This window comes from Vigna angularis, chromosome 11 (genome assembly GCF_016808095.1).
Source record: "Vigna angularis cultivar LongXiaoDou No.4 chromosome 11, ASM1680809v1, whole genome shotgun sequence".
NCBI lineage: Eukaryota > Viridiplantae > Streptophyta > Magnoliopsida > Fabales > Fabaceae > Vigna > Vigna angularis.
In genome coordinates this window covers 415,903-484,074 of record NC_068980.1, presented here as the reverse complement: position 1 = coordinate 484,074, position 68,172 = coordinate 415,903, and the positions used below count along the sequence as shown (strand labels likewise).

Here is a 68,172-nt window from a genome sequence, read left to right as displayed (position 1 = left end):
TCTCCACCAAGAAAGAATGAAACACTTTAATTTCATTAAAACATGGACCACTGAGTGATATCTTCTTTTTTCTGAGATTAGCTTCAATTTTGAAGCAAAAACTGCGTCTTCTTCATAAGATCTTATATGATAATCAAGGTCGAGATAGTCGGTCGCATTCAATGAATGTAGGCTAAGGAATTTGATTTCACATCAACATCTCAGTTAGGCTCCTCAGACTGTATCATATATGCTACCTTTTTTCCACTTTCTTATCTTCACATTTTCTCTTTAATCTAATTTATTGAATCACGGTAACAACAAGGGCCTTCAACTTTGGGCCAACCCACAAAGGTCCAATGGACTGGATCATGCCATGTTTCTTTAAGCTCTCTGTGATTAACAAATTTGATTATTTTTTAAATTTGCAAAAATTAATTCATGTGATATCTTATTCTGTTTTTTCCTCACCATTTCTTGTTGCATACGTGACGCATTGCTGCATGCAGCAAGATAAAAATGACGTTTATGCTTACCAATTTCGTTTTTCACTTGTTGTCGTTAGTTTTATTAACAATACTCGAATTGAGTAATGTTGATGCTAGCTAATGTAAATTTGTTCGACATCATGTGAATTTATACTATGGTCTCTTTTTCTATGATCTCTTTTCTTTTTTTCTCTGTTATTGTTTTGTTTTTCACATATTTTTCTATTTTTCATCTGTTGGTCATTCATTTCATAGTCTCTTATAACTTTCACATAAACTAAAGATAAAACAAATTTAAAATATATAAGTAAGAATAAATCTCATCTTATAAATTAATTTTATAGAATTAAGTTAAGTTTAATATTCACTTTTTAACATGATTTATTTTATTTTTTCATAGTGCAGATTTTTTTTTTAAGAATTAAAATAGTTGGCATTGGTTTCTAACTCTCCATGCTTCGCATTCAATGAAAAGATGAAGCATTGATTGAGTTTTTTAAATTCACATATTGGCATTGTGATTAGATATTTGAGTTAAAATGTCAAGCTCATATGACAGAAGTTGGAAATGGGTGATGCCAGTTAAGCAAAGAAAATTGCAAATTTGGTTCCCCATGATCGTGAACTTACTTCAAGTAACACTTACGTGTAAGACAAAAGAATTTACCTAATTAAGATTTGTTGGGACATGTTGATGTGACTTTTTCACTAAATTATTATTAGGATTTCTACTAATGCAGGATTAAGTTATATGTTTCAGTTATCCTTCATAATTCTTCAAACGCATTTTTCAAGCCAAATATACTTTCACTGTCCCTTTTCGGGATTCTTAATACCATACTCTTTCAACGTGGGGTATCATATGTTCAAGTACTTTGTTTTATTTCATTTACATAATTTTAGAAAAAATCATGTCTAAGTTTATAATAAAGTTAAATTATATAAAATTAAAAAACTATGAATCCATTATTTTAAGATTTTGTATTGAACTGAAAATCATATATATATATATATATATATATTATAATAAAAATCTCTATACATATATCAAAAATTTTATAAATGGTATTGATAATATGAAATGATTGATTTATACTGTTATTTAACAATAACAATATTATAATCACAACAAAAAGGTAAAATAGTATAAGTATGATCAACTCCTATAACAACACCACCATAATTATAATATTTGAGTATAAGTAGGTTACCGTACATTTACCATATAAAATATATTTAAGAAATCATTAAGAATAATTTAAATGTAAGTCTTACGTGGAGTAAATATGACAAAGTTAAACTATGAAATGAAAGATCATGGACCAATTTCTTTAAGATTTTGAGTTAAAAGTATTATTATGTGAGGTTAAACTCAAGTCGTATATAAATAATATCTCCCTGCTAATTCCCTCGAATAAAAATATAAAAATATAAAACCTATTACAGAACATAGTCAATTCATATTGTCAAAGACATGATTAGATACATGTTATAAAAAAAAATCTTTAATTCTTTTATTTTCATTATTAAAAGCATGTTCGAATGTAATTTATAAGAACTTTTCAGATTTTAGTTACTAAGAGTATATTTTAATCAAATGAAAGACATTTATATTTTCACTTTTAAATGGATTCTAAAATAAGAGTATTTTTTTTTTTAGAAACTCGGTGTAAGAAAATAAATACTTTTAAATTTGATTTCTAAATATAATAAAACTTTTGGAGTTACCAGATCAATGCTAATATTCATGAGTTTAAGTATCACTATTACGAACATGGAGAAATTATGGGTCTGGCAGAAAAATTAAGTACAATGCAATTATTGTCAATGATAAGTTATTATCTTTGATATATAAAAGTAAAATGAAAAGATAAATCTTTTTCAAATTGAGGAGTAAACTATATTTGGTTACTTTTTCTACTTTGATAGTATATGGGTACGTTCATTCATCTCACACGTACATATTCATATGATGGCGATGCTATTTTGCTACAGATATATCATTGATGAATTTTTGTATAATTATTGTAGCTATATATGTTGAGCACTGCATGTTTTATCATCATCTTCCAATGATAAAGTCATATATGTTAATATTTGTTTCCAAATTAAACTAGTATCACCATTGGTAGTGTTAATAGTGTTAATTTTTACTGTGTGAAAGTCTTAAAATATGTTAACTTAAGTTAATATCTTTCATATAAAAGTTGACTTATTACATAATAAAAAAATGAATTCATTTAACTTAACTCACTTTTTTGAATTGAAAATTTTGTAACTCAATTTAACTTAATTTATTTATAAATTCTTTTAAAGTAAATTTAATTTGATTTACTTTTTTAACATCATATTTAAAATATTCACATATTTAATCAAATATTATCATAAAAATATATAATAATTAAAAACTAAAGTGTTAATATTTTTTTTTATAAAAAATAATAAAAAACTAATAAAAATTTTGTATCAATGGGTTACAAATCAACTCACATTTAATTTGGTTTGAACCTTTTTAATAAACAAATTAAGTGTGTAGGATTCAATTTAATATTTGAAAAATTAAAAATTGTTTGACTTAACTTGATTTGAACTCATGGTAAATGATGAATTCATGAATTGAAATTCATTTAACATCTTTACATATATGTTTGTCCAATTTTTTTTTTAAAAAAACATATATTATATATAATTTTACATTTTCAATATTATTTTTAATTATTGTTACGCCATTCAATAGTTTCAACTCATATATAATTTAAATACATATTTCTATTATAATTTTTTGTGAATATTTTTAACATTAAGAATATATCAAAAAATCATGGCTTTCTTAAAGTAATCAATAACTCCAAATATTATTTCAACGGACGAGAATACGTACTATAGCTCCTAAAATCTTGCAATTAATTGGTTTTTTTAGGGATTCGTATCATGAGATTTTAAGATGGATTCACAAGGTTGAGAAAGTGGAAAGTGAAATCCACTACAAACAGAAAAAAGTCTAATTCAAAAGCTTCTTCTTTCTAATGCATGCATGGGAAATGATAATCGAGATGCACTTGCATTTTGTGTGAACAAGTTATCTTTAAATAGATGAAACATCAATTTAATTATTTTTATAAGTTAAAATTAATTTATATAAAAGTTACATCAAAGAGTTTCTATAAGTTAATTTATCCATAGATTAATTTAAATTTTTGAAAAAAAAAAGTTTAATTTTTTTTAGAAAAAAAGTTAGTTAAACAGTATGAATATATATAATGCAAATATTTCCATGGAAAAGTCCTTTCTCATTGAAAATCATCACTCAATGGTTGTTTATGATTTCTATACATAATTATAAAAGCACGCGTAATGTTTGCTTTTTGGGTCGTTTGGTTGCTGATATGCTGGCACTCAAAATCACTTTTTTGGCATATAGATTCCAGAAGTAGAACTGAAGTATAGATTAATGATAACAAGTCAAAAACCACTACGTAAGACCTTTCTTAATTTCCAAATTATTTATTTCCAAGACAACTTATTATGTGTGGATATTTCTGAAAATAATTTCATGTAAAAGTTACCATGCATTAATTCTAACCACCAATTCATGTAAAAATCTTTTTGGGAGAATGACGGGTATCTTGTTTGGAACATTGTCACATTAGATAAAATAAAAGATGCATATGTGTTTATATACACATAAGATAGATTTATTGATAAGAGGCCTTTTAGAATGATATCAAAATCAAATTTGTGAAAGTTTGATCCAAAACGGATAATATCTTACCAGTATGAAGATCTATGTGTGTGTGTCAAACCTCCATACAAATGGTATCAAAATTCATAATTCAGGTTTGATGACCGGACTCAGTCAAATACATCAGGTAAAGCCATGACAGATGAAGATGAAGAAGGATGGTAACTAGGCTATAGTGAATCCTTAAAGCGCAGTATTTTCGTTGTTAAACCTCGTTTAAGAGGTTAATTTCCGTGTGTTAGAAAAAAAATAGCTGTGCACTTTTACAGCTAAGTGTTCGCTGCTTTTTCTCATATCTGGACAAGTTCAGAGTCAAATTCTCTTAAATACTTTAGTTGTTTTCAACTTAGAATCTTAAAATAATAAAATTATAAATATTTTACAGAATTCGATTTATTTATTTCTATAATTCAATACAATAAATTGAAATCCCAACAGCGTGTCATTCATGTCAGAAAATCAACAACGTTTTTGCTAACTTCGACATTGCAAATGAAAATACTAAGAAAAGTAAGGTCAAATATAGCAGCTACAGCCCTACACACGCGCGAGCAAAGAATGGGCTTCAATTTTCCATCAGACATGCATTCACTCTTTCATCATCTTGCATTGTTGCGTTAAGAAAACTGTGATGTGAGCCACGTCCCCATGTCGCCCACAAATATGTTCAATCATATACCAAAAATATATATATATATATATATATATATATTCATTTTCTTTTAATGAGTTTATCCACAATTAACCGAAGATATAATAGTAATAAAATTTGAGTCTAATCATATAAAACATTAATATTATTTTATATTCAAAACTTTAATATAATAGATTAATAAATTTTTCTCTATTTTCTCATTTATGCTAAGTGATGTATTTTAAATTTAACTTAACTCTACAAAATTGATTTATGAAATGAGTTTTACATCTACTTATATACTTAAAATTGATTTTACCTTTAATCGATAAATTAGACTTTAAACTTAACTCAATTTATAAAATTGACTTTAAAAATTATATCTATTTATATATTTAAAATTAACTTTATCTCTAATTAACGTAGTTCCAACAACTTTTACCTTACACGAGACTTACACTCAAACTTGAAAATCTAACACCTTTGTGACTTGCATTTGGTTATTATTGGTAGTAGAGAAATACATTCACACTACTTGTGAAGGTTATTATTAAAGTACATATCTACCTATATACTTCATGATTTAGGCATCATCATTGTCTGTCTTATTCACACTTGTCCATTTGCATATACCAGTGTTGGAACATAACACGTTCATTAATTAAGTCTAATTGAGATAAAGTCAAAGCAGAGAAGAAAGTTGATTTAGTATCCTACGTACCCCTTGTATTTATTTTCTTAAAAATCATACCAAACAGTGATATTCTTTGTAGAATCATGGTTTCTCATGTATGTATTATAGGAATGAATTGAATGGGTTGTAACAGTGAGAGTTGCAGAGAAAGAGGTAGGGTTAATCGGATCCAACAAGAGAGAGACCCACAGGTGAAACAATAAAATTACCCAGCTTGGAAAAGGAGGGAACTTGGTGGGACCATGGTTTCATAGAGGAGAAAGCCGCAAAAGACTATTATATAAATGAGTGTTACCACCTTCTTCTCTCCATGAAAACTTCACTTTCACATTCTCAAAGACGCTTCACCAACAAGTTTGAAGCAGCAATCACCATCATGGCTAGACCCCAACAACGCTATCGTGGTGTCCGCCAGAGGCACTGGGGCTCTTGGGTCTCTGAAATTCGCCACCCTCTTTTGTAATGCTCACTCTTTCTTCTTAAATCTTCTCAAGTAATCCTTTTCATTTCACCATGAATACCAACTTTTACTTCTTCCGTGTTACCCTGCAGTTTCAATCATAATAATAATCCCTCCGGTTTTTTAAAAGCAAATTGCCGCATTATTTCACTAAGTAACAAACATTCTGATTAACGTTGTTTGCTGGCTTTTCTAGGAAGACCAGAATATGGCTGGGAACGTTTGAAACAGCGGAAGATGCTGCCAGAGCGTACGATGAAGCGGCAAGGTTAATGTGCGGGCCAAAAGCACGCACCAATTTCGCTTACAATCCTAACGACCCACAATCATCTTCATCGAAGCTACTTTCTGCTACTCTGACTGCGAAGCTACACAAGTGTCACATGGCCTCTCTTTCGCTTCAAATGAGCAAGCAGAAGGGATCGCAGAAAGAGGCTGAAGAAGGGTCATCCAATTCAGGCAATGCCGTTGCGGGAACGAGCGCGGACACAACAGGGTTCAGATGGGCAGAGAAGAGACAGAAGGAAGTTCAGTGGGTAGAAGAATACCATGTTGAAGTGGGAGAAGGAGAACAGCAACAGTTTCATCCAGTTCTTGAAGATGATCACATTGAACAGATGATACAGGAGCTTCTTGATTATGGGTCAATGGAGTTTAGTTGTGTGGACTCAGTCTAAAAACGAAGCAAACATTCTCCATATAGGCCAATGCAGACCTCTTTTCAGGGATGGTACTATTTACTAATGCCCCCGTGTAATAAAATATAGTGATGAGCTTTAGACTTTAGTACCATAGCAGAGTTTTCACCATGAGTTTCAATCACTCCTCAATTTAATGGTCAAGCATGTGGAACCAGAATGTAATCAATCATACAAAAACTAACGCATGCATATATGATGTGGACTATATATTCTAGATAGCATAAGTAAATCATCAAAAGACTACAAATTCCCGACTTCCGTTTTTTGTTTATATCTTCTTGATGCTGAAACCTTCCCAAAATTCTTCAAAAGTGCAACACATATGTGGGACCTGTGCTGTCTCAGACATTTATATTATTGTCCACTTTTTTATCTGCTTAACAACCACTGTTATAAAATATAAATTATGTTAAAAGATAAGCTCAATTCTATTACCCAAGTGAGTGTATATCTTATCCTAGTTGTGTAAAATTTAGTTAATTTTAACGTTTTAACATAAGTTAGTTTAACGAAATTTATTGTTTGTTGGGTCTACGTCGGATTGTTATGTATCATAAGGAAAATGAGTTAGGCTTAATCATTAATTAGTTGCAAAATTGATCTTTCTTAAGAAACTTGAGCCATTGCATTATGAAGGAAAAGACAAATGATTGACAGAGGGTTAGTGGCAACCGTTTTGGCAGTAGCAGGCGTTGGAGTGGATAGTAATAAGCACCCGAGGCATGATTAGGAGAGAGTGATGTAAAACACAGAGCAAGAAACGTTTAACTTTGGATGGTGGATCATCAAAAACTGTCGAAACATAAAGTCAATACTTTGATTTGGTGTGTATCCAAGAAATCCGAGAGATGTGAACATTACAAATAATGCCAAATATGAGTGACAAAGGTTGCCAATGTGAAGTGAGCTAAATGGGCATTACTTGTTAAACAATGAACATTCTTATTGTTTTCCCACTTGCTTTTTCTAGTTGATAACACAGCAGAGGACCCTTTTTCTATTCTCTTTTGAACTATCCTTCCATCCCCTATCCTTTGTTCCAGCAAAAGCACAACTTTTGACCCACGTACTCCTCTTTTTTACCAATCCAAAGACATCTCCATTCACAACTTTTATTTTTGTCCGGATTTCATGAAATTTTCTCCTTTTTTATATTAAATTGCACAACTTACACTCTTCTAAATCTTTAACTAAACACTCAGTCCTTATATACATTCAACAGCATCACATTTACACTTCTTATTTTATTACATGTCGCGGATAAACAAGAGACACAAAATTTAATGTTTTATGAATCGATGTACCCAAAAGTTGTCTGTGTATCACTTTTTTCTTTACTTCACATGCATCTTTTGGTCAAGATAATCTTATTGGAGACATAATTGAGCATTAAATATAATTAAACACCATACAAAGTCCAATTTCTCTGGCTGAAGTGTCTGGAGCCAATATGATACAGAAAATACATGTCTTTAACAACATCAAGAATAGTCTCTGACCATTGTTTTCATGTAAGAAATGAAGTTTTCAATGTATTACCATGCAATTGAGTTAACAAGCAATGTCTCAGAAGAAAAAAAGAAATTGGTAGCATTATCTGTCACTTCTGTAATGCAATTAATTCTTCAGCCGGCAACTTTAAGCATGTGCATGGAGAATGTCTTCCATGCTTACAATCAAGACAATGTTTGTTTCCAACAACACGGACCAGCATGTCCCTTCAAATTGCAATCATGCCAAAGTCATACTATGATTGTTCTGATAGCAGAGCAATAGCACAGACTACATAGAAAAAAGTGTCAAACATTGCAGGCAGTGATCATATGTTGAGGTAAAATGCAAATTATACCATTTCTCGTAAAGTTCAAATGAAGGTACAAAATTAAAAATGAAACCAGGGAGGGTAATAAACACAGTTAAAATATTGAACTGTAAAACTTTGGAGATTCATACAAATTCCTTAAGAAAAGAATGGCTGGTATAGTCTTAAATTTTTATGATTCATCATTTTTTGGCCCCTGTGTTGATCTAACTTTGGTAAATTTAAATCTTTGTAAAGGTGGGTGGGACAAAAAACGCCACTATTTTAACCTCATGCCTAATGATTGTTCATCCATCTGGTAATTGATTTTGTCTTCCACAACCGTTTAAAAGCACAAATTTGATAATCTTAATGACATGACTATAAAAACTATAATTCGGTGTAGCTGAATCATAGTCTCTTTGATTAGATTTTTAACCTTAACAAGTTCCTCTTCTCTTCCCCAAATAGAAGGATACCATAAATCATGGTCACGTCTCAGTCTAACCTAGTTAAGATGCTAAGCAATAGGCCTTCAATCGATTTCGCCAGAATCATACAAAAATAAAGCAACTCTTCTTGGAATAACCTAACTGATAGTGACAAATTGAAACTATTCTGGTTAAATCTGTGAAGCCACAAGTACACCCGGAATCAAAAAAGTTTGCAGTCATTTTAATATAATCAGGAAAAAAATTGATTTAATGTGAGTCCTGAAAAAAAAACACCAAAAGTGTTGCAACAGCTATTGTTCTACCCCAACTGTTTGTTCATTTTGGAACCAAAGAATTCTATTTGTGTGGAGTTCTGGGTCCAGACAAGGAGAAGGTTTAATATAAAGTCGCACTATGAATAAGATTTGAGTTTAATCACATAAAGAATTTTTATCATTTTCTAAGACAATAGATTAACAGTGATGTTTTACTTTCTTATTTTTATATTTAAGACTTAAACTTATACTTAAAATTTTAATATTGACAAATATTATCCCTGACACATTTTACTTTTAAACTAAATTATGTCAAGTATAAACAAAGTTTCACTTGAGATATTTAGTCTCATGCATACTTTTCTTTCAATTAAGAAAAAAAAAATACTTTCACCCACGTTACATTCATTCGGTAAAATAATCATAAAAAAAATGAACTTTTGTATTTACAAAAAAAAAAAAGATTAAATAATATTATCAAATGATTATAGAAAATTTAATGTGTAAAAGTATTTGTATTCTTCCTTTACATGGGACAGACACTGCTTTAATGTTATCAGTGCAATATTTTCTGAAAGATGTCCTTAAATACAAAATTAAAAAAGAAAAGACGAATTTGAACTCTATTATTGTCTTTGAGAAATTACCATTGTACCCTCAGTGGGTGCATATGAGAAACAGGACAGAAAGGTGAAGCTTAAGTGAAAAGAAATATCTTGAAATAAAACAAAAGTTTCTTGGGCCGTAGAAGTTAGTCCAAGTATTTTGGGCTGAGTTTGTATATAATCAGATTGGGCCTGTGTCCTACGTGCATGAATACATATGATTTGAGGTGGTAGTAATAACGATGAGATTGGGTGACACGTGGGAGCGCATGGGCGGGGTCAAAGGGAACGCCAGGAGGCTCGGTGCTTGGCTCGTTTTTTAGTTTAGTTAGTTATGAAAAGAAAGAAAAGAAAGAAAAGAGAGCAAGTTTGTTAGTGAATGATTGGGAAGGAGTGATTTTAGAATAAGTGTACAGAGAGAAACTCTCACTCACACACTGCCAAGAAACAAAAATAGTTAGCATTTCCTTTTGTATATATAATCATCTGTCACACTTTTTTTCTCAAGCAACCATCTTCTTTCTCTCTTTAACTTAAAAACAACAACAACATGGGAGGTCTCGAAGACATCAAGAACGAGGCAGTGGATCTCGTCAGTGTCTTCTCTCCTTTTCCTTTTCCTTTTCCTTTTCTTCTCTTTCTTTCTTTCTCCTTGTATTCTCAGATTTTTATGTTATTACAATGCAACATGTTTTTGTGTTTTGCAGGAGCGGATTCCTGTCGATGAAGTGTTCCGCGAACTGAATTGTACTAAGGAAGGTCTCACCAATGAGGAAGGCCAAAAGAGGTTGCAAGTTTTTGGACCCAACAAGTTGGAAGAAAAGGAGGCAATCATCAACTCATTCATTCATTCTTTCTTTCTTTGATTTCCTTCTCCATAACGTATTATGTTTCTTTCATCTATCAGGAAAGCAAACTCCTTAAATTCTTGGGTTTTATGTGGAACCCTCTCTCATGGGTCATGGAAGCCGCTGCCATCATGGCCATTGCATTGGCAAATGGTGGGGGTGAGCCCCCAGACTGGCAAGACTTTGTTGGAATCGTGGTGTTGCTCTTTATCAACTCAACCATCAGTTTCATTGAAGAAAACAACGCCGGCAATGCTGCAGCAGCACTCATGGCAGGCCTTGCTCCCAAAGCCAAGGTTGTGAGAGATGGAAAGTGGTCTGAAGTGGACGCTTGCATACTGGTACCGGGAGATATAATCAGCATCAAACTGGGAGACATCATCCCAGCTGATGCTCGTCTCTTGGAAGGAGATTCCCTCAAGATTGATCAATCTGCACTCACGGGTGAGTCATTACCTGTTACTAGGAACCCCGGTGATGAAGTCTTCTCTGGCTCCACGGTAAAACAAGGAGAGATTGAAGCAGTTGTAATCGCTACTGGGGTTCATACCTTCTTCGGTAAGGCTGCTCACCTAGTCGACAGCACTAACCAAGTTGGCCATTTCCAAAAGGTACAATCTTTTCCACTGTCTGTCTCTCTGTTGTAAACTCTTTATTATGCAACTTCATAACGCATGTGACTTTGCATTGTAATGATCAGGTGTTGACGGCCATTGGAAATTTCTGCATTTGCACAATTGCTCTGGGGATGATCATTGAAATTGTGGTTATGTATCCAATTCAGCACCGCAAGTACAGGAGTGGAATCAACAACCTCTTGGTCCTTCTCATTGGAGGGATTCCCATTGCCATGCCTACAGTCTTGTCAGTAACAATGGCAATTGGTTCCCACAGGCTCTCTGAGCAAGGTGCTATCACCAAGAGGATGACAGCCATTGAGGAAATGGCTGGGATGGATGTTCTGTGCAGTGACAAGACTGGCACTCTAACACTTAACAAGCTCACTGTAGACAAGTCTTTGATTGAGGTAATTGAGAAGATGCAGAAAAGCCTCTATTATTTGGAGAAAATCATTGTTTTGTAACTCTCTAAAACCTATTTCTCATGTATACAGGTTTTCTCAAGAGATGCTGACAAAGATACAGTGATTTTGCTTGGAGCTAGGGCCTCCAGGGTGGAAAACCAGGATGCTATTGATACTTGCATAGTTGGAATGTTGGGTGATCCAAAAGAGGTGTGTAATGATCCTCATTCCACAAAATTAAGGAGGATTCTACAAGAACAAACCAAAAGAGATATAATGATAACAAACTTGTTCTGTTTGGTGCAGGCTAGAGATGGCATTACAGAGGTGCATTTTCTTCCATTTAACCCAGTGGACAAGCGCACTGCCATAACATACATAGACAGTGAAGGTAACTGGTACCGAGTAAGCAAGGGTGCACCAGAACAGGTAATCAGTGAACAACACTGAACGAAGCTGATATATTTCATAGTTACATGCAAATTAACCCAACCTGTGCTTGCATTGTCAGATTATCGAGCTCTGCAACCTTCGGGAAGACGTGAAGAAGAAGGCTTTATCCATCATTGGAAAATTTGCTGATCGCGGTCTTCGTTCGCTTGCTGTCTCAAAACAAGAAGTGCCAGAAAAGACAAAGGAGAGTGCCGGAGGACCATGGCAGTTCGTGGGTCTGTTACCACTTTTTGACCCACCAAGGCATGACAGTGCTGAGACTATAAGGCGCGCTCTCCATCTGGGAGTTAACGTTAAGATGATTACAGGTGATCAGCTAGCTATCGGCAAGGAAACTGGTCGCAGACTTGGCATGGGAAGCAACATGTATCCTTCTTCATCACTCCTCGGTCAGAATAAGGATGAGTCCATGTCTGCAATTCCCATTGATGAACTTATTGAGAAAGCTGATGGCTTTGCCGGTGTCTTCCCTGGTAAATCATCACGCCTTTGCTCGTAAATTAAAACTTCAGTTTTCATTCATTTTGATCCGTGTCTGTGTTGACTGTGGTGACATTTCAAATGTGCAGAGCACAAGTACGAGATAGTGAAGAGACTCCAGGACAGGAAACACATTTGTGGGATGACAGGAGATGGTGTGAACGATGCTCCTGCACTCAAAAGAGCAGATATTGGAATCGCTGTTGCCGATGCAACTGACGCAGCTCGAAGTGCATCTGACATAGTTCTCACGGAGCCTGGCCTGAGTGTGATCGTGAGTGCTGTGTTGACAAGCAGAGCCATCTTCCAAAGGATGAAGAATTACACCATATATGCTGTTTCTATCACCATCCGAGTGGTGTTAGGCTTTTTGCTGCTTGCTCTGATATGGAAGTTTGACTTCTCACCCTTCATGGTTTTGATCATTGCCATTCTGAATGATGGAACCATCATGACCATTTCCAAAGACAGGGTTAAGCCATCTCCAATGCCAGATTCCTGGAAGTTGAGAGAGATTTTTATCACCGGCGTTGTTCTCGGTACCTACCTAGCTGTCATGACTGTTGTCTTCTTCTGGGCTGCTCATGCATCCAACTTTTTCTCGGTAACTTTTTTAAACTATGAAACATTTATTGCAAAATCATTTCCTTAATCTTTCTCAACCTCTATTGCTTGACAACCAATGGCAGGACAAATTCGGAGTGAGATCCATCAGGGAAAACCACGGCGAGCTCACGGCAGCTGTTTATCTTCAAGTGAGCATTGTAAGTCAAGCACTCATCTTTGTGACACGCTCGAGGAGCTGGTCTTACGTTGAACGCCCTGGCCTGCTTCTTGTCGTTGCTTTTCTCATAGCACAGCTGGTGAGTATCAAATGCATGTGTTCTTATGGCTCAGTCACTGTATATAAACAATAAACGAGTTGCGATATTTGTGTCTTTGTAGATTGCCACAATCATAGCTGTGTATGCAAACTGGGGATTTGCAAAGATGAAAGGCATTGGATGGGGTTGGGCTGGTGTGATTTGGATCTACAGCATCGTTTTCTATATTCCCATGGATATTCTCAAGTTCATCATCCGATATGGACTAACTGGAAAGGCTTGGAACAATATCACCGATAATAGGGTACGTAACATGAATGAGTGTCCTCGATGTTTTGAATATTTTAATGTGGGTGACCTCTGAGATTGTTTTGTATGATGAAGGTTGCTTTCACCTCAAAGAACGATTATGGAAAGGGAGAAAGAGAAGCACAGTGGGCTGCAGCTCAGCGCACATTGCATGGCTTGAACCCACCTGAAACTGATGAGATGTTGAATGAGAGAAACAACTACAGGGAGCTGTCGGAACTTGCAGAACAGGCCAAGAAAAGGGCTGAGGTGGCAAGGCTAAGGGAGCTTCACACTCTAAAGGGTCATGTTGAGTCTGTTGTGAAGCTCAAAGGACTTGACATTGAGACAATCCAGCAGCACTACACAGTGTGATCATCAGATGCTGTCGGAAACCACACGACATAGAGATTTAGAAAATAAAATAGAAGAGAAATAGACAATTTATTATATTGCCCTTTTCGTCTCGAATCTTATTTGGATTCTGAAGAACGCAAGGGCTGATAGAATAATCCAATGATTTGAGATTGTGCAGCACAATCCATGATTGGAAGCAGTGTTTTGCTCAAGTTATATATCATTGTAATTTTACCTTAGCTCTAGCATTGTTTTCTTATTTCATACTCAATGAATGAAAGAAGATTTTGTGTCTTCACTTTCTGTTTTCATCACTTACTAGATTCCCAGTATTTTCTCCTTAGAAATAAACTCTTGGTAGAAACTTCCAAAAAAAAATAATAATTCAATACATGAATTTAAAAAACTAAAAAAATAAATTAAAGAGGTCCTATGAATAAATTTATCTACAAGTTAATTTAAATTAACAGAGGAATATTTTTATTTTAAGCTCATCTAAACAAACAAGATAAATATGCACCTTCCTAACTTGTCATAACACTTATAATACCTATATTTTTTTTTGTTGCTAATATGATTGAGTCACAATCACTTGAGTATAATATTTTATTATTAAAGTAAAGTTGTAATGTATTATATATTAATAACGATACTACGTGACACTTTTACATTAATTTTATACTGGTTACAAAGATAAAATGGTAAAAAAAATATAAATTTTTGTATTGTTTCAAGAAAAAAAAAAATAAAAATAATATCAAATAAATATAAAATATTTAGGTATGTGAAAAAAATCTTTATTGGTTATATATATATATATATATATATATAAAACTTTGTCGTATGATACTTTTTATAAAGATATTCAAGTTTGTTTTTAAGTCATGCTAATATAAATAAGATATAAGTATTCAGAAAACTAGTATAGTAATTTAAAAAATATATATATATATATATATATATATATATATATATATATATTTTGGCAGAAAAGAATGGAACATTTCAAACCTTAAAAAGATTAATGTAGAAATAAAATTTAATAAATTAAAAAGATATTACTCACAAAGTTTGTTTCTTGTGAAATTCACTAAAAGTTATATTCCTCCTATGGACATTTTTTAACAATATAAATATAATTATTTAAATACTTTTTCACGTTTCTATTTCATTTCCTTTGAAAGGGGTTTATAGGTTAAATATTGAATCATAAGCAACTAATTTTTTTGTCCCATTTGAATCCCTAATTTTTTTCCTCATCTCCATTGAAACTTCTTCTGCAGTGTCTCCTATGAGGTCATATTCTCTTTCTCCGTCTCAAGAAGGCATTCCATCATCCTTCTCTTCTTCATTTATTTTCTTCTTTACCATCACAGAAACAAAGTTCAGTCACCTTCCATTTTCACCTTCAATCTCCAGCACTCACAGAACCATCCTTCATCGTCATTTTCATCTTCTATCTGCACTAAATCACCAACAAAAAATGGCATTATCAATCCTAGCACACCCTCCACTTCCACTCTGCACAAAGCAATTTCAATGCAATACAAATCAAATAGAGCAGTGCAATCCAGCTTCATCAACAAAGTGCCAAATATTGGTGACCATGGTGGGTCGCGATTAAGGGCACTACAGCAGTGTAACGAAATGGCGGAACGACTGCTCTGTAGAAATCGAACTGGGAGGTATATATAAATATATGTCTGGGACATGGGAAATATACTCTTCATTATATAAATATATAAATTTTCTAGACAAACTATCCAGAACACACAAATACAAATACGACACTTTAATTTCTCAAACTCATCACATACAACTCACAAGTCACAACCCATTTTTTCTTTCTCTTTTACGGTACACACACTCACACACTTTCTCCACACAATACACAAACATGGAGACTCTCTCCTTTCTTCCTTCTCACTGCCCATTCTCCACGGTGCACACACACTACAAGTGTGTCACACTTCATACAAGACTACATCTCCATATTTATAACCTAACATCTCTACTAACATCTCCACTAATCTCCACTACTCTCCACTACTATGTGGGTAATGATAGTGCTAACATAATACCTAACTTCTTTTACAAATAGGAATTAAAGACAAAATACTTTGTGGCAATGGGTCCATTTAAAGTTTACCCAACAAAACTCTCCCGTAAACTTTAAATTGGTCTTCTTGCACTGTATCCCATCATCTCGACTTTTTTTTTTCTTTCTCCCAGATCTTCTGCTCCCTGTTCTCGACTTCTTCTCCCTGGATCGTCTAGGTCTTGAGTGTTCTGAATTCCTCCTCTTCAAATCAAACTTTTCCCGAAACATTCGATCTAGTGGCTCAAATCTCCGTTGCCGGTGCGCCTCTAGAACCCGATCAACCTCTTTACCCAAGAGCTTTGATAAGTCCTTCGACTCCTCGATGACGCACACAAAACTTTCGAAATCATCCGTCCATGATTTCAAACTCTTCTCCACAACTCGGCTGGCAGGCAACGACTCTCCATTTCTGCCGAGTTGATCTGCCACTTTCTCCTTCAAATTTTCAAACTTCGTCTTGCCTAACACAGTTGTCCCCTGCACGCGTCTATTGAAGATGTCTCCTTTGCTATCTTCTCACCGCTGGACTTCTCTGTCCTTCACTCGCATCTCTTGAAGATGCCTCCTTTGCTATCTTCTCACCGCTGGACTCCTCCTTCACGGGCGTCCTTTTCACCTCAACAATATGGGTCACAGATTTGCTCTTCCTTCTCTGTGGGTTCTCGTTTCCCATAATCCACAACATCCCAAACACCGGGATCCAACAAAAGCTTTCATCTGCAGACTCCAATCACCATAGTTGACACACTCTGTCAACTGAATTAGAGACACTGTTTGCAAGATTAGTCATCTCTTACTCTTTCTATTTTTTTCGAATACTCAAACTCTCTCTCTTTTTCACTATCCTTTTTTCGGACACTCAAAACTCTCCCAATTAAATCAGCTACATTTTTTTAACCCAAAAGAATGAATTCCCTGCACCTCTCGGCTCCTTCTTCCCGTGTGCACACTGCTTTTCAAAATGAAAGATGGATCCCTTTTCTCTTTGGCCGTTCTCATGTGCATGCCTTTTTTTTTTTAAGATTTTTAAAAAAACTTTCTTCAATCCATCTTTTTAGTGCTCCTGGACGCATGCCAAAAAATAAGTGAGGTAGCCCTCCACTTTTCTCAAAAGCTACATCTTCATTTGCTTTGGAGAAGATAGAGGAAAAGGACAAAAGGTGGGCAGCAACATGTATTTGTAGAAATCGAACTGGGAGGTATACATAAATATATGTCTGGGATCTGGGAAATATACTCTTCATTATATAAATATATAAATTTTCTGGACAAACTATCCAGAATACACAAATACAAACACACTACATTAATCTCTCAAACTCACCACATACAACTCACAAGTCACAACTCAAACAAACACAAACACTTCTCTTTCTCTTTTACGGTACACATGCTCACACACTTTCTCTTTGCTACACACATAACACAAACATGGAGACTCTCTCCTTTCTCACTGCCCACCTTCTCCACGGTGCACACACTTGTAGTGTGTCACAATTCATACAAGACTACATCTCCATATTTATAACCTAACATCTCTACTAACATCTCCACTAATCTCCACTACTTCTCCACTACTCTCCACTACTATGTGGGTAATGATAGTGCTAACACAATACCTAACTTCTTTTACAAATGGGAACTAAAGACAAAATACTTTGTGGCAATGGGTCCATTTAAAGTTTACCCAACAAAACTCCCACCTTTTTTTTTTTCTAGAAACATACTTCCTTATTTAAAAGTTGAAAATATATGGATACACATACAACACTTCCTCACTACAACACTTCCTCACTGACAAGCTCACACTACACACAATTTTATTTTCTCTCTGCTGCACTTCCGTGCATTCACTCTACTAAAAATAAACACACAACACACCCCTCTCTATCTTTCTTATTCTCTGTTGTCTCATACCTTCACATCTTCTCATTTTATAAGATAGCAAAACATAAAAGTCCAAAAAAGAGAAAAACATAGTGGCAGAATGGTGGGCACAAGGATACACGGGTAGTGGAAATGATGGGGTTAGTGGAGAAACCATTTACTGAATGGAAGACCCATGAAGCTCAACTTTCCAATTCTTAATCTTTCTTTTTTTTATGATGCAAAACGTGGGCTACTCATGGTGGGTCCATTTCAGTTTACCTTTCTTCAAAATCTTCTCTTTACCGGTGACAATCATGTGGCTTGAATTCCCAATCTTTAATTGTAATACGTCTTTTTTTTTCAATTTCTTCCGGTTCCTCCTGATTCTTTAGGATCATCTTCTTAGTAATCAAGTTCATCTCAACATCTTCATTTTCATGTTTATATAATGAAGAGTATATTTCCCAGATCCCAGACATATATTTATATATACCTCCCAGTTCGATTTCTACAAATTGGTATCAGAGCTACGGATGGAAGAGCAGCAGGTCCAGCAGGGGCGGTCCAGCAGAAGCTTGAGTAGCTCATGGACAGCCCAACTTCAGCTTGGTCCAGCTACCAGCAAAGAAAGGGGTAGAGACCCGTGGAGCTGGAAGGAGTATGAGGGAGAGCCGCCACTGAAGAGGAGAGGGAGCTAGAGTGTCTCTCGTAGGTGCCGGGGGAGACGCTGGAAGTGGCGAAGGCGTTTCCGCAGGAGTTGATGCCGCCGATGGAGAAAATTTCTGCAGCAAGGGTGCCCTCGACGGAAGAGGAGTCGCGTAGGAGTGATGGACGGTGATGTCCAGAAGCACACAGTAGCTTTGGAGAGAGCACACGCTGCTAAATGGTGTGCACGGCCTGGAATAAGGAGCATCCAGAGCTTGGAGAAGAAGCATGGCTGCTGCATGGTGAGGAAACACGGTCCAGAAGTCATCACGGAACTCGGAGTCTGGAGAAGAGAACTCAACAATATCTGAGAAAGCTGCTGAAAGAAACCTGGAGACTATAGCTGAGAGAATCAACAATTATTCTGATGAAGAAGATGAACCTGTGCAACCTAGATCTCGAAGTTTACAAGACATTTACAACTCCACTGATGAGGTACATGTAATATGTTTGTTGGCAGGAGCAGAAGATGTAAAATTTGAAGAGGCTGTGATCGATGGAAGATGGAAGAAAGCAATGGACGAAGAAATCAGCTCAATTGAAAAAAATGAAACTTGGGAGCTGACAGATCTACCCATAGGAACTCAACCAATTGGCTTAAAATGGGTATACAAAAAGAAAATCAATGCAAATGGAGATGTGAAACGTTACAAAGCTCGTCTCGTGGTGAAGGGTTATAAACAACAAAAAGGAATTGACTATAATGAAGTGTTTGCTCTAGTAACAAGAATGGAGACAATCCGACTACTATTTTCTTTAGCAGCACAACACAGATGGAAGATACAGCAGATGGATGTGAAATCAGCATTTCTAAATGGAATTTTAAAAGAAGAGATCTATGTAGCGCAACCTCTCGGTTACATGAGAAGAGGTGAAGAGAAAAAAGTGTTGAAGTTGAAGAAAGCATTGTATGGCTTGAAACAAGCTCCTCGAGCCTGGAATGAGAGAATTGACACCTACTTCAAGAAGAATGGTTATGAGCAGTGTCCGTATGAGCATGCTCTGATACCAATTTGTAGAAATCGAACTGGGAGGTATATATAAATATATGTCTGGGATCTGGGAAATATACTCTTCATTATATAAATATATAAATTTTCTAGACAAACTATCCAGAACACACAAATACAAACACGACACTTTAATTTCTCAAACTCATCACATACAACTCATAAGTCACAACCCATTTTTTCTTTCTCTTTTACGGTACACACACTCACACACTTTCTCCACACAATACACAAACATGGAGACTGTAAGATCCTTGAAAAATATTTGTAAGTTAAATACTAGATAAAAAAAATGAATAGTAAATTATGAATAGTAAAAGGTGAATAGTAAAAAGTGAATAGTAAAAAAAATATATATATATATATATATATTTTTGGAAAGGATAAGTGTTACACGTAGCTTTGAGATCAGAATTCACCAATTTGCAAATAAAAAATTATTTTTGTAATAGTAAAATGAATAAAAAAAATGAATAGTAAAAATGAATAGTAAAAATGAATAGTAAATTTTTTTACTATAAATAGCCAAGGGAGGGAGGCTGGAAATTTACACCAAAATTCTAGAGAAATTGTGAGAGAAGAGAGTTGGAGTAAATTATAGTTGAAGAGGGGAAATTCTGGAAGTTTCCGGAGAACGGTTTGAGAAGAGGAAACTAAGTCTGGAATAGAGGTAAGGGGAGCCAACTTTGAGTATTTCCTTTTGTATTATCTTGAGTCTTGGATATGTTATATTTTGCTTTTCTGATCTTATATCTTGAATATGGAGTATTTTGTTTCTGTATGATCTTAAATTTTAAATGAGAGTATGCTTTGTATTGATATCCAAGTGTGATAGTTGTAAAATGTAATGTTGATTATGTTATGCCACTTGTATGTTATTAGTTGTTTATTTTTTTGTATTTTGGAAGGATTAGAAATTGTCTAACCGGCTCTGCCAGATTCAATTTCTTGTTTCCCCAAACATTCTATTGTTTCCCTTATTTAATTGTATTTTGGAAGGATTAGAAATTGTCTAACCGGCTCTGCCAGATTCAATTTCTTGTTTCCCCAAACTTTCTATTGCTTCAGTTATTTATTTTATTGCACTTTTGGAAGGATTAGAAGTTGTCTAACCGGCTCTGCCAGATTCAACTTCTTGTTTCCCCAAACTATTTATTGCTTTACTTATTTATTTTATTGCATTTTTGGAAGGATTAGAAGTTGTCTAACCGGCTCTGCCAGATTCAACTTCTTATTTCCCCAGACATGTATTGTTCTTGTTATTTAATTATATTGTATTTTGGGATGGATTAGAAGTTGTCTAACCGGCTCTGCCAGATTCAACTTCTTGTTTCCCATGAATTTTTATATTAGGATTATTCTTATGATTGTCAAATATTGTATTCTTCTATGACCATTTATAGTAATATCTTATTATGGGTAATTGTTTATAATTATCTTGTATGAATTCTATCATGAATGAGTTTCTTGGCTGAAATTGATCTTGTTGGAAGGTCTGGAGTAAGGATTCTGTAATAACTTGTATATGAGTATTAAATAGATGTAGTGATACTATTTGAGGTTGTTGTAAGACGAAGTAAAAATATTAAAATTAGGCATTTTAGATTTAGAGCATAAGCGAACAAGGTAGATAATTTAAATAAATAAATTGTTAATTATTGAAGGCCTCCCTTTGTTGGTAGGATAGAGGAACCTTAAAAACCTGAGTTGGCACATCCCTGATCATAGAGCAGCCCTGGCCTGGTCCAGTCAGTTGTGACTAGTCATATGTGTTGGCGTCGAAGGTGAGTTTGATGCGTTCAGACATCTGGGTCCTCTCCGGTGACCAATTGGGGTAAAGAAAGATCTCTAATAGGATGAAATTAAAATAAAATAAGTTAATTCGAGATGCATAAATTTATCATGGTAAAAACTTCATATATATTTTATTTATCGTTACATTGAGTTCAGACTTTAATACGTAGTGGCTAAGATATGATGAAATGTTTTGGCTGATCTATGAATCTTTAATTGGTGAAAATATGTTGAGTTATACTCGTTATGGTCAAAAATGAGTTTATAATATGAAGTATGATAGCCGGCGATATGTTAAATTTATTAACACCAAAATAGGTTATTGTCAAATTATGATTAGAGAATGAACATGATTGAGTTATGTGGAGAAGAGGTTATGAATTGTTGATTTGATGAAATGTTGGAGTGGATAAGAGAGTATGAAATGTTGAGGTGATGAAATGTTGGAGTGGATATAAGAAATTATTGCTTATGAAATGATGTTCCCTACGGGAAGTAGTATGTTCGGTTATACCATGAGAGCTTGGTATGAACAAAGTAACACCTGAGGTTAATGAAAGCAGGCAGCAAGTGGTCTGACCATAAGGCTTTGACATAAATATGTGGATCATAAGTTTTATAGAAGCAGGCAGAGAGCGGTCTGACCATAAGGCTTCAGAGAGTAAGACATAGTATACAGGTGAGGCTTAAGGAAGCAGGCAGAGAGCGGTCTGACCATAAGGCTTCGTGAGTAAGCATAGTATAAATTGTAAGGTTTATGAAATTGAGGAAGATGATTTTGATAATGATGAATTAATGACATCGGGGTAATGATATTTGAGTAATTGTAGAAATAAATGATTAAACTATTCTTATTACAAGTTTAATGATTGATTTGATATGGTTGGCTTACCCTTATTTGTTTATGCTATGATCATATAACTCATGTTATATGTGATTAGATAATGTTGCAGATGTGGTTGAAAAAGCTTAGAGATGAGAGAGATGCGGGGAAAACCTTTCATGGATTTTTGTAAAAAGAATAAATTTGTATTGGGAAGATTATGTTGTGTAAAATTTAAAAGTTGAAATGTCAACGGTGAAGACTATATTGTTTAAAGTTTGTAAGTTTGGTATTGTACTTTGGAGTAATTGAAATAAAGTTTGATTGTTTATATGAGATATCGAATTAATTTAGTCTCTACTATCAGTAATACCCTTTAAAATATTTGGGTGTTACAGAGACTCTCTCCTTTCTTCCTTCTCACTGCCCATTCTCCACGGTGCACACACACTACAAGTGTGTCACACTTCATACAAGACTACATCTCCATATTTATAACCTAACATCTCCACTAATCTCCACTACTCTCCACTACTATGTGGGTAATGATAGTGCTAACACAATACCTAACTTCTTTTACAAATGGGAATTAAAGACAAAATACTTTATGGCAATGGGTCCATTTAAAGTTTACCCAACATGCTGCACCTGGATTCGCGATTTGGAAAGGAAGAAGAAGGAGAGCCCCATAAAAAGAAGGAAGATTGACACTGGTAGCAATGGATGTGACAACGACAATGAACTGAAAGAGGAACAGCGTGCTTGGATATTGAAGGAAGAAATCCGACAAGGCAGAGAACAACGAAACCAACGAAATCCCGGTTGAAAGCGCGCCACAACATATGAATACACAAGGAAAATAAATACAGGTAATTTATAAATGAAAATTGTAATATTTAATTATCAACAATAAATGAAAACATTTTGTTATGTTTAACATATAAACAATTATCAATTTTGTTAACAAAATTGTACCTGTAAATGAATATTGTTAGATAAAATCTGCAAATGATATATATTGTAAATTGTAATATTTCAATACAGTTAACTCACAACATCAACAAAAGAAAGATATATTAATATATTATTGAGGAAATAATTAATGAAAATGTTATTCAACTTTAAAAAAAACTATACACACCTAGTGGTGATTGTAACAAAATGACACCTATGATCTACCAATGTTGTCATCGAATATTTTTAATGAGTTTACATGGTATCTAAGTGTAGATATCATTGATTTTTGTTTTTATATTTTTTTAAATCAAATTAATTAAATTAATTATTAGTAAGAAAAACATTAATAATTAAAAATTGTTTAAAATTTAATTTTATAAATTTTTTCCTTTTATAAATTTAAAATTTACTGTACAACTTGCTTAAATTACTTTTTAGAAAAATTATATTTACTTGTAATTATATTATAATATGCAGTTTAATTAAATTATACTTTAAAGTTAATTTTTAATTTGAATTTATACTTTAAAATATTTTTATACATTATAATAAAATGTTAAAATTAAATTAATTTACACACGTTTTGAAACAGGTCAATTCAACCACCTAGAATAACAAATGATGAGAACAAACTTCTATGAATTAGGAGACTAATAAAATATTTAGCCTATTCTATCTTTTTAATTATGGGTTTTTAATGCTGTAAACAAAAATACCAATTTTAAAAAATATGTAACAATTCTGAACATACAAGAGCAAAATAGGTATTAAATTTTTAATTAAATACTGTATTTATTTTAGAAACCTTAACTTAACTTATTTCAATTTCACCACTGCATGGAAACTTAATTAATTATATTCACTTTTAAAATCAAATTCAAATTAACCATTTTATATTTAAAGAGGAATATATATATTAAATTTCATATTAAATATTGTAAGGGCCTGAAAATATAGGGTTGTTGGGTCTTAGGTTAAGGCAGTCAGGCCCGTAAAACTAAGAACATCATGACCTTAGAAGGAACCTTTCAAAATCTGAGTTCATTAGCCAACTTTCCATTCTCTCTCTAGAACTCTTATTTTCCCTAACATTGCTCTGCCTTCTCTCTACCATTCCCTCACATTCATTCGTTGCATTGTTGATTAGGTGGTGCTCAGGTGGCCGCGGTGTTGAGACATTCGCAACCATCCGAATATATTTTCATTCTTCAGCGGGTAAGTAGCTCTTCATTGTTCTCCTTTGTTTGGGACTTAGGGCAAGTTGCATGTGCCTAGTGTATCTTTCTTTACGTTTTTCCTCTATTCGTTCTAGCTCTAAGAGTTGTTTCTATCGCCACTTGGGTGATTTGTAAAGTGGGGTTGTGCCCTTGCTGTGTGAGGTGCTGAAGAGAACGGTATTGTAAGCTGTGCTGTGGAGTTTTCCAGGTAAGGGGAGCTAGATATTATTTTCAATTTGCTTGCAGTATTTGTATGTATGTTAAATTCCTTAATGGGTGTGTTGTTTGGTTTGCTTGTTTAAGCTCTAAAGTAATGGGTCATACATGTTGATGCGTGTGATGTATGAAATTGTAGCATGAGGTCTGTAAACTGAATTGGTTGAATCTGGCTGCTATAATTGGGCGTGTTGGAAGTGCTTGGAGTGATAAATCTGTTATAGCTTGAATGAAATGGAAAGTTAAGTGAAATTATGGTGTTTTAGGGCAAATCGGGGGAAGTGAGGTAGTGATTTTGGGCATTTGGGGCCTAAAGCGCAATTGGGCTGTTGGGGCAGTCTTAGCTAGTGTAATGTGACTTGTTTGAGTCACTAAATTGATCAAAATAGGTGCAAAGCAGTAGGATTGGGTTTTGGATCCCTAAGTTGGGAAAATTGGTGTTTTAGAGTTGAAATTGAGTCTTGATCACTTTAGAATGGTAGTAGGAATGTTTAGAATCATTTAGATAAGTTTAATTAAGTATAAAACAAGAATTAAGGGTGTTAGAAGTTAGTAAAAATGGTTAGGAATGGTTATGTTAGGTGTTGTTCATAATTCTGCAAAATTATGCAGTTTTGCCGAAAGTGAACTGATAATCGTTCGGCCATGCACTATTGAGCGTTTGGTCTCTTAGGTAGCGTTCGGTCTTGATAGTGCTCGGTCTCAGGTAGCGTTCGGTCTCTTAGGTAGCGTTCAGTCTCTTAAGTAGCGTTCGGTCTCAGTAGATGGTCTTAAGTAGCGTTTGGTCTTAGTGGGTGGTCTTAAGTAGCGTTCAGTCTTAGTGGGTGGTCTTGGTAGCGTTCGGTCTTAGTGGATGGTCTTAAGTAGCGTTCGGTCTTAGTGAGTGGTCTTAAGTAGCGTTCGGTCTTAGTGGGTGGTCTTGGTAGCGTTCGGTCTTAGTGGATGGTCTTAAGTAGTGTTCGGCCACTTCTTCAGTCTTACCTTTATGGACCGTTCGGTTCTGTCTTTGGGAAGAGAGATATCATTCGGTCTCCACCATTCACAAGGTGTTCGGTCTTGCTAATTATGTGTTGATGTTTTCTGTTCGGCCTATATTCCTATTTATTCCAGTATGTTGTTTTAAGTAATTGTTCCAGTTGCTTTAAGGGCTTATGTGTGCAGTATCATGTTGGTGTTAAAGTTGAAAGTATTAGTATTGGACGTAATTTCATGATCCTCAAGGGGGATACATGGTGGTGCCCTTTCAGTGTGTTTTGAATGATTTGTATGGTAGCTCGGTCTTGGGAGTTTTCCTGACGCTCCAATGGTCTTTCATTCTCAAGTAGAGAGGATTGATCCATATGATGAGGAGTAGCAGGAGGTCCTAGTCTTAGGTGCTTCCAGTATGGCCCAAGGTGAGTGATAACGGACTAGCCTCGTGAGTGTGATAGGGTGAAACCCATTGGCAATGGCTTTGCAAAGCAGTAGAAGCCACCACGAGTGCATAACCCGCCATAGCTCGACAATCATTCTAAGTCCGGACGAGTCAAGTTTAAGTGCAACAAGTCATGTGGGTGTAGTGTATTGTATCTGTCTTTGCTTGCATATTGTCTGTGACTGTTATAACATGATTTTTATATCTAGCTCACCCTTGCTTGTGTGTTTGTGTTTGCTTGGGTATGTTTTTCTTTTACAATGATCATCCACTTGGATGTGAGCAGATGTGGATGAGGTGCCTCTAGAGCAGGCTTTGGAGGAAGATGATGCTGCTGCTTAGTCTCCTTAGGATTCTATCAGTTATTCCTTATCTTTTGAAATACTCTATTACGTTTAAATTTTAAATTAGGACTTATCTTTTGAAATACTCTATTACGTTTAAGTTTTAAATTAGGACTCAATTTGGGATGACTGTAAGCTTAAAACTTTATTTACAGTCTACTATAACTGTTCTATCTTTTATATAAATGTGAACTTACTATGTTATATGATTCTATATAATCTGGGATGTTACAAATATAAATAAGAATAAATATATTAAAATTATATATAATTTTTTTCTTTTGTATATATACTGTTTTCCTATTTTACTTTTATTTAATTAAAATTAAAACTGCTCTAATTGTAAAATTAATAAATTACGACTCATTTGTATAAAGTTCTATACAGTTTAAATTTAAAAATGTTTTTTATTTCAATATTTATTATTTAATTACATATAATTTTTATTATTGTAAAAAAGTTCGTGCACACACACATATATGTTTTTACTATGATTAAATAAAATAAGTTATATAGTATGATATTCAAGTCACTATATTTTGGGTTAAAAAATTCTTACATATATGTTTTGGTTAGAAGTAAAGTTTCTCTAAAAATGAATAAAATAAAATAAAATAAAATAAAGAAAACCTAAAATCAGTATAGGATAAATATGATTTCAGTTATAATATTAAATTTTAGTTAAACTTATATAATCTATTTGTATCTCACAAAGTGTGTTTAATAAAAAAGAATTCAAATTCTCAGCAAATTTACTATTAATTATGTCCAAAAAATTAAGACAAGAGAGTAAAGACTTTTATAAATAAATCATCCTCTTCTCTTATGCTGTCATATTTGTAATCCTCTTCTAAGATTATCTTATCTTTGGTTAAATTTACACAGATTTTTTATTTTTTTTTCATGAACAGAATTTCACATAGATAATTGTATCTCTTCTATCTTCTGGTATGTTTGTACTTTACAGTAAAGGATTCTATTAAAATGTACTTAACCGAGGGCTTTTATTCAATGGATAACCAACTTAGTTTTCAAAGAGTTTATAAAAGTAAACCTAACTCATTCATCGAATTGTATTTGCATTTCCATGAGAAGAAAGATTCAGTGAGAAACAACAAGATTCATGTGCTGCTTCCTTCATAACTTTCATTGTTGGTCCCTTCAATCTTCTTCATTATATCTTCTCACAAACTGCAAACGTTTATTGAATAGGAGAAGACAAATAAGCATGGAAAACAATTTCTCTCACATCCCAAAACTTGCTGTTAATCTCAAAAACCTTCCTCCAATCGATCCCTTTCAAGTCACAAATCCTTCCTCTAATTCAAAGGTTGTCTATTTTCCTATTTTCCTTTCTGTTTTTTTTTACAATTGGGTTCGCGCAAAATTTGTCTCTTTTTTTATCTTTTGAAAGAAATTTTTTCTTGCCCTCTCTTTTGCAGAATAAGTTGAACAACAGTTTTTGTAGCAGAACTGCTGTTAAAGATGCAAAGCGAAAACCTAGTCTGGGAAAGTTGCGTGCTTCTGATAAAGACATTGTCAAAGAACCCTCCTTGGGAATGACGAAAATTGTAGTTGAGGGAGCTTCTTCAAGTTCATCTAACCAAAAGAGTGAGTCTTGTGGCACCCCAACGACTCCGTCTCAGACAGAAGAAGGTTGGTATAACAGTTGCCTTTGTTCTTGCTTTTGCTTTATTTGATTGTTTTTTTTTTAAGTATGAGGATGTTTTCTCTTTCATTTTGAAGCTCTTTTTGAGTCACATAAATTGCCTATCTTTTGTGCTTTCTGGAAATTGTTCTTGATTGTCTCTAATCATTATAGTGTGCTAGGTCTTCAAGTTGTTTGTGGAGAACCATTGGATTCTTGATTTAGTCCATTAAAATGTTTTCCTGTCTTTTACTTTGGTTTGCCAGTGTTGAATGATGTCTTATCTTTCTCTTTAATTCATATTTTTTTCTTCCAAGATGTTTCTTTTATCAATATTATGATCCCTTTGAATTTAGGTATGAAGAAAGGAACTGCAAGGTCTAATTTGTATGAAATCTGTGTTGCAAATCATTGGAAACCTCCAATCTTTGAATGTTGCAAAGAGGAAGGCCCAAGTCATGAGAGAATGTATGTGTACTACCTACATCTTATTTGGTTATGTTTTTGCCTCGCTGAATAATTCTTTAGTTTTCTCTGTTATGATGACTTAGTGTTGTATCCTCTTCTAAACTGTACAATTTAAGTAGCAATATCTTATATAAAAAGCTCATTCTTGTTCACAAGATTGCATTGATTGCCACTAAAGTTGTTCAATTACTTGACCAAATGTCATCCGGAATTTGAATAAACTTAAAACAATTGGCCTTTATGATAGTAAATTTCTTTTGCTGCTTTCCTTCTGTTTGTCACTCATGATGAAACTATAAAGGAAATATCATTATACATTTTCTTTCTGTTATCCGTTGTGACTAGTTGATGCTTATCTCAGGTTCACTTTCAAGGTTATCATTGCTATAGAAGCATCAAGAAACACATTAGAGTGCTATGGTGCCCCTCATCGGAAAAAGAAAGAAGCAGCAGACGACGCAGCTGAGGGAGCATTATTTTACCTCAAGTATAACCAATAAATAGAAAGTAGGTTATTGGATATCATCAGCAGCCAAGACTTCTACTATTTCATTCTTCGGTGATACTCTCTAGACTTGGTAGCCAATGGTCAGAAGAAGACCATACATTCTTAGGAGAGCTTCTTAACCCTTTTCCCGTTAGATCTTGTGTCCTCCTCCTGGTTAATGTATTGTCATTACGAGGGTGAGCTCTGTTTGATGATGTTCTTATTTCTTTTGTCATATCACCAACAGTTGCTTTAGTCCTGCCTCCATTAAGCAGGCTCACAAAGCAATTATCATGCAATAAACAACCATTATTATTATTATCATTAACATTTGTACTCAAATTCCTAACATGGTTCTTATTTTTGGAATGTTTGTAGTTATTTGTTTTCTTTGCAGTGCTTTTATTCATGAAGACACAACAAGTGGAAAGCATACCATCATCTTTTTCCTCTTTGCTGGATTGTGTGTTTCTAATCTCATAAACTGAAGAACTGGTTGCAATTTCATGAGCAGGAGAAGGAGAGCTCCTTGGAGATAGCCCTTGAAGTTTTCTTATTGTGCTCAATGGTACTACATAGTACTTTTGTCCAAGCACAAGCTTTGCATCTGGTTCAACAACTGCCCATGGTTGCTGGAACACATTTGGATATGTTACACAACATCTTGGATAGCGGCACATAATCTCAGCTGCAGTCACGGGTCTGTCATGGAGCTCAACATACCCACCACGATGGACAATATGTAGAAGCGTGGTCTTTGGATTCTTTGCCGAAATCCGGCGTGGAAATGGCATGGTTTCCCTGTGTTTTGGGAGTTCGGGAACGGGTGGGGGCTATTCTAAACTCATTAGGAAGAGTATTTAAGTACTTCATCAAGGTGAAGTGGTAAAAGGAAAATTTCAAGACATGTTGCCTTGGCTGTTAGTGATTTCCTTCATTGGTAGTATCGTTAAAATTGTCTCCTATCGAGGCATTGTAGAATGAATCTTCTGTATCATTCATGTTTCTCTTGTTTTCTTTTCCAAGATTGCATTTATGCCTACTAAGATGACATTTTATAATGCATTTTTTCTCACCATGAAATGGAACTATACAAGATGTTCCCTTATAAGAGAAAAAAATTAAGTGATTAAAATAAAACTTTTATGCTAATGTAATTCAATCTTTGAAAATATTAGTTCAAATAACTTGTAGAATTGTAGAAAAGTACGTAAGTTCTTATTAAGAAGTTTACTAGAAGCTAACATGAGTTATGGTCACGGAATCATGATGAGTAGTCTGTACGTTATGTATTTGTTGTGGATTCTTCAAGGAATAATTTGAGTACTTCATATGAAATTTAGATGTACTACTGTAAGTTATCTTAATGTTTCAATGATTGCAGGGACTGTTTGTCTAGGACAATGCAGCGATTCTCTGTCATAGCCAAATTAGTATCACAAAATTTCTAATCGTATCTGTTTAGAACTTATAAGGCATATGCTTAAGCCGACTAAGCAAATTTTTGTTTGTAAGTGACTAAACTCCTTGAAATTGATGACTACGAAGAAACATGAGATTCCTACGAAGATGGTTGGAGGAATTTTACATTTTCTGTGTTCATATCTGCTGTGAAAACAAAACCAACGATTAAGCATGCGGGATAATTTATAGTACTCATGACAAGGAATCGTGAATTTCAAGAAATTTAGTATTCATTAAAAACAAAGTGAACCCAATCTCGGACTTGTTTTCCATCTCTTTCTAGTTGTTTTCCATGGGTTTGACTTGAAAACAAACTTCAGTGCTGTGTTCTTATTAGATTATTTCTAGTTAGCAAAAATGCCAACTTAGACCTTGCTTCAATATCCATGAACGGCGATTGTTGGAAATCCAAGTCTAAGTCCCACATTGGATAACAATGAGAAAATAGAGCACTATACTAAGATGAAAGACCTGTTAATTCGTTATTTTAAGGTTTTGGGTAAAGAGTGTTGTCAATCCATTATATAGTTGGATTCATATCTTATTGGTGTTTATGTCTCCCTGATGAACTCCTCTTGATAGACCCAACTCTGTTAACCGTAAAATTCATGTTCAAATGTTAGGAATACATTTGTGTGCGTGTTGTGTATGTTTTCTTTCTAAGATTAATGATTTGTAAGTCCAAATGCGTCTTTCGGTTATACAGCTACCAAATTAATCTTTTAGAATGTTTTCAGAACTTGTAAAGATGGTAATATCATTGTGATATGTCATACGCGTGTAAGTGTCCAATATGTGTCATATAAGAACACAGTTTAATAGACATTCGAGTTTCATATAGTACGAGTGAAAGAAGAATCAAATTGCAATCATAAATAATTACACTTGGATATTCCTCTTTGGCTCTTTGTAATATTAATAAAAATGATTATAATTATAAAGTTTAAGAAGTGAACAGGTACCATAGTTGAAAAATGAAAAAACGATTATATAATATCAATGAGAGTTCTCTGAGCTGATGGGTTCTGTAACTCTTAATGACCCTCCAAGCTCAACGGGTACCAAAGGGATGAGAGAGTGCAGCACGTCTGTTATGAGTGGCCTATAACTTGGTTCTGCTTGCACGCAGAGTACAGCAACTGCAGCAACCTGTAGAATGCTAACATGAACTTAAGATGTTGCATTTATCATTAAGCAGAAAAACTTGTGATAACAGTGCTTCTACCCAACGAACCTGATACAAGTGCTTCAAATCCATTGTGTCTCTGATAACAGGATCAAGAATACTTGGAAGCTTCGATCTGTCAGTTAGCTGAGGCATGGCCTGCAAGGTGAAAGTTTTAACCATCAAGTACTGCAGAACTGGAGTTTTCATTCAGATTTCTCCACTGAGAAAACATACCCATGATACAAGGGATTGATATTGGTTTGAGGTCATGTTCTCCATGGGCTTTCTTCCGGTTAGGAGTTCTAGAAGGACAACCCCAAAAGCATAGACATCGCTCTTGTCAGTTAGTTTACCTGAAAAGCTGGTTCTTGTTACATTCATTTTGAAGGAAAATGGAAAAATGGAAAGATCAAGCTTCATAGTTTCAGTCAGCTTAAAGCTATTACAAGGGGAAACGGTTCAATTCACTAATATCTCTTCTACCCTCACAAAGTAAGCTAGTACTTGCAAATTACACAATATATCGAGATTTTTTAATGGGTTCTACTGAAGTTTTTGAAGGATAGGCTTCAATATCTAATGATGAATATAAAAGAATGAAATGCATGAGGGGAATGGAATGGAATAGAATGAAACGGGACAAAGGTACCATTTCTATGTTTGGAAATTTATCATGGAATAGATAATACCATCCCCATGCCCTCCAAATTCAAGGGAGAGAAAGGGAAAGGTCCTTTCCATTCCATCCAACTACACCTCATTTCACTTCATTCCATCCCTTTCAGTCAGTCCAAAAATAGCCATTTAGGTTTCCTGTCTTCCTCTATCCCTCTTAATTGGATTATTTTCCTTTACAATACTGTAGATAGTAAGTTACTAAACTTCAACAAAAGAAAAAGTAGATTATGTCCTTTTCCTTTCTCAACTTGCACAAGGCTAAAAAGAATTTCCCCCAAATAAGAAAACTCCATTCACTGATTGTCATTCAGGATAATCACAATTGTAGAACTTATTTATTATAGTACCTAGCAATGACATCAGTCACTAGAGAAAAAGAATGACATAAAAACTTAGAAAGAAATGATTTTCAAAAGAAAAGTGAAGTGATCAAACAGGAAGAGCATGAAGCAACAGTGTGGCAAGGTTAATGTTATGTCTTTTCATGATGATAAATATTCCTGCATACCATGTGATATGTACTCAGGGGCTACGTATCCTAAAGTTCCTGACATCTTCATGTTCTTGTGTTGCATTCCAGAAACCATAGCAAATCCAAAATCTGATAACTGAATCACAAAACTCAGAAAGGAAAATGAACAATATAATTAACTAATTGAGAACATGTAAGATTATTAAGTCAATAACAATCTAACCTTCGCATTAAAGTTAGAATCCAGAAGAACATTGGAAGATTGTAAGTCTCGATGAACCACAGGAGGATTGGAGTGTTCATGGAGATATTCTAATGCTCTAACAGACGAAATATGCATTAGACAATATAGATGAGGCAACGAATACTTAATTAATTTTAAGGAGAAAAGGCATCCTAAATTCACCTGGCAACATCAACAGCAATTCTTAACCTTAGATACCAGGTTAAAGATGACCCTCGATTAGGCCCTACAAATTGTTGATACCAATGAGCAACATGTGATCATTAAGTTCCTAATATATGAACTTTTTCCTTTTTTCTTGATCAACATTAATGAAAAATGTACCATGCAATTGAGTTTCCAGAGACCCGTTCTCCACCAATTCATAAACAAGAAACCTCGATTGACCATGAACACAATAACCCATAAGTTTTATGATATTCTGATGGCGCATCTTGCTCAACCAACTCACTTCATTCTGAAATTTAGCGCAACAACTAAAGGCGAATTCAATAAAGAGAAATATCATATCCCAGGAAATACATGTTCAAGTATAATTCTAAAGGACCATCACCTCAAATTCTCTATCAGCATCACTATCTGCTTTCTTCACAGCTGCCTGGAAATGCTCATCAAAGTTAGCTCTGTAAATGATTCTAGAACCACTCTTTCTCATAATCCTGCTTGTGCTAAAGCTGTTCGTGGCAGCCTCCAACAGCTGATAGTCAAAAATAGCAACTGAACTCTTCTTATCTGCCATCCTTGAGTAGTTAAGTTTTGCATTAACCGAGCTTAAAGTCTCCCCTTTTGCAGCCTCTACAAGTTCAATAAATAAATGAATGAGGAGCGGAAAAGGAATTTTCTATGCTTGCATTACCTCTGCACAAAAACAAAAAGAAGACCCAAATAAAGTTTCACCAGAAAAAATAGTCATACCGGTGGTTTCTTGGCTTTTACTTCTGGAGAGTTTTGAGGTTTTATGTCGACGGAACCAGACATAAACTATGATTAGGAAGACTCCACCAACAAGACCAGAACAAGAAACTAATGCAATTAGAATTCTCTTATTCAAATTCTGATGGTGCACTGCTCTGACCTCATGAATACCTGTTCCAAAGTATGACAGCAAAATAGTTCATTAAGCACCAATTTCAAGGTTTTAAATTGCAGTTTCCGTCATGTTTCTTGATATTGCCGAAAATTACGGACAAATGCAGACACAATTGCAGTTGCTGACACTTGAAAAACCGGTCCCAGAGCTTTTTTAAAACCGATACACCGAACTTACATAAAAATTCAAATCAAAGAAAACGTTGATGGGAATTGCAATTCAAAAAATAAAATATAAGATGAAAAAGTTGGTCGGGAGATCGTTAAAGCCAGAAAATGTCTACTTAAAGAGAAAAATGAGGAAACAGTTTTGTTTGATCAGAATTTATGACTGCCAGTGAAAGGTTATGGTTTTCCAAGGACTTCAGCACCAAAATATGAATGTTTTACTACTTTTTACTTTCAAAATTGCATTTTTCAGAAACCACGCTTATATATATCAAGAAAATGATCACACCCGACCACGATTCAAGGAAAATTCATGATAACAGAAAATAGGAAGTAGAAACAGTACAGTATGGCTGTGTAGTTTGGGGGTATCGAGTTCAGAATTTTGTAGAGTTTAGAACCAATGCTAACTCATAAAAGGAACTACCAAGCACGGAGCGAGCAGAAACTAAAAAAGGAATGTTAAAAATAAGCGTAGAAGTTGTTGGTATGGTACCTGGAGACTCAGCTTGTGCATTTTGAGAAACAGAAATGAAAGATGCAGCATGAAGAATTGGCGAGGAAAGAGAAATGCTAAGCACCCAAATAGGTAGGAAGAGAACAAGAAGATTCATCTGGGGTGTCCTTGTCGAAGGAGAGAGAGTGGAATGGAATAACTTGTTGTCAAGAGAAGCTTCTTTCTTTTCTTGTTCAATTTTGAAACGAGTTTTGGCTGTGCAGAAATGGACAAAGCCACAAAGGTTCTTCTTTCAGGAAAACCGAGAAAGCACTTTCTAGTCCATTTTTAATTTGCTGATTGATGAAGCATGATGAGAGATTTCACAGAAGAGAGAAGGTGGGGGGCAACATGGAACCTGAAATCACGTGGCAGTTATCTAAAGGTGAGTGAGGAGAGTTCAAAAGTTATTGGGACACCCAGGGTTTGTGAGATGCACAACCTGCATGTGGGTCATCACCATTTATGCTACACCAACAAAAATTAATGCAAGGATTTTCCTAAGGTGCTTGCTTTGCCAACTTTTGGAACATAAAGTTCTAAGCCTTCTCTTTACCTGTTTACCTCTTCTTTTTTCAAATTATACACTTGTTCTCTAACTCCTTCAGGGTCCCCCTGTTTGGCAATTTGTCATAAAAGTAGAGTGCATATTCAAAGACACATTATACCTTGTCATTTCTGAATAGATTGAAATTAAATCTTACCATTTCTGTGTTTACTTAATCAGCAGCAGTGGATTGTGTATCTTTCAATTCTCAATGCACATTTATATACACACTAGATTACTGAATTTGGAAATGAAATATAACTCTTATTTTAACTGCTATTTCCACTGTTTTTACTTAGAAGTTGAAATCATACTCACAGAATAATTGAAAACAGGATGTGACCATATCAGAAAGATGGCATGTAATTTTCACCAAACAATACAGCTCACCCATTGCCGAAGGAAAGGGGGAAAACAACAAAGAAATACAGTTAAACTAAACAACAATATAATAGAAAGTTGGCCATAATTATAGTCATGTAATGCATTATGTATAATTACTTTTCGGAGGAAAATGCATGTTGCAGTAACGTCACATACGTCACGTGAACCTTTATCATCAAAAACCCATCCCATCAAAACGGGAAAACATAGGCAAAATAACTAAAAATGGCTTATCCATATATTTAAGACATATTTTAGATATTAAACAACTATTAATAACATATACAATGTTTTATTTGAGTTTTGATCTGATATTATATTCTCGTGTTTAAGTTTATGACAGACTAAACAATCATTAACATTTTTCTATCATAAATTTATTTAAATTTTTCATGCACTTCTGATCTCTCTTGCTTGTTATTATGTACTGTGAAAATTTTCTCTCGTTTTATAAAAATATACTTAAAAAAAAATACCATGTTATCATGAAGTTTTGAAACAATAGAATAAATAGAAAGAGAGAACAAAATTTAGATTTACAGAATCAAAAGTAATAAAACAAAATGTTAATGAATAATACTGGTTGAGAAAATAAATTAAATAAAAAAATTTATGTATTAAAAATAAAGTATTTGAGAAGTGTAGTATTTAATAAAATATTTAACAACATTGAACACTAAATGAATTCGCAGAGTTTGATGGGTCTATAAATTGTGGGTTGGGTTGGGACTGTACTGGGTTTCATTTGGGCTATCTATCCATGGTTTGGGTTATTTCTTTCTCCACCCCCATATTTTCTTCTTCTTCTACCTTCATAATTTAAAAAATGACTAATATAATTTTGTTATTATATATACAAAATAAATTACACAAGTTATTATATAATTTCAAACATAGTTTTAATAATAAGATAAAAAGTGGCAAGAAAAAAGAGCAAGCATATATATATATATATATATGTATGTATATATATATATATGTATGTATATATATATATTATAAAACAGAGAAAAATAGGTTTTCAAATTAAATTTGCATTCAGATTCTTATCTTGGGGAGGGAAACATTCCAAAGGACCAACACTTTTTAGATGTAATCACTTTTTTAATTAGATGTAATATATCATCAAAAACACGATTACATTCTAAACTATATACTTGATTTTAAAGACAGTTTTATTCAATATATAGTAAAATATTTATAATAATAACATTAATATACTAATCGCATCATTGGACTAATAAAACACTATAATGTTATGTTTTTTCCGTTAACTTTTTTAATGAGTTTTGAAGAAAAAAAGTATGCACTCAACACAAAGATCATCTTTGAAGACAGTTTTGATCAATATATAGTTAGATATAAATGTGAATATATTTTGTTTAGTATATTGGTATATCAATTATTTAGTTAAATCCTCCTCTTTGATGTTTGGAGGCATATTTAATTATATTAAAATATACACATTGCATCTAATTTGTTTTTTTTTTTTTAAATATCTCACTCATTGGGTTTATAATCACACACTGTTTTTATCAATAAATTTTGTGTTTTAAGATTTAAAATCACGGTTTTGATAGAAGAAACCTATTGATATTTTATTAATACTTTTTTTATGAATACTCTCGTCTATATACAGAAAGAGAAAAAACAAAAGGAAAAAGTATTACATTTATAAGATATATATTGTGCTAATAGAATAAAAATAAAAATAAACAAGAGTTATATAAAATATTTTTACAAAAGATAGATATATGTATATATTTCAGTATGCAAAATAGTTTCATATTAGTTATGGGTAAAGAAAGGAACAATTTAAATATATATATTTTCTTGAATCATTCTATACACTTTTTAAAAATAAAATTCCAATAGAACTTCGAATTTCAAAAGAAATAAGTCTTGAAGACTTTGTTATATAATAATCAATGCCTCCCACTATACTATTTAATCATCATTAAAAACAAGACAATATTCTCATTAATATTTTCAAAGTGAGTATAATTCATCAATTAAAACATAAGATTTTTAAAACCAATTTTAAGATATTGTTTGTAAACATAGTTTATTTGTTAAGACATTTTTCTTCAATATCAGCTTTGCAAAAATAATTTTATCAAAATTAAAACCGATTAACTAGTATAATACTGGGCTATAATATGTGTTTATTTGTTTTTATTATAATGTGTAATCGGTTTAGTTGCAGTTTTGGCAGGTTTGTGGTAACACTCTAAATTAAATTTTATGTTGCAAATCAAGTTTATTAACCATTGAAATATTTAATTATCCATTGAACACAAGAAAAGAAAAATTCAGAATCATCTGCAGTTCAGGGGAACTTTAAATGGTAATAATAATGAGAGAAAATTTGATGAGAAAATTTTAGAAAGTGTGATGATAAAGTAAATGATTTTGAATGAAAGTGGAAATGAAGTTACAGTGAGATTTATAGAATAGGTTTTGATGAAGGTATTGGTGAAGGAATAAGAAAACGAAATGGGGTCCATGGATATGCTGGTTGAAGAATCCATCCATGCTTTTATATTTTGTTTGAAATCAGAAAATTGGTTTAGTCTAGCCCACCAAAAATGGGAATAAAAGAGTAGAGAAGATAAAAAAGAACACTTGAGGTTTGTTTGACACGTGAAACCGAGGTGGGACCCCAAGGAATGATCCACACAGCAACATCTTCTATTACAATTTTCAATTGCAATCACAACGAAAGCCTTTCCCTTTCTTCAATTTTTTCCATTTCTGATTATATTAATATTTCTGAGGAGTGGTGATATGCAGCATAGCAGAAGCCTCTTTCTTTCTCTCTTTCTTTCCTTGCTATTGCCTATTTAACATTCCAACCACACCCACTTCTTTCTTCCAATCCACCTCACCAGATGTGCCACGACGACGACTGGGTCAACCTCGCCGTCGCCGACGATTCCCTCGTCGTCAACCTTCTCCTCCGCCTCCACCACACTCCTCCTCCTCTTCCGCCGCCGCCGCTCTCTCTTCACCTCCACTGGACAGTGCGTCAGCGCCGCTCGAGATCCGTCCGCAGACACGCCGCCGCCGCGTCTCACAAAAAACAGGACTCCACCAGAGCCAGCCCCACCACGCCGCTCTCCTGGAGCGGCGCCACGTCAGCAAGCGGCGGCAACCTGGACGGCTACGAGGAGTCCAGCCGCCCAACCAGTCTACCTCAAACCTCAAGATCTAAGGTTCATTCTCTTCTCCTTCTCTTTCTATCTTGTGTTTCACTTCTCCGTCACGCTCGTGGCCCTCACGTGTCAGTTAAACAGCCAGCGCCAAACTGTTTTTCTTTTTGCGAGGCTCTCTGCAACTGTAGCTATGTGTGTGTGTGTATGCATGCTGGTGTGGCAGTTTTTCTTGGAATCTCGAATGGACGAAAATGCCATTGGCGGGATTTGATCTACGCCAGATTTAGAATTGTACATCTGTTATTTTGATTTTCCTTTTTCCTTGCGAGAAAGTTCGTTGGACTTGGAGTAGTTACTACTTTGATTCAACGCATGGCTTTTCTTCGATGACTCTTCTTTCTTCCTCCACACTTTTCCCTTTTAAATGACGGAAACGCCCTTCCTTCAGAACCGAATTTCGTATCTCCAGCGTGTTTCGCCCGTATAAGATGGAAGTTGCAACTGATCTTATGTTATTTTATTGGTATCGGTATTTGCGTAATATTGTGGGAATAGCATGTTTTTTCGGGTGGCGTGTTTTCGTGGGAAATTGCTTATTCTTGTTGTTCTTCGTCTTCTTCATCTGTTGCGGTGGTTGTCACTGCATAATGTTTGGTAGTGGTTGACTGGTTGTGCGATTTTTTTCTGGTGTTTATAATTACGATGCTACGAAAGGGTAGGGTTGGGTTGGGTGGGAAACTTGTATTTGTGTCGTCGCTCCATTCATGCTTTTCCTGCACCCGCACACACTCTCTCTCTCTTCTCTTTCGCTTTCGTGCTTTAATAATACTAGTAATTAATTAATACTAGTAATTATTTTTAACTAATCCCACTCCATTGGTGTGCGTCGTCGTTTCACATGCGAATTAAATAAAGGATGACAAATGTCAGTTACGACATCATCGTCAAAGTTTGAACACAAGGCGAGCCTCTGTGTTGATGTCAAATAATAAGATAGTGAATGGCAAAAGGCAAAAGTCAAAAGTAGGAATGCCATTGTTTTTCAGAGAAAGAAAAGGTAAAGAAGAAAGAGGAATGAGAGTTTTTGACTGGGAAGAGTTATTTTATATTGGAAAATGTTTTTTTTTTTTACAATTTTTTAACAAATATAAATGAAATGGGGTAAGCACTAAGCAGTGTGAGTATCTATCTCGTGTTGTTTTTTATTTGGGGTCCAAAATAAATAAATAAATACTTGGAAAGTAAAAAGAGTAAATAAAAGGGGCTGGTGGCATTCTGGTGCGTTAAATGCCACAAACGATTATAGCTATTTTGGTAGCTCCCATACGAAAATCGACGGGGACCACATGGTTACCAAATCGGTGGGTTGGTTCAATGCCTAGCTAGACCAATCTCTGCCTTCGTTTTCAAACACGGTTAAATTATTTGGCATGGAACCGTTCGTTTTTGGATGGACAGGTTCTTAAGAGAGCGATTTGTTTCTCACCACCATCCTAGCCAGCTCTCTTCTTCATCCATCCCAAAACAACGTCGTTCTTTCTGTATCGCTGTGATGGTACGGAGCCACTGCACTATGACCGTAACGTATAAATAGGAAGTTTTCATATTAGAATATATGGTACACTTCAATTAATGCTACCTTGAGTGCCCCAGAGTCATACTTCTGAGATGCATTTTTTATTTTTTCAGGTTTTCTTTCTCGCTTCACATTATTATTACTCACGTTAAAAGTATCGGTTCCCGAAAAATTGTCTATGTGAATGGGTATTCCTTCTCATGTCATAAAAAATAATAAATAGCGTAAAAGCTAATTACACTGATTGTGGTTTAAGGAATAAAACAATCCCAATAATTTAATAATTTGCTCTATAAATCCATATTTTTCTGGATCCTGAATTCTACTACATTTTGTATTTTGCAGGTTTCTAATCCCAGTGAAACAGCCACTACCAGAAAGTCAAGAAGAAAAAAGGTAAATATGAGCCTTTTACTCCATGTCCATATTCTCGAATATTCTAGTAATTGGACTGTTTCATAAATTTAACTTTTCAGGAACACTTAATTATAGGAACCGTGATGCGCGTGTATCGGGATATTTTAAGAGATAAGAAAGAATATATATATCTGTATGCTACTTAAGAATCGTAAGAATATGAATCAAGGCTAGATAGAAGAGGCGCTGGATGGTTGCCTATCTATGTCGAGATAAATACTTTTTAGACCATGTTTGAGAAAGTTGGGCTGACCAAATCATCAACACTATACTTTATGGTACATAATCATATAGACCTAGACTACCCAACTTGTCTATTATTGTTTGGTCTAGACCACCAACTTGTGTAGACAGCATCTATGCAGCGGATTTTCCTATGACAATGTGTTCTCATTGTGTCCTTACAACCATTCTTTTGACTTTCGTACTGGTCATTCCCAATCTCTCTCTACATTTCTACTATATCTTGTATCATATCTATTGCTTTCTCTCTTCATCCTTTTTCCCCACACCCTGTTTTTCCCTTCCCTCCACCCTCCACTTTTGGATGGAGCATGTTTATAATTTGTCTTTCTCATATGACCTAAGAAACTAAAGAGAGAGAGGACCAATGAGTTGAGGTCATAAACGGTGCTTAAACTTGTACGACCTTAGCAGTTGGTGAATTGTTGTTAATTGAATAGAAGGACAAATTAGTTTACATGTTCTCATGGAGTATTGGAAACACACTAAAGCAAAGTTTGATTGATCCAACAACTGAGGACTAGATGGTCAGTACATCGCATAAGTTCTTGTGGTTCTAACTTACAATTCAATTTTGTCTGTTTTTTCAGCCCTCCTTTATTAAAGACCGTGACTCAATGGGTTGTTGCCGTTTAAGATGTCTTAAAAAAATATTTATATTTAGTGATTTTATATCTTTTGTTTTTTAGCTCGTGGTATAGTTATAATCTTAACCAGTTCTTACAGCTAACACAATTGGAGTAGCGCCATGACCCCATGTTTTACTTTTTTTCTTCTCCGTTTGTGTGTCTTCCTTTCTGGTTTCAGCTCCCTGCTTAAACCTAATGCTTGTCGTGTCTGCAGACCTTAGCTGAACTAAAAGATGAGGAGGATTTGTTGTTGAAGGAAAGAAGAAGTTTGAAAAAAGTAAGATTTTGCCTTTATTTTCATAAATAGTTTAATTTCGCTTCACATGAGTTTTATTCCTTACCTTTGGAGATATAATTGGTTATGGTTTGTTCACCAACATTGTGTGGATTTGGGAACAGGAACTGGCGTCCTTGCGTCTCACTGTTGAGAAACATAGAACCACAAATGAAAGCTTAAAGAGAATGAAGGTAAAACTCCTTTCTAAAACCTTATTGCTAATTCTTAGTTCACTCCTAACATAATAAGCTTTGAACGACTGTTGCTTTCTGTAACTGAAGTCTGTTGAATGACGAATAAACGTATCTGAGAGATATGGTGCATTAGAATCTAAAGTGTTGATCTTTTTTTAACAGCTTGATTTTGTGTCACGGCAAAACTCTAGTGCTGCTGCTGCGGCCTCTGAGGTGTGTGGGAAAGCTGTCAGTGACCCGTCTCAGTTTGCAACGTCAGAGTGTCATTCATCTAATTCAGTCTCCCGAAACACTGCCACACATGACGTTTCACCTGTTTGTGCAGCAAATGCTTCTCCCAAAGCACAAGAGAATGGTAACCAAGAATCTACATTCGTGCTTCCTGATCTAAATTTGCCCGTTGATGAGAGTTTCAGCGCCGATGCCATGCATTGAATTAGCTTACCTAATAAAAGGATAAAATCCCGAGTGATATTCATTCAGCATACGGACAAGTTTGTCCGACATCATCTTCCAACTATGCCTAATAGTGATAGTACAAGGAATAGCATGCCAGTTCTGACAGATTAAGTTTTGCTAATGTAATTGTAGATGTTAAACCATTCACATTTCCTACTTGGTCAAAACTGATTGATGTGGAAATTGTTTTTTTCTTTTCATTTCCTAACAGATGAGGTGTAGTTCCATTTTTTTCCCTTCACAGGTTTCTACATTGTCCAAAATTCTGTGGCAACCGTCGAGCGTCCTTTATTATAGATATATTTCCTCATTAATGTAATTACCTGTTCTACATAGATAATTCAAGAATTTTGGTTCTTGTGCTCGTTTCGCTTCTTTCTAATTCTCTTCAAAAGCTTGTTATGCATCCTTGAAGAAGGTCACGGTTTCAAATTCTCGGTACTCATTAAACCTCTTAATTATCTTGCCATTTATAAGTGTGAAATTTTAATAATGCTTTTTTGGACCATGGATTGATGATACATAAGATCAAATCGTGTCAATAAATCATAGAATTAAACTAAGTTTTACTATATATTTCGTTTTTAAATAAATCATTAAAAGCATAATACTATATTATTAAAATGTTAATTGAATTTTAGTTCTATTATCAATATAAATCTATCAATTATCAAACTACTTTAAATATAACTTTTGAAATTAAATATTTGAATTCAGTTTAGAGTGAAAAAGAAACTATCATGAGAGGAATAATGATACTATACTTTTTAGTACAAACTACTACCAAACGCACGGGTAGATCTTCTTTTGCGGGTTTTTTTTTTTCATTTAGATTTAACAATATGTATATACTAGTTTTTTAATTGGGTCATAAAAAAATACGATAATTTTTGAAGAAAATATACTTCAATATATATATATATATATATATATATATATATATATATATATATATATATATATATATATATGCATGCATGTATTGTATACTAAAAGATTATCACTAAAACAATAAGTTATCGCTTTGTCACACACACACACAAACACCATTTTTGCCTTATTGAACTTCTTCTCACAATCTCACAATAAGTTATTTTAAAAAAAAAAACAGTGTTTATTAGTTTGCTCCATTGGATATTCCTGAAAATATTAAAAAAATTTAACCATTGAAAACAGTACACTTGAATCAACAATTTTGTGTGATTTCTAATAAATAAAATATATATATATATATATATATATATATATATATATATATATATATATATATACCGAATTCTATTGCATTTGAACAAAGAGAGTTAGATTCTCATGCAAAAGTTGCTTATACAAATAAATTTTTCTTAACAATTAAAAATCAATTTCATTAGATGGTGAAGAAGCATAAAGCTTGAGATGAGACAAACATTCATTCAGTTTGTTCAACCACTCAACTTTGAAAGAAACACTCAACAGCAATGTTTGTGAACAATAACATTTTTATTTACTTATTATAATACATTAACCAATTTTACTTACATAAATATCGTTGCAATACAAATTTATTGATACAAATAAATAAATTTATATAAAATTATTAAAACGTGAAATTATTCAAAATAAAATCTTTAATGTCCTAAACCCAAAACTTAAACTATCATTAACAATAATATGGATTCAAGGAATGAAAACTTGAATACCATTAACAGGGTGAAGGCCCAACACATCATAGGAATTTTTTCCAGAAAAGATAATGGAAAGACACATTTATAGCTAATTACCTGGTTCAGAAAGAATCAAATTGTAACATAGTTAAGTAAAAACTACTTTTATGATGAACTTTTCTGCATTCACTGGAGTACATTGAAGTACAGTTTACAAAAAGATCCAATTTCATAAATGTAGGAAGCATTGCTGAGATGATATACACCGTATACTGCCGGAAAGAATATTTGATCAATTACATGTACAAAATAAATACAACAGAATAATCTTATATATGTGTGACACTGATTTTGATACACTACACATAGCTAAGATTCCCTCAAACCTCAACAGCTTCAGTACATCCATGATAAGTCTTGCCTGAAAGACACAGACTTTGCAGCACCTTGAACACCCCTTTCAGAAATTTGAGGGCAATCTTCGATGGCCAAGAAATCCAACTTGAACGATCCAATAAGTGGCTTTAATCCATCATCAGAGATCCCCAGACATTTGCTTAACCGCAAAATGCACAATCTGGGAAACTGGCTCACAAGCTGTAGTCCTTCATCACTAATCTCTTGGCATCTTACCAGTTCAAGAGTTTCAAGATATTCTGCCGCGCAAAGGGCTTCCATTCCAACATCATTGAAGGAATAAACATGATCTAGTGCAAGCTGTCGAACAGGGCATTTATTAATCAAACATAGTATTCCACTCAATGTGAACGAGGATGATGAAGGAAACTCCCCATCAGAAAAAGATATCCTCACTGATTCAAGCTTGGAGCAGTTTTGAGCCAAGGCTTTCAGACTCTCATCTGTCAATCTCAATGGATTATTGACCAATGAGGGAAGTGAAAAATCCGATGGAACTCTAAAAGAAACCGATTGAAGGTTACTTGATCTTTCGGACAGACAAATAATGTCAAAGTCTCTCACCCCAACACACATGTCAAGATGAATTTTCTGCAAGTTCTTGCACTTTTTCAACACGCAAGCCAGTCCTCTCCCAGGACTGATTATACAATTCACCAGGCTAAGTTCAAGCATATTCTCACAAGGCACATGCTGCTTTTGCCACCTATCCACAGACAACCGATCATAGACCTTCATGTATCTGTAATTAGCATCCACTTCAAACTGCAACCTTCTGAGTTTGTGCCAACCAAGTCCAAGCTTAATCAAGTCCCCTTCACCAATGGCCCTGCAATTCTTGATGGAGAGATCCTCCAGCGTCCCAAGCTTGCCAAGGTATTCAAGCCACTCCACACTGCTCACATTAAGGCATCTGATAAGGTGAAGCCTGGAGAGGTTCTTGCAACCCACAACAAGAGAGAGAATGCCGCAGCCAGTGATCCTTGGAGTGAAATTCAACCTCAGAGATGAGAGCTTGGAAGAAGAAGCCAAGTAACGGAGACCAACATCAGTGATAAATGTGCAGTAGCTGAGGGAGAGATCAGTGAGCAGAGGGCAATGTTTTGCAAGAATGAGAAGGCCCTTATCATCCAATTGTTTTCCCAGTTTGGACATCCATCCAGAGTATGTAATCTCCACCTTAGACAAGTTCTGAAACCTTATACACAAACACGTCAAAGCTTCATCTGCAGGATCCATACCACACCCAACCTTTATGCATTCCCTCTGTGCATTGTCCAAATAAAAAAACCGCTTACAAACAAGAGAAACAGCGTTTCTGTCGTTTGTTTTCCTCATCCTACTCAATATCTCCCATACTATGTGCTCTGGTATGCTATCCATCCACTGCAAAAATAAAAAATTTATTGCAACAAGGTCAAATTTTCATCCCAAACTCATTTATACCAATGCCCAACAATTAAAATTCGAAAATTCCAATACACATCACGCCTGTATGCTGCTGTGTCGGTCATCCCTTTGACACAAGAAGAAACACAATGAAAAAAATGGTTAGATCTGGGCGATATTCAAAAGGGGTGAAGGATTGATTCATTTTGTAATGAATTGAACTGGGAATTGGAGAACGAATTGGCACTGAAGAACAATATGGAAATCGAAATTATGCATAACCCAAAACTCAATAGGGTGATTGATTGAATGGTAGGAGAATGAAGTGAAAAATAGAGTTTGAGATAACATGAAAAGAAGGAAGTAATGGATCCATTGCCTACCTGCTCTTCACAACGTCAATGCCCCAGAACCGACCAGAAAACCAAACTACATAAGATTTGTTTGCATATGAATCTAAATATCAATCATCATTTAAAACAGGATTTGCATTAGATATTTTTCTTACAACCTCTTCTCTTGATATTTCCTTTCTCAGGCCCCAACAAATACATACTCTATTGGGCTTTTTCTCTCAAGCCCAACTCCAACAATTAAAAGCCCAAACCCCTGAACACCTATAAAATAATATATTTTATGAGTAACATTTTTTATTTTTTTCCTTTACGATTAAAATAATATATTTTATGAGTGATAAACAAAATGTGCCATTATGTAATATATATTTCTATTTTGAGTATTTATGTACTGCAAGTCCTTATTCATTTATTTATGTTAAACTAAGTCTATTTGCCTTTAAATATAAATGAAAACTACTTATTCTTATATTTTAACATAATTAATTCATTATATTAAGTCTACTTGCATTTAAATACAAAAGAGAACTAATTATTCTTATATTTTGTTTGGTCAATTGATTTATCATTAACATTGTGCTATTGTCATTGGAACTGCTGAATTATCAATTTTAGAAAAGTACTTTGAATTCTTACCCTGAGTTTTGATTGCTATCCTAGAAAAATTAACTCTTCTGACATGGATATCTCTTATTATATTAGTACATTTTGACAATCAAACTTTTAGATGAATAAAAGTAGTTTATACATTTAAAAGTATTTACTCATTATAACTTGTAATTATACAAATAAATACGAAATGCCGCATTGTTGAGAAATAATGTTTAAAGAGGATTATTAAAATATAATAAAATTCAAAAATATATAATGAAAAAAAGTTAAAAGTGTATGTTGTAACACCCTAGCAACTTACAAGGAATATTTACTGCCCCACACATCACTACGAGTCTTTCCAATGTGTTTTGTCCTCACTCGCACACTTTTCGGGAAAACTTCCCAGAAGGTCATCCATCCCTAAGTAGCCAAATCAATCCCTTTAAACTATCCTTCAATACCTATACAGTCTCTAGATTCCTCTCATTCTGGTGTATGTTTGATTCATCCATGTGTTTCTTCCACTGAAAACCTGTCAGAAGCCGCTCCTTGTCAGTGCTCCTTGCACTTCGTGTCTCTTACACCAACGATTACTTCCCGTCCTCGTCAGTGTCCGAGTGTCACATATGTCCAGATGAAAATAAAATTATGTATATTATATTATGTGTGAATTGACATGGAAAATTGAATGGAGTGCATTGAATGTATGTTTAAATGTGTTAGTTGAAAATACGTACCTTGTATAAGAGATGTTAATAAATAGTATAGTTGAGTTTCGTATCTATTATCCTACCAACTGAATAGCATGAAACATAAACAAATTTCCACCATATGAGAAAAATCACTGAAAAGAAGTTAAAACAAATAACATGACTGTCTTCACCTTTCGTTTGACCTCTTAAATGCGTTCAAATTTAGATCCCACTGCACATTTTTTTTCTTTTAGTTTCCCACTTAACTGTGTTCGAATTCGGATGATGCTACGTAACTTTACTTTCTTTCAATTATTTTCTCCTATGATTATGATAAATTAATATCTTAAATGTTTAAATATATTTTCTACTCTTAAATCTATTGCTTATATATCTTTCCTCTAACAATTATTTTCAAATAAAATAATGTTGGACATAACTGTAAAATTTTATAAATTTTCACATCTTAATTATATAAATAAATACATTGAAAACCTAGACACGTACCAACTAATTTCATTAATTAAAATGAAAAGATTATTTTAAAATTTTTAAGAGTTAAACATGTTTGCATTATTAGTTCTGAAATTAGAATTTGTTTATATTTTAAATTTTCACACATTTTAGTCTCTAGATTTTATAAGTGAATGAATATAATTATTTTTATCTAATTATTTTTAAATATTAATTAATGTTTTACATTTATATTTAAATTAAAATGTGTCAACTGATATAATTAATTAAAAATACTCTTTGATACATAAAAATATTAACTCAGTTAAATAATGAAAACTATATTTAGTTTATTTTTTAAATTTAAAAACCAAACAGTATAATAGTATGAAAAAAAGAATAAATTATAATTTTATGTTAAAATTTATAAACTAAAAACATGGTATAATTCATATTTCAATTTAACAGCTAATAATTAATATAAGAAAATAAAAGAATTGAGGATAATAAGTGTAATTATAAAAGTAAAATATTTCCCAATAAAGCCTGAATACTTTTACTACATTTGACAATTTTAGTTAGTAATCATAGAACTTGTACTATGGCGTCACGCGCATTCGGCGTTTGGCTTTTAGCATGTTAACGTGAATCACGTTTGTTTTCATGTTTTCCAGTGACGTGACAATCGTTAAAAAGTACTATAGTTATATTTTTATTTAAATTTATTATGTTTGATTTCAATTTACTAATGTATTTTATTTTCAATCTGCATAAGTATGATGTGGAATAGTTTAATAAAGTATATTTCCCAACATTTTTTTATAACATTTTAATATTATCTACGGTGATTGATTCAAAATTATTCTAAAAATCAATAATAATAAACATTACCATAGACCAATCACAAAATAATACATAAATAATGTTGAAATATTATAAAAAAATATTGTTAAAGTATCGTTATCTTATAAAATGAACAATTGATATTTTTGGATAACCATGTTAACAAATTTAATATGTACTGAATTATTCAGTACCGTAATTTTATTTTTAATGAAATAATTTCTAATACTCTTTTATTTAATTAATATATATATACAATAAATAATTCAGACACAAAAAGAGAAAATAGATGGCTCAATAACCTAAACGCATAATCATGGCAAAAAGCTCCATTCTATCAAAATCAAATTGAAAGTGTAAAAGCCAAATCTTACAAATGTGTATGTGTTAGGTGTGGATATGATTTATTTTAATTAAAAAAGTTGCTCCACTTGAATATTAAAATAGAATATTGACAAATAAATTTACTTTGTTACTTTATACACCACTTTTTTACCTAATTATTTATGACAATATTTATGGAAAGTTTTAGTTCAATTTTTTATTCCGAGATTTCATGCGATTTATTGAATAGATTTTGTTATACAATATAAAATACAATTTTTATTTCAATATTATGTCTCCCTTTAGATTTTAAAGTAAATTTTGGTAGGTGTCGTGATAAATTTTGTTACAATCAAAATGAATTTGAAATGTAATAATATTTTTTATCATTTGAAATTCTTGATAGTCTTATCATTATTTATAATGGAAATGTTATATATCTTCTACTTTAGTGTAAAATTTTATAAAATAATAAAATTTATACTTAAGACTTTCATTGAAGATTCATCATAAAAAAAATTCTCACATACATAAAATATAAAATAATCATTTGATACTCTATCAAATGGTGGTTATGCATAATCCTGCTAAAATAATTTCATCAACTCACGAAAAAGTTAGCAATCTTCTCTCATACTTTTTTTCGTCATGATCCACCAATGTCTATAAGTATCAGAATCAATGCCGTTCCAATGGTTGGAGTTTATTTTGAGAAGTTTGATATTGCATTTGTGAAAACGTGTTCATCGCAAACACTCCCAGCGAAGCTTTCGCTTTCATGTTACAAACAAGAACACGAAATGGAATCTTCGAAATTTAAAATTTCAAAGCTGATACACGATCAAACCACGGAAAATAAAAAGACCAAGTGAGTAGTAGTAATTCCGAAACAAACTGTTTGATACACTAGTACGGATCGCCATTGATGTTCATGTGATTCATGAACACTTTCCTCAGATTTTTCACCACATCGTTCACTGTCATCTTGTACGCGTCACCCATCTGCAACCCATGAACGCAAACAGTGAAATAGTTGTACAGAGATTTACTTCAACCATGAATCGTTGGGTGAAAGTACCTGAGCGATGATGGTAATGCCAAGAGTTGAATTTCCAAAGGGCAACACGCTGGTGGCAGTGACACAGAGATGAAGATTTTCAAGGTGGTCCAATAATTTGAGCTCAACTCCTTCTTCCTTCTCACAATGGATCTCGATCAGCACCTCATTCTCCATCACTCTTGCTTCAATATCAGGGAGCATTCTACACCAATCCTTCGAATCTCTTTCACTTGACTCACACACATCGCTCTTCTTCAGGATCATCACCGATTCTTTCCCTCTCTTGTTTCTCTCTTCAAGCTCCGTCACACGTTCTTTGAGTTCTTTCACGTAATTAATCGCTTCCCCCAGTATCGAACTCTTGTCCGTCTGTCATACCATTCTTACAAACCATTTTATCAAATTCATATACAAAATACTTCAATTCATACATCATGCGTTTGCATCATGTAAAAGTGACTTAATATAAGCATTAGTTTTATCTACTAATAATAACACAAAGCACTGAGAATCAATTATACCGTTTCCAATGATTTAGATGATTGATTATTTTAATATGTTGCTTAGATAATTATGCACTGAAAAAACTGTTTTCAAATGAAAAAGATGACTTTTAGTGGCAAGATGGTCTTCCAACGATGGCAAATCCATAAAAATTTAATCTGAAATGATCTCTTACATCTCAACCAAACAGATTCTAAAATGAAGTTTTGTTCGATACAGAGTGCTCTGATGCGCTGTGTTCCAGGTATCTAGCATGTGTCACAATGTGCTGCTCTCATTACTAATGTACTTTTTAGGATTATAATATAGTAAAGTTTACTTAAAAAAATACGTGATTTTGTCTCGAAAATGTCAAGACCGGTCTTCATGCTACAGGCTATATACCACGGCACCAAGATCATCGACGACGCCAGTGAAGATCAAGATTAGGTTTTGACAAAGAAAACAATATATCAAGTGCGGAACGAAAAATGGTGTCTCTCAAAATGTAATCCAGGAAGAATGAATTATAAAGAGTATAAGAATATACTCTGAATGTGCATAGGATTCCAGTATTCTTAGATTACCGAGGCTAAAGTTGACAAACTTTGTTCATCGAATATCGAGTTGAAGATATAAATTAAAAAAGTTGAACAGGCACTGATATGATAGATACCCGGAGGAGTAATAATAATATATTTAAAAATGGAAAGGGAAAGTTAGAATAATGGTGAATGGGGAGAGAAATGTGGGGTTGAGAAAGGGACAAGTTACCTTCTTGAGACCGGGGATGGTGGCTGAAAGTGCTATGAACCTCTCGGTGAGTTCCTGTCTCCTTCTTCTTTCGGCCATGATGTGGTCCACGGAACCGTTTCTGGTCCTCTTTCCGGTTTGGGTTGTGGACTTGGGTTTTGGTTGTTCTGGGTTGAGATTTTGGTGGCGCTTTTTGGCGGAGAGAGTGGAAGCAGACGGTGGTTGAGGGGTGGCTGGTATAATGGTAGAGCTATCGAAAGACAGAATATATGTTCTGGGAGAAGAAGAGGTTTTGGATTTTGAACCTACCATTGTTAGCGTCTCAGCATCTGTGGGGCTTGTGAAGTTGTGGTGGTGAGTTTCAGTTTCAGAAGAAAAACCCGGTTCACCAAGTATCTCCCTGAGGAAGTCCTCCTCTTGTGTGTGGCACTCTTCTAACATCAGATCCCCATGCCTGTCATCGTCCATTTCCTACGACAAAACAATAAATTCAAAATTTCAAACGGTCGTCCAACATAACATGTTACGACAACGATAACATGGTACCTGGTGTTTCTGTTTTTACCATTTGAAGAGAGCAATTCTGCCATGCTTGCTCCATGGGAGAGTAGAAAGCAGAAGTGTTGATTTTGCAGAGATTTGAGTCCAGGTGCCTCAATGACTGTCAATGGAAAACCACCGTTTAAATAATATCCATTACTTTTCAGCTTCTTCTATTGCTCAATTAATGTTTTGCATTTCATATTTAATAATCATAAATTCTTTAGTAGATGATTTCACCGGTAAGCGGACGGTGGGGGTGTGAAAAGAAGCCTGCTATTGGAGGACTGAAGGACTGAACGCATTAAATAATATAATTTAAAAAATGATATTTTTGTATACACATAAAATTTTAACATTTATTTTACACTATATATTATTATTTTTCTTTCTCTTAAAAAATATAAAAATTTACTTCAATATTTTATTCTTTATTTTTACATTATATGCAAAATAAATGTAAAATTGTATTACTCTATTATTATTTTATAATTTATGAGAGTTTGTCTCCATTATCTACTTTTCAATAACGGTGAAATCTGCTTTTTTTTCATCATTCCATAAATCAAGCAAGTGTAACAACTAAAAGGTGAGAAATCCATAACACACACATACATCATATTTAATATATCAAAATATGGCATTAATAATATTTTTATAAATAGTATATCAAGTTTTGTTGAAGGGTGATTTTCTATAGGAGGTGAGACTGACTATGGGAACATAAATCAAAACCCACACTTATTTTTCTATAAGAATATTTTTTGTGACACAAAAAAATAATTAAGAAAATAGATCCCATATGACCATTTTTCTTAAATAAAGAGTAATTTTCAAATTTGAATTGAAATTACAAAACTAATAAATTATTTTAAGTCAACTTACACTTGTCATTGGTAAATATTTTCTGCTTATATATAAAATAATGGTAACATATAACCGGAAATTTAGTATATGCAGTTATATATATATATATATATATATATAATCAAACTTGTTATTTTTTTTTCCTCAGAAATTTTCTAAAATAATATTTTTTTCTGCATATGTATTATTACTAGAATTATAGTACATATAATATAACTTATACTTATTAAATTATATAAATAGCATACAATCATTTCACTTGAAGAAGGTTAATTGCAATTTCACGCTATTTTTAAGATAACTTAAACATTGCCAAACATTAAATATGGATAAACTATTGTATTGCGATTCCCAAAAAAAATTTAATCCTATTTGATTAGTTATTCATATTAAGAGTGCAATTTACAAACATAGTTACAAAATAGTCTGTTTAAGTAATTATTTTTAGCATTATACTTAAATATAGTTTTAAAATAATATTTATTTATAGTTCTAAATATATAATAAAGTGAATATAGAGAAAGTTAGAAATGTTAAGTGGTTGGGTTTATAAGTATAATAAGATTATAAATTTTAGTAAGATAAAAGGTGAAAGAATAGTGGAATTGGAGGTACAGAAAGTAAAAATGAATGGATTGGTTAATGAAAAGAGAAAATGAGGTTTTTATTGGGCCGAAAAATGATCTAACACATGTGAACCAGGTCAGCCTTTTCAACACAGAATTCCACTTTAGTGCTCAATTGTTCTCACCAAGGCAAAAAATCATTCTCTGTTTTTCTTTTAAGCAATTTTTAAAAAAATAAAAATAAATTTTTTTATTCCAGTTGTTTTTTGCATGTTTAATTAGGTTTAAACTTTATAAATTTAATACTTTTGCTAACGACGTTTGTGAACACGGGAGGTTGCGTGTAAGTTTGTGGTTTACTTTTATTTTTATTCTTTTCTAATTTTTTTTATTTTTTATTTTTTAATTAAAAATTAATTAGTCATATGTCAACTCAATATCATATCTTATTCTAGTATCAGTGTCACGCATTATTTAAAACTATTACAAATATTAGAAGTATTAAATGTTTTAGATTTAAATCTCAATTTTACAAATACTGGTATATTTAGAATATAAATATTATAGAAAAATATTTAATAATTATATTCTAATAATATTTTAAATAATTATATTCTATTTAACAATTGAATGTAAAAATATACTTAATTTATAATTTAATAATAATTTATAATTGAATTTAAAAAATAATTAATAAAAACATCAATTTTAATAAATATATTAGTATAATAAAAATTAAATTTGATTTCAGATAAAATTGTTCCATTTTAATAAAAAAATTAAAACTAAATGGAATAAAAATAAAAATATATAAAAATTGAATTTAAAAAAACACAACCACAAACTAACACATAGTAAAATACTAATTTGACATTTTTTAATTAAGAAAGTTAAAAATAAATTTAAAAAACCACACACATAACATGTACTGTTCACAAAAGTTAACTATTTAAATATAATTAGCAACTATAAAATTAACCAAAATTAAAAAAATTGGACCTAATTAAATACGAAAAAAAAGACTAAATTAAACAAACATTGCAAAAATAGAAAAAAAATATTTAAGTCTAGAAAATATACTTATGTTTATTTGGTATAAACTTATTCTATTTATTTTTTGGAACTATTACACTATTATTCAACTGTGTATATTGTTATTTTATTTTAATTTTTTATTTATATAAATTATTATAATCTTTGTGGTATTTTATTATTAAAAGATGGTTATCAATACATGTTTGTAAGTAAAAATTGTCAAAAGATATTTTTCTTTTAATTTAGATTGCAATTGAAAATTTTGATCAAATTGTTAATCTTTGTCATATAAGATCAACACATAGTTGATTGTGTTTTTATGTGTACATATTGACGTATTGACTTTAGTTTTTTTTTGGTAAAATTTGTTTGAGACCAAAGTTCTATAAGAGTTTAACATAAAAATGACCTATGTAATAGTTTATTAATATGTCATATTGTTGGCTTAAAGCTCCTCAGACAATCATAGTTAAAATTTAAGAAACAAAAAATAACATATAAATATTCGAAATTTCAGGTGAAACAGTTGACCATAATAAATTATAAACTTATAAATAATGAGTTAAAAAGCAGTATAACAATATTATAAATGGAAAATTTATGAAATTAATGGTGATGGAGGAATTGTAATTGGCAAAGGAATTATACAAGGGAATTAATTGGGAAAAATATTAATCTCTCAAAGTTTTCCTTTTAATTTCCATAATGATTCCTGAAGATACAAATACAATTATTTTGCACATACCGAGAATGAAAATAATCATGCATTTCATGCTAATATTATTTTAATTATTTAAAAACCTCTTTAAACTTCATGTCTCCAACTCAGATTCCCAATTATTTTAATTTCATTTTTTGTGAAAAATATTTTTAAAATAAAACTTCATATTTACTTAGAATAAACTTTAATAATATTTTATATTCGGTCATTCAGAAAAATATTAAAAATGGGGATGACAGTTAGATAGGAAAATAAATTCATATTTACTTGTGTTACAGTTGGATGGGAAATAAAAAAAGAGAGAAAATTATTATTTAACACTAGTTACTACCACCATTTGATAATTTTTTATATGGATAAAATAATCCTATAAAAAAAGATATTTTGTATTTTTAAAAGAGAAGAGAGGAAGAGATAATTTAAGATAGTATTAGATGAGAATAATATTTTTTTATATCAAAGTATGAAAAATAATTTCAGAAAAATAATAAAAAGGAAAATTTCATGCAAAAATGAGTTCGTACAATTTAATAACGAAAGAACCTAACTTCAATCTGGGATGGCCTCTGGAACTGTCATTGTCTGCACCCTTTCAATCTTTGTGTCATCTAATCAAAAAAGTAATATATACATTAACTTTTTTAATATTTTTAATAAATTATATTAAAAATATGTAAAAAAGCTTGATTGCAAATTTTTCTCTTTTAAAAACTTAGTTAAAAAAATTTGAAAAGAACAGAGAATGTTAAGGGTTGCAATCGAAACAGCTGTTATAGGGACTTCTGTTGAAATCGTCAGTGACTTTATTCCTGACAACCCTTCTAACTATTCATTATCCGACAACGCTGCCTCAATCATTTACACTTTAAAAATACTCATTAATAAAATAAATAATATATAAAGTCATAGTATTTTCATAAAAAAAACATAATTTATATTTTTTATATTAACAATCTTATATCCATGCATCATAGTTTATGGAATAATCTCACACATTACTTATTTTTATAATTTTTTATTTCTCTTTTTCTGCTACGTCGTATACGTAAAAATGAGGTACTATACATGGTTTATTATACCTAATTCATTAATCAGATACTACTCATCTGGTTGCTTGCATGTTGTTCTTCGTGTAACCTTCAGAACTATGTAGACATCTTTCATTGTAAGTTCAAGTTTTAAGGAAAATATTGTTTATTGTAATGCCTCAAAAAGTTGACATCACGTAGACAGAAACAAAAAGCCTTTAGTCTCTGTCTTGTCTTGTCATCTTTGATAATCAACCTTTAAAATTATTAACCGAATAGAACATTAATTAAAAGCATTAAGATAAGTAAACAATGATTAAGCTTAATTATGTTGAAAGAGCTTCACGATAACTGTTAACCAAAAAGACTAGTATTTTATACATTAACGAAGATGATTTTCTGAATTTATAACCAGTAATACAATAAGGAGTAATTTCTTGTCTCGATCAATTATTTTTCTTTTTTCATGGATGCACTCGGTGATTATTTATTGATGACGAGAGCGCCTTTTTCCTCACGCATCTTCTTCTTGGACCAGAACAGTCACACGTATAGGTCCACACCCGCCATACTTCACCTTCTTCCGTGTCCAAATAATGGAGGAAAACCAGTGGGGGAAGTTGTCTTCCCATATGGTAATAACTGATTGCATTATATTAATCGCATGATATAAACATATATATATATATATATATATATATATATATATATATATATATATATATGTGTGTGTGTGTGTCTGTGCACACATCAATGGTGTTAATACATATATAAATATAAGTGTAACTTGATCAATTATTGTTTCTGAAAATTGTTGGGATCGATCCGTAGGAAATGGAGGATGAGGTGTTGAATGAATGTTTGTGCCAGACGAAGACCTTTGATGAAGAGTTTTTAAGAGATATTCTGCAGCAGCCGCAAGAGGGTGCAGCTCCAGATCTTAATACTTTTGGTGAGACAAGCTGTGTGATAAGGGCAGGTGGTGGTGATAAGTTGATGATGAAGAACAGCAACTCATCCATGATGAATAATCTTTGTGGTGAAAATAAGAACAAGGCAACCGCATCTCCAACCACCTATGTACTGTCTTTTGACAAATCCGATGATCCTCATTCTGTGTCTGCTTGGAAAGATGTCTCCCACAAGTTGCCTTTGTCCTCGACAAGGACCAACCAGGGAACCAAGAAGATTCGAAGCGCTTCTGAATCAATGGATCACATCATGTCAGAGAGAAAGAGGAGACAGGAACTCACCAGAAAATTCATAGCACTTGCTTCCACTATCCCTGGCTTGAAGAAGGTTGGTTTATCTTTCACTCAAATCCTGTGCATGCCTTGTTAATAGCTGTCAAATTTAACACTATTTGCTTTTAATTTTTCCTCAGGGTATATAGATAGTTATGTTATTATCTTCATGCTTCATATATCTTCCTAAAGCACAACCTTTTTTAGAGTACAAGTGAAAGGAAAAAGAGAAAGTAACAGATTGATGGTGGGTTTGGAAACCCATTTGTATCATACGCACTATAATGAAAATAAAAACATAATGTAAAAGTGAGATGAAAAAAGAGAAAAGATAATGGAGATCACAATCACTCAAGAGAGAATATAATGAATTAGAATAAACCAAACGATAACAGAAAGTATTCTTTGTTATTGTCTCATCTGGGATCATGTGAAGTAATGAGCTGTAGTTAATAGGAGTTATCAGAGTAATTATTTAAAGACACAATTTATAACTCAACTTTAAGATTTATCAAACCTTAGTTCATAAAACATAAAAGAGCAAACTTGGTTTGTTATACAGTCAGAAACTGTGGGATCAAGTATATTGGAAGGTACATCAGATCGTGTCGTGAGGGTAAACCAAATCTCAGAGTTAATAGAGGAATATGCTCATGTCATAGTTTGTTTGGTTTTACAATTTAAATGTGTTTTTCATATTTCCAACGTAGTTTTACAATTTAATAGTGAAGGATTATTGGTGAGGGAAAGGCAAGAATAGTACCATGAAGCTTCTGAAACCTGTTCGTGTAGTCGTGGCACAAGACAACAATGTGTGGTGTGAAACCAAGGACGCAGAGAAGAGTGGCTCGTGGAATGCGTGGGACAGTTATATTTTATTTAAATTGGATCACAGTAACCACTTCAAACGATGAACTATTCCTTGATCAACCTAAACAACATTAAGAGTTAAGAGTGAATAAAGATGGTGTAGAAAACTTGCTAAAAACTGCTTTTAAAACTGCTAAAAATGTAATAAAATGTGTGTAGATGGACAAGGCACATGTACTAAGAGAAGCAATAAATTACGTGAAGCAACTGAAAGAACGTGTAGAAGTGCTAGAAGAAGATATCCAGAAGAACGGTGCAGAATCATCGATCACCATAACAAGATCTCATCTATGTATTGATGACACAAACAGTGACGAATGGTATGGGTCCAATGAAGCAGTTCCTGCTGAAGTTGAAGCCAGAGTCTTAGGGAAGCAAGTGTTGATCAAAATTCATTGTGGAAAACAAAAGGGTATTCTGCTCAAAATATTGTCTCAGCTTGAACGTCTTCATCTCTTGATATCCACTAGCAATGTCTTGCCACTTGGAAGTACCATTGACATCACCATCATTGCTCAGGTAATTAATTAATAGCAACATATGAGATAATTAGTTTGTTGTTCAAACCTGTGTATTTTGATCTCTGCAATATATTTGTATTGCAGATGGGTGATGAATACAAGATGGTGGTGAAGGATCTAGTGAAAGAACTGAGACAAGTGGCTATGATGAAGTCATGTGTGTCACAGTGACGAGTCCACTCATTTTAGTTTGAGGACTTGAGAATCACAACTTATGAAGCCAATAATTCAATGGTTTCTTTTGTTTATGTGAGCCAATAAAATTTGATTTATGTTTTCTCCTGTTAACTATTATATATCTCACGCCTGCTTTATTATGGTATGTTAGTCTTGGAAGATCCAAGATCACCAATAATATGATAGGATACACGTTTAATCTGTAATTTATAACAACAATAAAAGTAAAGGTGTAAACAAATTATTCCAAAGTTCATTTTTTTCCTATTTTATCCTTTAAAATCATACATAACATTAACTTGAGAGCATATTACAAAGTACATCATGAAATTAATCACGCCAAAAAATAAGAATAAAAAAACTTTTAATTTGTTTCAAAGTTAAGGTTTGCATTGTTTGATGGTGTTATCACCTTAAAATTGAATATTTTTCAGTGAGGTTGGATATTTTGTTTTGAATATAATAAGGATTTCTCAATGGCATTTTATTGATAAGTGAATAAAACTATAATCAATATAAGTAAGTGGGATTGAGTTTGAGTATTATATACAACTTTATGGACCGGATCTTATGAGTTGATTAATAACTTTTGAACTATTGAAGTTGTCTGCTAATTTTTTGTATATTAAAAGATTGAGTTTGTCCAAGTACAACATTACTTAAAATAAGATTTGCCCATCGAGGAATGTATTTCCCCTGGATACTTGCTTCTGTTCGGATATCATCAATCATAAGAATTTGTGGTAAAAGTTTATGTCAAGAAATCATTTGACTAGTTGGAAATCTCAATATTTACAAGTCTAAACAGATACATACACGTGTTTCATACAGGAAAAAAAACGGAGTGAAAACATGTTAACCGAGGATAAACGCACAAGTGTAATTTCTATAAATTTGTGAAAATATAAACAGGATATGGGTGGTCGGAACAATGAAATAACTCATTCTCCTGTTATGCATGCGTGTATTCTCCTTCCTGCTGCTGAGAAGCACTAATTGAGGATGAATCCTTTGATTTTTGAAATACAGTCCCTTCTTTAATCTCATCATCTGAAACGGGTAGCTCTTCTACCATCTTCCCCCCCTCAAGACAAACCATGAGATCTCCAAGCTGCACAGGTAACGAATGTATCAATTTTCAATGCACACTACAATTCAATAAGAAAAAAGAGAAAATAGGAAAACGGTATCCCTCACCTGCTTTTCCAGCTCCGCTACTCTATCCTCCATCATTCTAGTAGCTTTTCTCTCCCTTGAAAAAGGTACTTCACACGTCAGTTTGCAAACCATTGGAGCAAATTTGCAATTACTTGAGTTCAAGAAATTGAAATCCATGGCAATTGCAATTACTTGAGTTAAAGAAATGGAAATCCATAGCAATTGCAATTACTTGAGTTCAACAAATGAAAGTCCATCAAATTACAAAACGGAGAATACGAACATCACTTAAAATGACAAACGCACATTAAAGCAGCAACTGCCGACCTTTGGTTTAATTAGACACAAGACAGCTTCATACCATACTCAATAGAAAACACCATCATGAATACGAAATAACGAATAAAAGTATACCTCTCTTCAATCTCAACTATCTTTGCTTTCCAAATGTCCTCATTTTTCACAAGATTCTCATTAAGCTGCAGATACACAGACAATATGAACATTTGCAAACTTTTACATATATGGAAAATTACATCTTGACAACAGGGCACCACTTGAACATTCAGTGAAAGACAACAATAATTTTTTTCAATTAAAAAAAACACAGTTGTAAAATGGTTTTGGATGTCAATATATTAGTACAGACACACCCACACATATAACTTATGCTACGAATTCTGCAAAAGGGAATTTCAAAGATTGGATTACAACTTACATCATCCAGAAATTTCTTCTCTTTCTTACATCTGTCAATCTTGGACTGAATCTTCTGTTGTTTAAGATTGACAGCCTTCTGAACAGCTTTGGAAATTTTTCTTTCAGATTCTTCTTTTACTTCTTCTAATAAGGATTCAAAATACTACATTTAATTTAGTTTAACACGGAAAAAGATTAATCAATATAAGTTTAGAGATATTAGCAGATTCACAGCAAATGACAAATCGAGTCTACTTACAATTTTTTGGTTTTCAAGTTGAGTAGCAAGCAATTCATTGTACTCGTTGACAATCTGTAAAAGAAAAGGTATTTATTTAATGTATGAAAAATTAAAACTCCTTGTAAAAGTACATAAATCTAAGAATTATTAAATTAGTCTTAAAACATTACAGCTTCGACTTTACTATTAAGTATAGCCTCACTCATGGCATTGTCTTCACAGCTGCAACTTCCACATCCATTATCTGCGTGTGCACAGTGAGCGTTCAGCTCAACCAATTTCCCATCAGTTTTGGACTGAATAAGTCTGTGCACATAGTTGTCTCCCACATAATCCCACACACGTTTGGTTTCCACTTCTAGGGAATAGCAATGCTGCGTCTCTTTCCAGTGTATTATAGCATGCCCTCCCTTGTATCTGAAACAATATTTTCCTAGGAGTTTCAGAAGATCCGTATAGTTGTAATCAAATACAAATTAAAAAGAAAGAAATATGGGTTGGTGAAGAAAACTGTCAGTCTCACCTTCCGCAGCCAACATGTCCACATATAACGCATATCCACAGGTTCTCAGTGGTTTGACAGACAAAACAAATCGATTTTTCAGCTTGCTGCTGGCAATAGCGGCATACCTGAAATAAAAAGTGGGAGACTTGTAAACACGCAACTAACCGATAGGCATTTAAAAAATTTAGAATTAAGAAATTATTACTATAAATTATAAAGCATACAATTCATTTTGAATTGTTTGATCTTGAATATAAAGACTGAATAATCACTTACAGGACAAGAAGAATCGGCCCATTTTGAAATACAAGAACAATGGAAAGAATGGTTGCATATAGTTGTAAGAATTCCACTGGTGTCTTGATCTAATCGCTCTGCAAGAAATCATAAATAACTAGAACACTTAGTCCATGCATTGGTGACGAGCAATATATAAATGAAAGATGAAAAAAAAAATTGAGTAGCAGTAGACAAGGCAAGGCAAGGAAAAAGGGATGTAAAATGTACCAAGACAAACAGGACAAGTTGGCTGTTCAGTTGAGCTGGCATTTGAGGGTTGCGCATGTTCAATGGAACCAGTGTACTGCACGTCTAACGTGAAAAGAACTCGGCAAACCTCGACCTATGATTAATAAATAAATAGCAAGGGAAATTCAATTAATTCATAAAACAAGCAAAAAATTGAAAAAAATGGATAATAATTAAACAAAGAAAGAAGAAAGAAACCTCAAGAGAGGAGAATCGGCGGCCATTGTAGTGCTTGAAGAAGCTGTCGGTGGAGTCTTGGTGGTCAAAGCGAATCAAGACACTGTACTGATCCTCCATACCGTCCATCCTGAGAAAGAAACAAAGAAAACGTGAACCTTCGATTATTGCTGTGATGTGATCGCGCGAGCATAGCATATAGTTGCGTACCTAACAATACGCATCTCTAGCATGTGCTGAATGAAGGAACCACAGAACTGACAGAAATCCGCATAGGTCATGTGATTGGGGACGCCGACAACGCAAACAAGAGGCTTGCGTCCAACCTAACAAGAAATTGAAATTGATTGGTCGATTGAAAATGCGAAGATATGGAATAGAATAGAAGACGAATAAAAGGATACCGGAAGAGTAGCAGGAACGTCGTCGGGGAATAGATGCATGAGGCCACGGGTCTCTTCGATTGTAGGATTTCCAGAAGAGAAGTTGAAGAGAGAAGTGGAGAAGGAAGACGAAGAGGACTGGCTGGGATCCTCGTCGGAGGAGGGTGCTGCAATCGCTATGCTTGAAGTGGAACTCCACATCGCTTTACAACAACAGCACCGTGACACACCCACCACACTAAATACTCACTTTCAAGCTAAACTTAACATCTTATTTTAACCTAAACTTCTCAATTACGTCATCTAATCCCAAATCTTCATTGTTAATATTGTAACACTTTTATTACTTTAATTTACTAATTTATAGAAAATAAAATAAATAAGCTTTCGTAAATTTAAGAATTAATAATATAATGCTAAAATTTGCCTGATCAAAGGGATTTAAATTCCGTAAAGGAAGCAGAAATGGGAGAAGCTTTACATATAATGAATTGCGATGACTTCTTCGAACAAAGTTTCAAGGATATTTTTACATCATGGGTTGATACTTTAGCAATTTATAATAAAGAATTAATTATATTAATATCTTAATTGTATTTTTATTATTAAATTAAAAGATTGATATATTATTATATTGTTAAAATAGAATTATTAAGTGGGCGTTAATTTGATAAAGGTGACAAAATATCATTTTTCTTTTGTATTATCAATAATATTTCTTAATTAAAATAGATAATTCTTTTAAAAAACTTAAAAAAATAATAAATCTTGTTCGAGAGTTGACTTCATAATAATAAAAATGTAACATTTAATTATTCAGAGATGTTTCAAATTTAGGTATCCGAAGCCGATCAATCGTTGCAAGTAAAAATAGCTTTCCTTATTAGAGAATGGATGAAAAATTAAATCTGCATTAAATTAAGCAGTATAATGCCGGGAACAGGAAAACAAACTTGACACTTTCGAAAGTACAATCATACATAGGCTGGTTGGAAACTTTGAAATACATGCATAATGCAGCAGGAAGCAGCCTCAACTCTCCAACTAGGGAGAGTTTTCCACCTTTGGTAGTGACCTTCAAGATACATCAGATGCCAATTTCATCTAAATTCTTGAATCACACTGTAGCACCAGAAGGAACATTAGATTCCACTGACTTCATTATCTCTTCACCTAGCTGTTTGCACCCTACCAGCTTCTGCATCAACACATAATCCAGACATCAACTTAATTTAGCAAAATATTTATGTAGCCTCCAATGCTAATTAATCAAACGCAAAAATAATCTCATGTGTGATTAAAACGGCTCGGCTCCGAAGTTTTTTCAACATGTATGTTATTTTGATGAAAGGGATGCTTACTGTTCCAGTAGAATATATGTCGCCAGTTCGAAATCCTTTGTTCAAAGTGTCCAGCACTGCATTTTCAATTCTTTGAGCTGCCTTTTCTTCATCTAGGCCATATCTCAAAAGCATAGCAGCACTGAGAACAGTGGCAAATGGATTTGCCTTGTCCTGTATGCAAATAATTATGCTGTTGTTAATCATGTCATTTTAAGCAAATAAAAAAAAATGTAACTACAAGAAACCAACCTGTCCAGCAATATCAGGTGCTGAACCATGTATGGGTTCAAAAAGTCCAGGACCCTGATCCAATAAACATCCAATATTCAAAAGGAAACCGATAATGTTACTTGCCTCATAACATAGCACGAAGCATTGCTAGATAAACTTGAGAAACATGCTCGAGATATAAATTATAATTGATTATGGATTTTTTTTTCCGTACCGAAGCCCCAAGGCTAGCTGAAGGAAGCATCCCAATACTTCCGGTGATCATTGAAGCCTCATCCGATAATATATCGCCAAAAATATTGTTTGTCACAATGGTGTCAAACTGCAAAAGCACAGGGTTAGATATTGCAGCACTCGCATTTTTATCATCAAACAATTTTTTCGTTTGAGTAGAAATTTTCATAGCCACAAATGAAGTGAAAGACGAAATACAGTAGTTTATTCCATAAACAAACCTGTTTTGGATTGCGAATTAGTTGCATTGCGGCATTATCAACATACATGTGAGAGAGTTCAACATCAGGATATTCTTGTGCTATTGCCGACACTCTCCTCCTCCATAATATTGAAGCCTGGAAAATTCAAATGCAGTTAGTATGCAGGTACTGGACCTAAATCTATCACTATTATCTTCTTGTTCATTTCCCCAAGATACCAAAGAATGCACAAATTTATATTATTCAGCAAATGTGGAAATGCTATATATAATGTCAGTTGCATCTGCAAAAGACCTCCATAGTTTCCAATGTTTAATTCTTGATTTCCTTGTACAGGTTCCTCGGACAGAGTAAAACATATCACTGCATATCTCAATCTAATCAACAACAATATTTCTGAGGTATAAGCAAGACATACAGATACAACCGTGTCTAAACTATTCACAAACATAGATCAATAGAAATTTGCATCTATTTGAAAAAATATATAAAATATTAACAGAAAGAGTGTAGCCATGTTTTAAACCCAAGCTGTCTCAAAAGTTATCTGTAACACCTAATCTAAACTGAATCTTAAACAAGAGAAAACAACTAAGAGAATTTTCTTTGTAGCATGACTGAGTCTTTCAATTTCAAGTTTAAGCAATTTCAGGAATCTGCCATTTTCAATTGGAAGGCGTCTGCCATGAACCCTCTTTTCTGTCTGTACACACATTATAGTAAGGAAAAAAGCTTCACAGTATTCCTGAGTAAGTTTCATGGTATAATCCAGTAATACATACCTCTAGTACATTGGCTTTGTCAACAGAGCAAAGTTTCCCACGACGCTTCCGAGCTATCTTAAATGCAGCATGAGCTATGCGATCAATCTGGTACAGAAATTATTGTCAATCAGAGAATCAGGATCCAGAGGTAATACGGAAATTAGTTAAAGAAACAGATCCGGAAGAAAACTAAAAGTCCCCTCAGGGCCCTCAGGGAAAAAAAAAAGTGAAATCCATATCTGCATGTAAAAGTCCCTTGAGTGGTAAAAGACCCTTATCCCTCCTCCTAGACTAGAAATGTGTTAAAGAAAAAGACTTAATTGAATTGACAGAACAAAAGAAAAAGATCTTTCCCCAAAGATTTTCTTTAACAGAGATTCTCTTCTTTCATAATGTGCAAAGCTCAATTCTCAAAAAAATACATACAAGACTGAATGAACCTCCTTCTTCTACACTCCTCTATTTTTGTAACCCGTCCCTTAACTAACTAACTAGTATGCTAACTATCTCAGCTAACTTCCCCTTCATCTTCCCTAACTCCTAACACGATGATTACATGTTTTAACTATAGATCTCGAGGAAACCCCAGCTCCAGCTACTAATATTTATAGTCAAATTATAGTTTTCAACTTTCTTGAAATGATTGCACAAGAAACTCCACTCAAATTCTCTTTCACAGAAATATCCAACCAGGTCAGTAACCTTTATTAATCTGTTGTAATACATATATTTTTATAGCTCAACAGTAAGCATGCATTAGGATTTATAACCGTTTTAGAATACTATGATACCTCGTGTTCAGCATAAATCTCAGTATTAAAACCAAACTCTTCACCATCTTCATTGGTGTCAAAGCCCCTGGGTTTTCCAAAATAGATACCTAAATAACAACAGAGCATAAAAAAGATTTAGCCCAGCGAATTAGCTGCACATATCCACATTTTAAGAAAATGGATGAAGATTTGACACTCCAAATTTTAAACATTATAGAATCATAACACCACAGACCTCCAGTAAGTTCCCTTACAACCATGAGATCGACCCCTTCAGCAATCGCTCTCTTCAAAGTTGAAGCATCTACTAACTACAGAAGAATTAACACAAATTAAAAACCACACTAGAGATGGGTTGAAAACTATTAGGGGACAGCAAGGAAACAAAAAACAAAATCTCTATTCACACGCATTTATCACATCATAGAGCGTGCCCCAGATGTCCTTCCTTTGTCATCCATCTCAGAACACATGCAGTTCAATTCCAGGAGACAAAAAGCAAATAACTTTGCCCCCTATACTAATCTCAGTTTCACAGTCTCACCATCAAGAATGAGAAAATGAAGTGTGAAGAAGTTATTACCTGAGGAAAAACAGACGCAGGCCTGAGATTTGCAAAGACTTTAAGCTCCTGACGAAGCCCAAGCAAGGCAGTTTCTGGCTTGAGATGTTTGTCGTTGTTATCCCATTTATAACTTCAAGTAAATGTATTTCAAAAAGAGGAGGCACAAAGCAATAACAAAAATGAAAAGAAAGAAAAAGGTAAAGAATAAAAGTGAAGTACCCTCCAACAGCACCAAGCAGAACAGCATCAGATTGCTTGGCGGCAGAAAGTGTCTCATCGGGTAATGGGACTCCCGTGTCATCAAGCGCAGCTCCACCTATAAGCCTCTCTCGGAACTCGTATTTGATCCCTGCTTTGACAACACAGCAATTAGTTACCCAATCGAAATTGAAAATGCTGCGATTTCGAAGAGAGAGAGCCGTACCTTCGAGATGACCAGCGAGGAGAAGAACGTCTTTGGCGACGGAGATGACTTCCGGGCCGATACCGTCGCCGGGAAGGAGAGTGATAGTGTAGGAACGCTGCGACTTCGAAGGAGTGGGCGCGGCAGAACAAATCGGAGGAGCTGACCTTCGTGAGAAGAATGAGAAAGAGGGTTTCGATGGTTTGAATTGGAGGAGTTGCAGAGAGGATGCCATCTTCCTTTTCTTCTCGATTTTCAATAAGTTCGCCTCACTCAACTTAAGCTTACTCTTCCTTTTTTTCCCTTTCTTTGGCTGAAATTGGGTGTGAAAAAGGAAAAAAAAATAGGTTTTTTTTAGTCATCATTATAAAAAATAATTTTATGGAAAAATTGAAAAGGTTTTTTATTTTTATTGTTATAAAAATATTGATATTTATATAACTTTTAATTCAATTTTAATTTGACTGAAATAATATATTGTTATATCAATTATTATTAGGTAGCGTTCACTTTAGATTTTAAAGTTATGTCATGTTTTGTTCCTAAAAGAAATTATTTAAATTATTGTTAAGCTCCAATAAAAATATAA

The 68,172-nt window shown here is 33.4% G+C and overlaps 10 protein-coding genes across 21 annotated transcripts; 5 read left to right on the top strand and 5 right to left on the bottom strand.

Moving 5' to 3' along the window:
• Positions 1-5,658: 5,658 nt before the first annotated feature.
• On the top strand, positions 5,659-6,945 carry LOC108334338 (ethylene-responsive transcription factor ERF003). The gene is made up of 2 exons (XM_017570121.2): positions 5,659-5,996; positions 6,194-6,945. Exons 1-2 carry the CDS (start codon positions 5,848-5,850, stop codon positions 6,672-6,674), a joined length of 630 nt encoding a protein of 209 aa, XP_017425610.1. The 5' UTR covers positions 5,659-5,847; the 3' UTR covers positions 6,675-6,945.
• Positions 6,946-10,328: 3,383 nt separating this feature from the next.
• Positions 10,329-14,385, top strand: LOC108334337 (ATPase 9, plasma membrane-type). Its single transcript, XM_017570120.2, has 11 exons — positions 10,329-10,405; positions 10,521-10,640; positions 10,721-11,272; positions 11,362-11,688; positions 11,776-11,895; positions 11,992-12,114; positions 12,197-12,611; positions 12,708-13,222; positions 13,308-13,481; positions 13,564-13,746; positions 13,827-14,385. The coding sequence occupies exons 1-11, from the start codon at positions 10,364-10,366 to the stop codon at positions 14,103-14,105; spliced, it is 2,850 nt and encodes a 949-aa protein (XP_017425609.1). The 5' UTR covers positions 10,329-10,363; the 3' UTR covers positions 14,106-14,385.
• Positions 14,386-27,558: 13,173 nt separating this feature from the next.
• On the top strand, positions 27,559-30,228 carry LOC108333137 (ribonuclease 3-like protein 1). Of its 4 annotated transcripts, XM_017568483.2 has the most exons (6): positions 27,559-27,662; positions 27,750-27,867; positions 27,980-28,193; positions 28,542-28,653; positions 29,015-29,337; positions 29,519-30,228. In XM_017568483.2, coding segments are annotated over exons 1-5 (585 nt in total). In that variant the 5' UTR covers positions 27,559-27,660; the 3' UTR covers positions 29,154-29,337; positions 29,519-30,228. The 4 variants fall into 4 exon arrangements, with proteins under 4 accessions (XP_017423972.1, XP_052727019.1, XP_017423971.1 ...); XM_052871059.1 differs by having other exon boundaries at positions 27,562-27,867; positions 29,538-30,228; XM_017568482.2 differs by having other exon boundaries at positions 27,562-27,867.
• A 1,340-nt stretch (positions 30,229-31,568) lies between these two features.
• On the bottom strand, positions 31,569-35,861 carry LOC108333223 (probable receptor-like protein kinase At1g80640). Of its 4 annotated transcripts, none has more exons than XM_052871175.1 (11): positions 35,785-35,861; positions 34,920-35,277; positions 34,082-34,252; positions 33,720-33,961; positions 33,491-33,623; positions 33,329-33,392; positions 33,146-33,242; positions 32,959-33,058; positions 32,007-32,125; positions 31,839-31,928; positions 31,569-31,753 (listed from the first exon to the last, which is right to left on the bottom strand). In XM_052871175.1, exons 2-11 carry the CDS (start codon positions 35,035-35,037, stop codon positions 31,601-31,603), a joined length of 1,287 nt encoding a protein of 428 aa, XP_052727135.1. In that variant the 5' UTR covers positions 35,038-35,277; positions 35,785-35,861; the 3' UTR covers positions 31,569-31,600. The 4 variants fall into 4 exon arrangements, with proteins under 4 accessions (XP_052727135.1, XP_017424099.1, XP_017424096.1 ...); XM_017568610.2 differs by lacking the exon at positions 35,785-35,861 and adding an exon at positions 35,362-35,748; XM_017568607.2 differs by lacking the exon at positions 35,785-35,861 and adding an exon at positions 35,624-35,721 and having other exon boundaries at positions 34,920-35,534.
• Positions 35,862-38,551: 2,690 nt separating this feature from the next.
• On the top strand, positions 38,552-43,164 carry LOC108333227 (uncharacterized). The gene is made up of 5 exons (XM_017568615.2): positions 38,552-39,065; positions 40,927-40,977; positions 42,085-42,147; positions 42,270-42,338; positions 42,504-43,164. Exons 1-5 carry the CDS (start codon positions 38,742-38,744, stop codon positions 42,774-42,776), a joined length of 780 nt encoding a protein of 259 aa, XP_017424104.1. The 5' UTR covers positions 38,552-38,741; the 3' UTR covers positions 42,777-43,164.
• Positions 43,165-44,716: 1,552 nt separating this feature from the next.
• LOC108333221 (F-box/LRR-repeat protein 14) lies at positions 44,717-46,774 on the bottom strand. Of its 3 annotated transcripts, none has more exons than XM_052871128.1 (3): positions 46,633-46,746; positions 46,343-46,376; positions 44,717-46,246 (listed from the first exon to the last, which is right to left on the bottom strand). In XM_052871128.1, exon 3 carries the CDS (start codon positions 46,241-46,243, stop codon positions 44,840-44,842), a length of 1,404 nt encoding a protein of 467 aa, XP_052727088.1. In that variant the 5' UTR covers positions 46,244-46,246; positions 46,343-46,376; positions 46,633-46,746; the 3' UTR covers positions 44,717-44,839. The 3 variants fall into 3 exon arrangements, with proteins under 3 accessions (XP_052727088.1, XP_052727089.1, XP_017424094.1); XM_052871129.1 differs by having other exon boundaries at positions 46,352-46,376; XM_017568605.2 differs by lacking the exon at positions 46,343-46,376 and having other exon boundaries at positions 46,633-46,774.
• Positions 46,775-50,049: 3,275 nt separating this feature from the next.
• LOC108333226 (transcription factor bHLH25) lies at positions 50,050-52,527 on the bottom strand. 2 transcript variants are annotated; one of them, XM_017568614.2, is made up of 4 exons: positions 52,354-52,498; positions 51,829-52,278; positions 50,590-50,940; positions 50,050-50,513 (listed from the first exon to the last, which is right to left on the bottom strand). In XM_017568614.2, the coding sequence occupies exons 2-4, from the start codon at positions 52,273-52,275 to the stop codon at positions 50,418-50,420; spliced, it is 894 nt and encodes a 297-aa protein (XP_017424103.1). In that variant the 5' UTR covers positions 52,276-52,278; positions 52,354-52,498; the 3' UTR covers positions 50,050-50,417. The 2 variants fall into 2 exon arrangements, with proteins under 2 accessions (XP_017424103.1, XP_017424102.1); XM_017568613.2 differs by having other exon boundaries at positions 50,051-50,513; positions 52,373-52,527.
• A 4,456-nt stretch (positions 52,528-56,983) lies between these two features.
• LOC108333225 (transcription factor bHLH18-like) lies at positions 56,984-59,487 on the top strand. Its single transcript, XM_052871189.1, has 4 exons — positions 56,984-57,199; positions 57,396-57,863; positions 58,838-59,197; positions 59,284-59,487. Exons 1-4 carry the CDS (start codon positions 57,161-57,163, stop codon positions 59,368-59,370), a joined length of 954 nt encoding a protein of 317 aa, XP_052727149.1. The 5' UTR covers positions 56,984-57,160; the 3' UTR covers positions 59,371-59,487.
• A 656-nt stretch (positions 59,488-60,143) lies between these two features.
• On the bottom strand, positions 60,144-63,324 carry LOC108333220 (BRAP2 RING ZnF UBP domain-containing protein 2). Of its 3 annotated transcripts, XM_017568603.2 has the most exons (12): positions 63,089-63,323; positions 62,895-63,010; positions 62,706-62,814; positions 62,487-62,601; positions 62,256-62,353; positions 61,998-62,104; positions 61,645-61,891; positions 61,493-61,546; positions 61,253-61,396; positions 60,949-61,013; positions 60,574-60,628; positions 60,144-60,487 (listed from the first exon to the last, which is right to left on the bottom strand). In XM_017568603.2, exons 1-12 carry the CDS (start codon positions 63,266-63,268, stop codon positions 60,329-60,331), a joined length of 1,449 nt encoding a protein of 482 aa, XP_017424092.1. In that variant the 5' UTR covers positions 63,269-63,323; the 3' UTR covers positions 60,144-60,328. The 3 variants fall into 3 exon arrangements, with proteins under 3 accessions (XP_017424092.1, XP_052726982.1, XP_052726983.1); XM_052871022.1 differs by lacking the exon at positions 61,253-61,396; XM_052871023.1 differs by lacking the exon at positions 60,949-61,013 and having other exon boundaries at positions 60,351-60,487; positions 63,089-63,324.
• Positions 63,325-63,962: 638 nt separating this feature from the next.
• Positions 63,963-67,905, bottom strand: LOC108333224 (3-isopropylmalate dehydrogenase 2, chloroplastic). Its single transcript, XM_017568612.2, has 11 exons — positions 67,605-67,905; positions 67,400-67,529; positions 67,199-67,310; positions 66,851-66,926; positions 66,634-66,722; positions 65,861-65,947; positions 65,097-65,213; positions 64,856-64,963; positions 64,660-64,713; positions 64,429-64,581; positions 63,963-64,265 (listed from the first exon to the last, which is right to left on the bottom strand). Exons 1-11 carry the CDS (start codon positions 67,816-67,818, stop codon positions 64,185-64,187), a joined length of 1,221 nt encoding a protein of 406 aa, XP_017424101.1. The 5' UTR covers positions 67,819-67,905; the 3' UTR covers positions 63,963-64,184.
• Between the last annotated feature and the right edge of the window lie 267 nt (positions 67,906-68,172).

What these genes read in the sequence shown, in the direction of transcription:
- LOC108334338 (XM_017570121.2), top strand. Translation starts at nt 5,848, where the DNA reads ATGAAAACTTCACTTTCACATTCTCAAAGACGCTTCACCAACAAGTTT. An exon ending in GAAATTCGCCACCCTCTTTT is followed by an intron (nt 5,997 to 6,193) that starts GTAATGCTCACT and finishes TGGCTTTTCTAG; the next exon opens with GAAGACCAGAATATGGCTGG.
- LOC108334337 (XM_017570120.2), top strand. Translation starts at nt 10,364, where the DNA reads ATGGGAGGTCTCGAAGACATCAAGAACGAGGCAGTGGATCTC. An exon ending in ATGCATCCAACTTTTTCTCG is followed by an intron (nt 13,223 to 13,307) that starts GTAACTTTTTTA and finishes AACCAATGGCAG; the next exon opens with GACAAATTCGGAGTGAGATC. An exon ending in CTTTTCTCATAGCACAGCTG is followed by an intron (nt 13,482 to 13,563) that starts GTGAGTATCAAA and finishes GTGTCTTTGTAG; the next exon opens with ATTGCCACAATCATAGCTGT.
- LOC108333137 (XM_052871059.1), top strand. Translation starts at nt 27,661, where the DNA reads ATGTGCTGCTTCCTTCATAACTTTCATTGTTGGTCCCTTCAATCTTCT. An exon ending in ATCCTTCCTCTAATTCAAAG is followed by an intron (nt 27,868 to 27,979) that starts GTTGTCTATTTT and finishes TCTCTTTTGCAG; the next exon opens with AATAAGTTGAACAACAGTTT. An exon ending in GGCCCAAGTCATGAGAGAAT is followed by an intron (nt 28,654 to 29,014) that starts GTATGTGTACTA and finishes TGCTTATCTCAG; the next exon opens with GTTCACTTTCAAGGTTATCA.
- LOC108333223 (XM_052871175.1), bottom strand. Translation starts at nt 35,037, where the DNA reads ATGAATCTTCTTGTTCTCTTCCTACCTATTTGGGTGCTTAGCATTTCT. An exon ending in ATGCTGATAGAGAATTTGAG is followed by an intron (nt 33,624 to 33,719) that starts GTGATGGTCCTT and finishes GCTAAATTTCAG; the next exon opens with AATGAAGTGAGTTGGTTGAG. An exon ending in ATCAATCCCTTGTATCATGG is followed by an intron (nt 31,929 to 32,006) that starts GTATGTTTTCTC and finishes TTCACCTTGCAG; the next exon opens with GCCATGCCTCAGCTAACTGA.
- LOC108333227 (XM_017568615.2), top strand. Translation starts at nt 38,742, where the DNA reads ATGTGCCACGACGACGACTGGGTCAACCTCGCCGTCGCCGACGATTCC. An exon ending in GAAAGTCAAGAAGAAAAAAG is followed by an intron (nt 40,978 to 42,084) that starts GTAAATATGAGC and finishes TCGTGTCTGCAG; the next exon opens with ACCTTAGCTGAACTAAAAGA. An exon ending in AAAGAAGAAGTTTGAAAAAA is followed by an intron (nt 42,148 to 42,269) that starts GTAAGATTTTGC and finishes ATTTGGGAACAG; the next exon opens with GAACTGGCGTCCTTGCGTCT.
- LOC108333221 (XM_017568605.2), bottom strand. Translation starts at nt 46,243, where the DNA reads ATGGATAGCATACCAGAGCACATAGTATGGGAGATATTGAGTAGGATG.
- LOC108333226 (XM_017568613.2), bottom strand. Translation starts at nt 52,408, where the DNA reads ATGGAGCAAGCATGGCAGAATTGCTCTCTTCAAATG. An exon ending in CCATCCCCGGTCTCAAGAAG is followed by an intron (nt 50,941 to 51,828) that starts GTAACTTGTCCC and finishes ATGGTATGACAG; the next exon opens with ACGGACAAGAGTTCGATACT. An exon ending in GCATTACCATCATCGCTCAG is followed by an intron (nt 50,514 to 50,589) that starts GTACTTTCACCC and finishes CATGGGTTGCAG; the next exon opens with ATGGGTGACGCGTACAAGAT.
- LOC108333225 (XM_052871189.1), top strand. Translation starts at nt 57,161, where the DNA reads ATGGAGGAAAACCAGTGGGGGAAGTTGTCTTCCCATATG. An exon ending in GGAAGTTGTCTTCCCATATG is followed by an intron (nt 57,200 to 57,395) that starts GTAATAACTGAT and finishes ATCGATCCGTAG; the next exon opens with GAAATGGAGGATGAGGTGTT. An exon ending in ACATCACCATCATTGCTCAG is followed by an intron (nt 59,198 to 59,283) that starts GTAATTAATTAA and finishes TTTGTATTGCAG; the next exon opens with ATGGGTGATGAATACAAGAT.
- LOC108333220 (XM_017568603.2), bottom strand. Translation starts at nt 63,268, where the DNA reads ATGTGGAGTTCCACTTCAAGCATAGCGATTGCAGCACCCTCCTCCGAC. An exon ending in ACGTTCCTGCTACTCTTCCG is followed by an intron (nt 63,011 to 63,088) that starts GTATCCTTTTAT and finishes ATTTCTTGTTAG; the next exon opens with GTTGGACGCAAGCCTCTTGT. An exon ending in GGGCCGATTCTTCTTGTCCT is followed by an intron (nt 62,105 to 62,255) that starts GTAAGTGATTAT and finishes TTTTTATTTCAG; the next exon opens with GTATGCCGCTATTGCCAGCA.
- LOC108333224 (XM_017568612.2), bottom strand. Translation starts at nt 67,818, where the DNA reads ATGGCATCCTCTCTGCAACTCCTCCAATTCAAACCATCGAAACCCTCT. An exon ending in CTGCGTCTGTTTTTCCTCAG is followed by an intron (nt 66,927 to 67,198) that starts GTAATAACTTCT and finishes ATTCTTCTGTAG; the next exon opens with TTAGTAGATGCTTCAACTTT. An exon ending in TAATTCGCAATCCAAAACAG is followed by an intron (nt 64,964 to 65,096) that starts GTTTGTTTATGG and finishes GTGCTTTTGCAG; the next exon opens with TTTGACACCATTGTGACAAA.